Source organism: Rutidosis leptorrhynchoides, chromosome 1, assembly GCF_046630445.1.
Source record: "Rutidosis leptorrhynchoides isolate AG116_Rl617_1_P2 chromosome 1, CSIRO_AGI_Rlap_v1, whole genome shotgun sequence".
NCBI classification, from domain to species: Eukaryota; Viridiplantae; Streptophyta; class Magnoliopsida; order Asterales; family Asteraceae; genus Rutidosis; species Rutidosis leptorrhynchoides.
In genome coordinates, this window is record NC_092333.1 from 186,927,573 (window position 1) to 186,999,661 (window position 72,089).

A 72,089-nucleotide genomic window follows, 5' to 3' on the forward strand; every position below is an offset into this window, starting at 1 on the left:
ACACACGGGTATTTACCAGTTATCTGATATCTTTCGCACAAGATTAGGTAACCCAAACGAGGTCCAAATAAAATAAACAAACCTGTTCTGGGACCCTTGTCACAAACTGGTCACAACACAATTATATTAAAATACTAATAAAATAATTAAAATAAAAAGCACTTAAGACTAAGCACAAACCCTAAAGGCAAAAATAGACAACTTACAACTAGCCCGGGTTTCAGTCTGTTACAAATCCACCCCCCTTAAGGAGATTCCGTCCTCGGAATCTGGTCTTGGTCAAATAAATAAGGATAGCGGTTTCTCATCAACTCTTCCGTTTCCCACGTAAGATTAGAACCCAAACTGTGTTTCCACTCGATCAATACCATCAGTATCTCTTTATATCTCAACTTAGTCACCTTTCGGTCAACTACACGGACCGGCTCTTCCACCAATTTCTTATTCAAATCGACCCTTAAATCTTCTAAAGGAAGAAGTTGCGTTTCATCATCGACTTTACACTTACGAAGATAACACACGTTAAATGTATTATGAATACCGGCTAACTCTGGCGGAAGATCTAACACCACAGTCTGATCATTCAACACTTCACTGATCTGGAAAGGACCAATAAATCTCGGTGCTAACTTACCACGTTTACCGAATCTGATAACCCCTTTCCACGGCAAAACTTTCAGATACACTCGTTCACCCACATTAAAGGTTACCGGACGTCTACGCGGATCAGCATACATTTTCTGCCTATCTCTAACGGCTTTCAACTTTTCTCTCGCAATTGCAACTTTTTCGGCTGTCATTTGAACAATTTCGGGACCTGCAAACTGCTTCTCCCCGGCTTCTAACCAACAAGTCGGAGTTCTGCAACGACGACCGTACAACATTTCATAGGGCGGCATTCCTATACTCGAATGATATGAATTATTATACGCGAATTCGACCAACGGTAAATGTGTATCCCACGAACCACCGTATTCTAACACACAAGCCCTTAACATATCCTCCAAAGTCTGTATCGTTCTTTCACTCTGACCATCTGTCTGAGGATGATAAGCTGTACTTAAATTCACACGTGTACCCAAATTTTGTTGAAGACTGTTCCAAAAATTCGACACAAATCTGGAATCTCTGTCTGAAACGATCGATAACGGCACACCATGTCGACTAACTATTTCTTTCACATACAAATCGGCTAACTCACTTAATGAAGCTGTCTCACGAGTAGCAAGAAAATGAGCACTTTTAGTTAGACGATCCACTATTACCCAAATCATATCATGTCGTTTCTGAGTTCGAGGTAATTTGGTCACAAAATCCATCGTTATATGTTCCCATTTCCACTCTGGAATCTGTAACTGACGTAGCGAACCATAAGGTTTCTGATGTTCTGCCTTCACTTGAGCACAAATATGACACTTTTCGACATATTGAGCGATATCTGTTTTCATTGTCAGCCACCAATACACTGTTTTCAAATCATGATACATCTTATTACTACCCGGATGTACTGTCAGTCTGGATTTGTGAGCTTCCGTCATGATTAAATCCCTCAAATCTCCAAGCTTAGGCACCCAAACACGATTGTTTAAGGTCTTTAGTCCACGTGAGTCATCAATTAAGTCCACTTTTCGTTTGGTCATTTGTTCAGATTTAATATGTTCGTCCTCTAAAGCACAGGCCTGAACGGTTCTTAAGCTGTTAATCAAATTTGAAGTTATATTCAAACGAAGGAATTTCACATTTTCACTTGACTTTTTACGACTTAGCGCATCTGCAACCACATTTGCCTTACCCGGATGATATTTAATTTCACAATCATAATCTTTGATCAACTCTTGCCACCGTCTCTGACGCATATTCAATTCTTTCTGTGAGAAGATATATTGCAAACTCTTATGATCTGTACAAATAACACAATGAGTTCCCTACAAATAATGTCTCCACAGTTTCAAAGCAAACACTACTGCAGCCATTTCAAGATCATGCACTGGATAATTCTTCTCATGAACTTTCAACTGTCGCGAGGCATAGGCGATTACTTTATCTCTTTGCATTAATACACAACCCAACCCGGCATAGGATGCATCACAGTATACCACGAAGTCGTCTGAACCTTCTGGTAAAGCTAACACTGGTGCCTGACACAGTAGCTGTTTCAAAATCTGAAAAGCCTTTTCCTGTTCATCAGTCCATCGAAAGGCTACATCTTTACGAGTCAACTTAGTCAACGGACCCGCTAATTTAGAAAAATCTTTGATAAACCTGCGATAATACCCAGCCAATCCCAGAAAACTCTTAATCTCAGTCGGAGTCTTCGGAGAATTCCAATTCATTACCGCTTCTATCTTTGTCGGATCAACTTTTATACCCTCGGTACAAATCACATGACCCAAAAACTGCACTTCACGTAACCAAAATTCACACTTTGAAAATTTTGCAAATAGTTGCTCACGTTTTAACAAGTTCAAAACCAACCTCAGATGTTCAGCATGTTCACTCTCTGTTTTCGAATACACCAATATGTCATCAATAAACACATTCACAAACTTATCTAAGAATGGACGACACACTCTGTTCATTAGATCCATGAAGACTGCTGGCGCATTCGTCAACCCAAAAGGCATGACAAGAAATTCATAATGACCATACCTTGTTCTGAACGCTGTTTTCGGTATATCTGATTCAGCAACACGAACCTGATGATATCCGGATCGTAAGTCTATCTTAGAAAAGAATGAAGCACCCTGTAACTGATCGAACAAATCATTTATTCGAGGTAACGGATACTTATTCATCACTGTTCTTTTGTTCAATTCACGATAATCAATACACATACGCATTGACCCATCTTTCTTTTTAACAAACAATACTGGAGCACCCCACGGTGAAGAACTCGGTCGGATAAACCCACGATCTAATAGTTCTTGAATCTGTGACATCATTTCACGGATTTCAGATGGCGCTAATCGGTATGGAGCTTTTGCAACTGGAGTTGTTCCAGGAACCAATTCAATCTTATATTCAACTTCCCTTACCGGCGGCAGACCTGATAACTCATCTGGGAACACTTCGGGAAATTCTGATACTATCGGAATATCGGCCACTGTTTTCTTTTCTTTCTTCGCATCAATCACATACGCAAGAAACGAATCACAACCCTTTTCCATCGACTTTTTCGCTTTCATCATGGTTATCAACGGAAAATTATACCCTCCCGGCTCCCCTCGGGCCACAACACAGGTTCCATCGGTCGAACGAAAGGTAATCATTTTCCTATCAGACTTAATATTAGCCCTAAGCGAGCTCAACCAATCCATTCCTAGTAGTACATCAAAGCTAGGAATAGGTAACACTAAACAAGTCACCGGGAACGACTTCCCTTCGATCTCTATACAAACCCCAGTCACATAGGTTATGACGGGTGTGGTCTTACCATCAGCTACTTCTACACTAACCGGCTTGGGTAACACAGTAGCTGGTAAATTCAACTTAGCACAGAAATCTAGGGACATAAAACACCTATTGGCACCACAATCAAACAATACGCGAGCAGGTATTGAGTTGATTAGAAACATACCGGTGATTACTTCGTCGGTTGCCACAACATTTTCCACCGACATCTGAAAAGCTCTAGCCTCTGCTGTTGGAGGGTTCTTCCTCTTCTGCCCACTCGAGGCAGTTGACCCTCCAGCTGATGCTGAACGCGCCCCTGACCCTGACCCTGCCCCGGAACTACCACTCTTCGACGGACAACTAATTGCACGATGCCCTGGTTTGTGACAACTCCAACATACACTATTCGGATACGGGCATGCTGAAGACTCATGCCCAACAACACCACACTTTAAGCATCTTCTTGTAGCCTCGGAACACTGACCACTGTGAGAAGATCGACACGTGTGACACCAATTCCCTTTACCTGATCCAGATCCAGAACTATTCTGACCACTTTTACCCTTCGATTTAAACCCACTAGACTTCTTGGATTTAGATCCTGATTGACCAGATACTTGCCCACCTTGTTGTAGCACATTACCAAACATTCTGTTTCTGGCGGCCTGAACATCACTTTCTACCATCTTAGCCATCACAACCGCTTGAGACAACGACGTAGCCGTTCTAACAAAAGTTCGGTACTCTGGCAAAATGATATTAACAAAATGTTAGATACGAGACACTTCGTCTGGCACCCATTGTTGTACAAACCTCAGTTTATCCATAAACTTCTCTACTACCTCATCGATCGTCATTTGAGGTGTCATCTTCATTTCAAGAAACTCAGTCTTGATTCGGTTCATATCAAAAGGATTACAATACTGTTCACACACCTTCCCATGAAACTGCTCCCATGTGATCATACTCACTTGTTCTTTCGGTATACTGGAAATCAAGGAATCCCACCAAATCATAGCCCTACCTTTCAACATTCGACTTGCATATGTCACTTTCAGCTCGGGTTCACACTGGCATGCTTCAAATACCCTTTTAATTTCTTGCAACCAATTGAGAGTTACAGTCGGATCAGTACTTCCAGAGAACTCAGAGGGTTTGCAATCACGGAAGTTCTTATAAGTACACTTTTTGGGTGGTTGCATGTAAGGTTGTTGGAACATTTGCATTTGGTATGGATTCATCATCATGGGATTTTGGTAAGTAAAAGTGTTTTGCGGTGGCATATAATATTGGTTAGGTATTTGATTCTGAAACTGGTTCTGGTGCACATTAGGTATCGTTTGGGATTGCGCGGTTGGGAATCCAGGTGGTGTATCATCATTTCCAGAATGCCTTGCCAATTCAAGCTCATTAATTTTGTCCTCGGCCTCTTTTAGCTTGCTTTCTAACTGAAGGATGTAACTACTCTGATCATCATCAGACTCAACACCCTCTTCTGGTGCTCTGAATGTTCCGGGGTTAGATGGGCCAGTTGCGTTTCTATCAGACATACCTGTGCTAAAAAACAGCTCACACAAAAGCTTAGTGGATAACAGTTAGTTCAATCACAACTAACACACGTATATCCTATTTTCACTTAGCCCCCACTCCCACAGACATGTTTGACTTGCCTCAGGGTTTGGGAACAAAATACGCGCACGTATTTGCTGCCAAACCATGCTCTGATACCAACTTGTAACACCGGCCATTTTTTTTTTTAAACACACAGCGGAAGACTTTATTTACAAACACTATATATGTCACGTCATTACATTAATCCGTGTAATTACATTTAAGTTTACACAACGGTGTTACGTTATTACAAAACATTATTTTTACAAAAGTCCACATCAGAATTGGGTTGTCAAATATGTCTTCTGCATCAACACCCATCCCGACTAGCCGTACCTAAACCTGCAAGGGGAGAATATGTGGGGGAATTAGCGCACCGCTAAGTGAATGGAATCTATCTAACAGATATAGCTTAAGCCACACACAAGCTATATACAAACAACAATACTTACTAACCACCAACTAGCATACGATAAGACAATACGAGGATCGGCGGCTTGTACGAGCACACGACTCCCAGCTGATCGGGCCTGAGTCTACCGATAGTCCCTGCTACTCAATTCACAGTATAGTTATCCAGATGCAGGGGGTGCATCGTTCACACTATACTCCACAATTAGTAGCCTATGGACCCAACCTCCCCTAGGCACGGTTGACCTCATACGGACTCTAACCTCTCCTAGGCACGGTCTCGAGTCCCCAGTCTCCCTAGGCCCGACTGGTGCCATTCACACAGTGTACACAAAATTCACATACAACATCAGGCAACGATATTATTATTCTAACATGGCAATTTCTACACTATGCATGGTAAAAGAGTCAACCACAGTAGCATGATATGCTACTTAAACTCTATCCGTAGATAGACCCACTCACCAATTACCAGCAACTGCTCAGTTATTATTTCTGAGCTTCCTCCTTGTCCTTATCTCCTGAGAACAGTAAAAACCAAGTTAGAATAGTGTTCCCATCAAGATTAGACACACTGACAGCGAATTATAGTAAATTAGTAAAAATTTGCGTCCGCTAAAATTTTCATGCTACACTAAAATACAAACGGGCAGCATAACGGCTAGAATTCCACACTTAGTAAGAATTTCACTGCCTAAGACCATCGGTCGATGGTCCCATCCATCGGCCGATCGTCAACACACCATCGCTCGATGGTCTCCCCCAATCAGTCGATCGTCAAAATTACATCAGTTGGTCAGAAGTCATACACCATCGGTCGATGGTCCTATCCACCGGCCGATCGTCCCTCACCATCGGTCGATGGTCAACGACCATCGGCCGAAGGTAGTTCATCAGCTGCAACAGCAGCAAAGTGACGGGTTTCAACCCAAAATCACCAAATCTCAACTTTGGACACGTTTTTGACCTCAAAACTGGTTACATCTTTTACACTAAACATTTAGAAACATAAACCCACAACTTTTATGAACAAACAACAACAAATTGAACCAATTTGGACATCAAAACCCACTTTCATAAAACTTGACTAAAACACCCATTTTGACACTGATTTGATCACGAAATCAGATAAACTTTACCTTGTTAGAATCACAACAACATAAGGAACGATTTGACACCAAAATCAAGCTTTAATTCGAGATCAAATGACTTAGGGTTGAGATGAAGATGGTGAAGTTTAGGTTAGGAGAATGTGTGAGTGAGAGGAAAGTTCAGGAAACCTCAAGAAAAGAGCTGGTCACTAGCTTATATTTGTGTTAAAACACAATACCCCATCACACACGGGTATTTACCAGTTATCTGATATCTTTCGCACAAGATTAGGTAACCCAAACGAGGTCCAAATAAAATAAACAAACCTGTTCTGGGACCCTTGTCACAAACTGGTCACAACACAATTATATTAAAATACTAATAAAATAATTAAAATAAAAAGCACTTAAGACTAAGCACAAACCCTAAAGGCAAAAATAGACAACTTACAACTAGCCCGGGTTTCAGTCTGTTACAAATCCACCCCCCTTAAGGAGATTCCGTCCTCGGAATCTGGTCTTGGTCAAACAAAAAAGGATAGCGGTTTCTCATCAACTCTTCCGTTTCCCACGTAAGATTAGAACCCAAACTGTGTTTCCACTCGATCAATACCATCAGTATCTCTTTATATCTCAACTTAGTCACCTTTCGGTCAACTACACGGACCGGCTCTTCCACCAATTTCTTATTCAAATCGACCCTTAAATCTTCTAAAGGAAGAAGTTGCGTTTCATCATCGACTTTACACTTACGAAGATAACACACGTTAAATGTATTATGAATACCGGCTAACTCTGGCGGAAGATCTAACACCACAGTCTGATCATTCAACACTTCACTGATCTGGAAAGGACCAATAAATCTCGGTGCTAACTTACCACGTTTACCGAATCTGATAACCCCTTTCCACGGCGAAACTTTCAGATACACTCGTTCACCCACATTAAAGGTTACCGGACGTCTACGCGGATCAGCATACATTTTCTGCCTATCTCTAACGGCTTTCAACTTTTCTCTCGCAATTGCAACTTTTTCGGCTGTCATTTGAACAATTTCGGGACCTGCAAACTGCTTCTCCCCGGCTTCTAACCAACAAGTCGGAGTTCTGCAACGACGACCATACAACATTTCATAGGGCGGCATTCCTATACTCGAATGATATGAATTATTATACGCGAATTCGACCAACGGTAAATGTGTATCCCACGAACCACCGTATTCTAACACACAAGCCCTTAACATATCCTCCAAAGTCTGTATCGTTCTTTCACTCTGACCATCTGTCTGAGGATGATAAGCTGTACTTAAATTCACACGTGTACCCAAATTTTGTTGAAGACTGTTCCAAAAATTCGACACAAATCTGGAATCTCTGTCTGAAACGAACGATAACGGCACACCATGTCGACTAACTATTTCTTTCACATACAAATCGGCTAACTCACTTAATGAAGCTGTCTCACGAGTAGCAAGAAAATGAGCACTTTTAGTTAGACGATCCACTATTACCCAAATCATATCATGTCGTTTCTGAGTTCGAGGTAATTTGGTCACAAAATCCATCGTTATATGTTCCCATTTCCACTCTGGAATCTGTAACTGACGTAGCGAACCATAAGGTTTCTGATGTTCTGCCTTCACTTGAGCACAAATATGACACTTTTCGACATATTGAGCGATATCTGTTTTCATTGTCAGCCACCAATACACTGTTTTCAAATCATGATACATCTTATTACTACCCGGATGTACTGTCAGTCTGGATTTGTGAGCTTCCGTCATGATTAAATCCCTCAAATCTCCAAGCTTAGGCACCTAAACACGATTGTTTAAGGTATTTAGTCCACGTGAGTCATCAATTAAGTCCACTTTTCGTTTGGTCATTTGTTCAGATTTAATATGTTCGTCCTCTAAAGCACAGGCCTGAACGGTTCTTAAGCTGTTAATCAAATTTGAAGTTATATTCAAACGAAGGAATTTCACATTTTCACTTGACTTTTTACGACTTAGCGCATCTGCAACCACATTTGCCTTACCCGGATGATATTTAATTTCACAATCATAATCTTTGATCAACTCTTGCCACCGTCTCTGACGCATATTCAATTCTTTCTGTGAGAAGATATATTGCAAACTCTTATGATCTGTACAAATAACACAATGAGTTCCCTACAAATAATGTCTCCACAGTTTCAAAGCAAACACTACTGCAGCCATTTCAAGATCATGCACTGGATAATTCTTCTCATGAACTTTCAACTGTCGCGAGGCATAGGCGATTACTTTATCTCTTTGCATTAATACACAACCCAACCCGGCATAGGATGCATCACAGTATACCACGAAGTCGTCTGAACCTTCTGGTAAAGCTAACACTGGTGCCTGACACAGTAGCTGTTTCAAAATCTGAAAAGCCTTTTCCTGTTCATTAGTCCATCGAAAGGCTACATCTTTACGAGTCAACTTAGTCAACGGACCCGCTAATTTAGAAAAATCTTTGATAAACCTGCGATAATACCCAGCCAATCCCAGAAAACTCTTAATCTCAGTCGGAGTCTTCGGAGAATTCCAATTCATTACCGCTTCTATCTTTGTCGGATCAACTTTTATACCCTCGGTACAAATCACATGACCCAAAAACTGCACTTCACGTAAGCAAAATTCACACTTTGAAAATTTTGCAAATAGTTGCTCACGTTTTAACAAGTTCAAAACCAACCTCAGATGTTCAGCATGTTCACTCTCTGTTTTCGAATACACCAATATGTCATCAATAAACACAATCACAAACTTATCTAAGAATGGACGACACACTCTGTTCATTAGATCCATGAAGACTGCTGGCGCATTCGTCAACCCAAAAGGCATGACAAGAAATTCATAATGACCATACCTTGTTCTGAACGCTGTTTTCGGTATATCTGATTCAGCAACACGAACCTGATGATATCCGGATCGTAAGTCTATCTTAGAAAAGAATGAAGCACCCTGTAACTGATCGAACAAATCATCTATTCGAGGTAACGGATACTTATTCTTCACTGTTCTTTTGTTCAATTCACGATAATCAATACACATACGCATTGACCCATCTTTCTTTTTAACAAACAATACTGGAGCACCCCACGGTGAAGAACTCGGTCGGATAAACCCACGATCTAATAGTTCTTGAATCTGTGACATCATTTCACGGATTTCAGATGGCGCTAATCGGTATGGAGCTTTTGCAACTGGAGTTGTTCCAGGAACCAATTCAATCTTATATTCAACTTCCCTTACCGGCGGCAGACCTGATAACTCATCTGGGAACACTTCGGGAAATTCTGATACTATCGGAATATCGGCCACTGTTTTCTTTTCTTTCTTCGCATCAATAACATACGCAAGAAACGAATCACAACCCTTTTCCATCGACTTTTTCGCTTTCATCATGGTTATCAACGGAAAATTATACCCTCCCGGCTCCCCTCGGGCCACAACACAGGTTCCATCGGTCGAACGAAAGGTAATCATTTTCCTATCAGACTTAATATTAGCCCTAAGCGAGCTCAACCAATCCATTCCTAGTAGTACATCAAAGCTAGGAATAGGTAACACTAAACAAGTCACCGGGAACGACTTCCCTTCGATCTCTATACAAACCCCAGTCACATAGGTTATGACGGGTGTGGTCTTACCATCAGCTACTTCTACACTAACCGGCTTGGGTAACACAGTAGCTGGTAAATTCAACTTAGCACAGAAATCTAGGGACATAAAACACCTATTGGCACCACAATCAAACAATACGCGAGCAGGTATTGAGTTGATTAGAAACATACCGGTGATTACTTCGTCGGTTGCCACAACATTTTCCACCGACATCTGAAAAGCTCTAGCCTCTGCTATTGGAGGGTTCTTCCTCTTCTGCCCACTCGAGGCAGTTGACCCTCCAGCTGATGCTGAACGCGCCCCTGACCCTGACCCTGCCCCGGAACTACCACTCTTCGACGGACAACTAATTGCACGATGCCCTGGTTTGTGACAACTCCAACATACACTATTCGGATACGGGCATGCTGAAAACTCATGCCCAACAACACCACACTTTAAGCATCTTCTTGTAGCCTCGGAACACTGACCACTGTGAGAAGATCGACACGTGTGACACCAATTCCCTTTACCTGATCCAGATCCAGAACTATTCTGACCACTTTTACCCTTCGATTTAAACCCACTAGACTTCTTGGATTTAGATCCTGATTGACCAGATACTTGCCCACCTTGTTGTAGCACATTACCAAACATTCTGTTTCTGGCGGCCTGAACATCACTTTCTACCATCTTAGCCATCACAACCGCTTGAGACAACGACGTAGCCGTTCTAACAAAAGTTCGGTACTCTGGCAAAATGATATTAACAAAATGCTGGATACGAGACACTTCGTCTGGCACCCATTGTTGTACAAACCTCAGTTTATCCATAAACTTCTCTACTACCTCATCGATCGTCATTTGAGGTGTCATCTTCATTTCAAGAAACTCAGTCTTGATTCGGTTCATATCAAAAGGATTACAATACTGTTCACACACCTTCCCATGAAACTGCTCCCATGTGATCATACTCACTTGTTCTTTCGGTATACTGGAAATCAAGGAATCCCACCAAATCATAGCCCTACCTTTCAACATTCGACTTGCATATGTCACTTTCAGCTCGGGTTCACACTGGCATGCTTCAAATACCCTTTCAATTTCTTGCAACCAATTGAGAGTTACAGTCGGATCAGTACTTCCAGAGAACTCAGAGGGTTTGCAATCACGGAAGTTCTTATAAGTACACTTTTTGGGTGGTTGCATGTAAGGTTGTTGGAACATTTGCATTTGGTATGGATTCATCATCATGGGATTTTGGTAAGTAAAAGTGTTTTGCGGTGGCATATAATATTGGTTAGGTATTTGATTCTGAAACTGGTTCTGGTGCACATTAGGTATCGTTTGGGATTGCGCGGTTGGGAATCCAGGTGGTGTATCATCATTTCCAGAATGCCTTGCCAATTCAAGCTCATTAATTTTGTCCTCGGCCTCTTTTAGCTTGCTTTCTAACTGAAGGATGTAACTACTCTGATCATCATCAGACTCAACACCCTCTTCTGGTGCTCTGAATGTTCCGGGGTTAGATGGGCCAGTTGCGTTTCTATCAGACATACCTGTGCTAAAAAACAGCTCACACAAAAGCTTAGTGGATAACAGTTAGTTCAATCACAACTAACACACGTATATCCTATTTTCACTTAGCCCCCACTCCCACAGACATGTTTGACTTGCCTCAGGGTTTGGGAACAAAATACGCGCACGTATTTGCTGCCAAACCATGCTCTGATACCAACTTGTAACACCGGCCATTTTTTTTTTTTTAAACACACAGCGGAAGACTTTATTTACAAACACTATATATGTCACGTCATTACATTAATCCGTGTAATTACATTTAAGTTTACACAACGGTGTTACGTTATTACAAAACATTATTTTTACAAAAGTCCACATCAGAGTTGGGTTGTCAAATATGTCTTCTGCATCAACACCCATCCCGACTAGCCGTACCTAAACCTGCAAGGGGAGAATATGTGGGGGAATTAGCGCACCGCTAAGTGAATGGAATCTATCTAACAGATATAGCTTAAGCCACACACAAGCTATATACAAACAACAATACTTACTAACCACCAACTAGCATACGATAAGACAATACGAGGATCGGCGGCTTGTACGAGCACACGACTCCCAGCTGATCGGGCCTGAGTCTACCGATAGTCCCTGCTACTCAATTCACAGTATAGTTATCCAGATGCAGGGGGTGCATCGTTCACACTATACTCCACAATTAGTAGCCTATGGACCCAACCTCCCCTAGGCACGGTTGACCTCATACGGACTCTAACCTCTCCTAGGCACGGTCTCGAGTCCCCAGTCTCCCTAGGCCCGACTGGTGCCATTCACACAGTGTACACAAAATTCACATACAACATCAGGCAACGATATTATTATTCTAACATGGCAATTTCTACACTATGCATGGTAAAAGAGTCAACCACAGTAGCATGATATGCTACTTAAACTCTATCCGTAGATAGACCCACTCACCAATTACCAGCAACTGCTCAGTTATTATTTCTGAGCTTCCTCCTTGTCCTTATCTCCTGAGAACAGTAAAAACCAAGTTAGAATAGTGTTCCCATCAAGATTAGACACACTGACAGCGAATTATAGCAAATTAGTAAAAATTTGCGTCCGCTAAAATTTTCATGCTACACTAAAATACAAACGGGCAGCATAACGGCTAGAATTCCACACTTAGTAAGAATTTCACTGCCTAAGACCATCGGTCGATGGTCCCATCCATCGGCCGATCGTCAACACACCATCGCTCGATGGTCTCCCCCAATCAGTCGATCGTCAAAATTACATCAGTTGGTCAGAAGTCATACACCATCGGTCGATGGTCCTATCCACCGACCGATCGTCCCTCACCATCGGTCGATGGTCAACGACCATCGGCCGAAGGTAGTTCATCAGCTGCAACAGCAGCAAAGTGACGGGTTTCAACCCAAAATCACCAAATCTCAACTTTGGACACGTTTTTGACCTCAAAACTGGTTACATCTTTTACACTAAACATTTAGAAACATAAACCCACAACTTTTATGAACAAACAACAACAAATTGAACCAATTTGGACATCAAAACCCACTTTCATAAAACTTGACTAAAACACCCATTTTGACACTGATTTGATCACGAAATCAGATAAACTTTACCTTGTTAGAATCACAACAACATAAGGAACGATTTGACACCAAAATCAAGCTTTAATTCGAGATCAAATGACTTAGGGTTGAGATGAAGATGGTGAAGTTTAGGTTAGGAGAATGTGTGAGTGAGAGGAAAGTTCAGGAAACCTCAAGAAAAGAGCTGGTCACTAGCTTATATTTGTGTTAAAACACAATACCCCATCACACACGGGTATTTACCAGTTATCTGATATCTTTCGCACAAGATTAGGTAACCCAAACGAGGTCCAAATAAAATAAACAAACCTGTTCTGGGACCCTTGTCACAAACTGGTCACAACACAATTATATTAAAATACTAATAAAATAATTAAAATAAAAAGCACTTAAGACTAAGCACAAACCCTAAAGGCAAAAATAGACAACTTACAACTAGCCCGGGTTTCAGTCTGTTACATATTCACCTCCTCTATCGGTACGTAGTACCTTAATTGTCTTATTGAGTTGATTTTGTACTTCGTTTTGATATTCTTTGAATGCTTCAAACGTTTCGTCCTTGTGTCTTAATAAGTAGACATATCCGAAACGACTAAAGTCATCAATGAAAGTAACAAAGTATCTTTCACCATTCCTTATCATGGGCTTAAAGGGTCCACACACATCCGAATGTATTAATCCCAATAAGTCTTTAGCCCTTTCATAGGTTCCTTTGAAAGGTGCTTTAGTCATCTTGCCTTGTAAACAAGATTCACATACATCAAACGAATCCATTTCATTTGATTTCAAAAGTCCATTCTTTTGAAGTGTATGCATTCGGTTCTTGTTTATATGGCCAAGGCGACAATGCCATAAATAGGAATCACTCAAATCCCTTTTGAGTTTCTTGGTGCTAGTATGGTATATAGAGCTCGATGATGCGTCATCATGAACCAATTCATAAATTCCATTTGAAGGCGAAGCCTTGAAATAGAATACATTATCTTTAGAAACATGAATATCATCATCAATAAAATTAACATTGTATCCACATTGTTTTAAGCGAGAAATAGAAATAATGTTTCTACACAAATCCGGAGCATACAAAACATTTTCTAAAATAAGCTCCAATCCGCTTGGAAGCTTCAAAACAAAATCTCCTTGAGCTTTAACATGCACCTTTGCACCATTGCCCATATAGAGACTTGATGTTCCCGCCTTATGATCACTTCTTTTGAACCCCTGCAAAGAATTGCAAATATGAGTTCCACATCCTGTGTCTAATACCCATGTATTAGAAGAAGTAATATTAAGCTCAATATATACCATATATATATTACCTGAGGTTTGCCCCGCATCCCTCTTGTCCTTCAACTCCTTAAGATAGACCGGACAGTTTCGCTTCCAATGACCCATCTCACCGCAACCGAAACATGGGTCTTCCTTGGGGTTTGCCCTTTCCGCAACCTTTTGCTTTTTGTTCTTGTTCTTGGTTGGGGTAACCATCTTCCCCTTCCCTTTGCCTTGATAGGCGGGTCCTTTTCTCTTAGCCACCTTTGGCTTAGAGGTGTTACCTTTGGACCCATCTTGATATTTTGCTAACACGGGTAAAGCCCTTTTACCCATGCTAATTTCTGCCGTTCTAAGCATACCGTGAAGCTCACATATGCTCTTATCCATCCCATTCATATTGTAATTAATTACAAATTGATCAAACCTTTTTGATAGGGAGTTAAGGATAAGATCGGTGGCTAACTCATTTGATATGTTTAGGTTAAGACAGTTAGCACGATCAATAAGGCTTTTCATCTTAAGCACATAAGATGATACCGATTGGGTATCGTCCATACGACAAGCATGTAGCGCCCGAACGGTCTCGAAACGCTCGACACGCGCTTGTTGAAGGAACATCTCCTTCAATTGCGTTATCATGTCGTATGCACTATGATGCTCGAAATCCTTTTGGAGTTCGGGAATCATAGTCCCAAGCATTAGGCATGAGACTTGAAGGGAGTCGTGGCAATACTTATCGTAAAAGGCCATTGCCTCCACATCATCCTCATCCGGTTGATCGGGAATGGGGTCCTCAAGTACATACGCTTTATCCTCTTGTTTGAGGACAATCCGAAGATTGCGGAACCAATCCATAAAGTTGGTATGGTTGAGTTTGTCTTTCTCTAAGAGAGACCTTAATGATAGGTGGTTTAGGTTAAGTGGTGCGTTTTGCATGTTGTTGTTGTTATTAGCGGCCATCTACAAAATTAACAAAGTTCATTTTAGTATCGATTTTAAATTTAATAAACAACACCCTTTTATAATTAATTGTTTTATTAAATATTAGAATCCAACGGTAAATCAAATTTCGATTAGGTGACCTTTATCCCGTTATTTGATTTAGCTAGGTAGTCATTTATATGATAATTGCAATCCTTTTGCAACTTCTAAATTATGGGATCATGCAATCTTTTTGCATGACATATTTATCCCATCAACGCCTATTTGTTCCTTATGCTTCGGTGACCCTAAGTTCATGATTTCCATATCAAGTCGTCCTACTTGTGTAAACTTGTAAAATTAACATACAAGTGGTTAGGTGACCTTTATCCCACAAGCATGCGAATTTTACCTTAACCATATTAGTTAGTTCATAATGGTTAGGTGACCTTTATCCCATTATGAGTTCACTACTATGTTCAAGTGTTCCTACAAAAGGATGGCGTTTAACTTGTTTGCCTTGTTTTAGTTAAGGGATTTTAAGTTTTCATAAATTCTAGTTTAAGAAAATATTTGCCATACACCAACATGCATTTGGTGTATAGTTCATTATGAAAAGCCAATTTATTACCTTTTAAATAAACCATTTTATTTAGTTCTAATAACCAATTATTAGTGTCCTTATGTTGTTCCAATTTAACCATTTAAATTGTCGTTTTTGCATGTTGTTAATAACGTCTAATTTAACCAATTAAATTTTAGTTTTATTTGTTGTTAACTTGTGTGATTAACTTGTAGCATACAAACATACAATCCACAATCATACAATAAACAACCAAGCATGCAAAATAAAAGTCCACAATCATGCCAAAGTGGTAAACACTTGTTTAGCCAAAACAAGTGTTACCTAAAGGGTTAAAATCACAAAGTAGGAGATTAACAAATCTCCCACTAACTCTTGCATCCTTATGCTTCATCTTGTAATCTTCTTGAATCTTCACTTTTCTTTTTACAAAATATATAACCTAATACATTTTTTCTAGAAAAGGAAATTACAACCTAATCTATTTTACATACCAAATAAAATAAATTACATCATAAAATTACAAGATTATTACAAACCAAATGAACGAATTTACAAGCATCAAAATACAACCAAATCACACACAAATCCAACCACAAGGTCAAGGCATGATTGTGAACCAAAACAACAACAAATCTTGGCCAAACTTGAAGCTCCAAAACCCATTTGGAACCCCATATTTTCGGCCAAAATATAACCCCCACCCAAAACCCAAAATTTTTACTTTCTAGTTTTATGCATGTTACTAGATTGTAAAGAAAATGGGTTTACAAGCCAAATACAAGAAGCATATTTCTATGACTTTGGCTCTAGATACCATTGTTGCAATTCATTATATTAACAAGTTTTATGTAGAGCATGTCAAAACCAATTTGAACATAAAGCGGAAGCATATTAATGTAAACAAATTAATATAAAGTTTAACCCTTTTAAACATGAATTCCAAAATCATATCAAGTCTAGAAAATATGCTTATAAAGTAAAAGAGCTAGTAAGAGGGTTATACCTACTCCAAGCTAGGTAGTAAATGATGAAGATGATGATGAAGAATAGAGCTTCAAATGGATGAAACCTCAAGTAGTTATACCCCAAACTTATGCACCAACACCTTAGCTTTAGTTAGGATTTTATTTACACTTGAATACAAGCTTAAAAAAAAGAAATGAACTCCTCTATCACCACCAAAGGCCACAGCCTGGACAGCAAGTATAGAGGGAAAAGATGCAGTTTTTTTGCTTGTTATTTTGATGTAAATGTGCATGTGTTTTGGTCTCCAAGATGTGCTAGACATATACTTGTGAAAATGGGAAGGATTGACCAAAAGATGGAATCTTTTAGCATGTATGTTGAAGTCCCAATGCCACTTCTATATCTATTAAATAAAATGGTTTTATTTTATAAAATTAAATTTTATAAAACCTCCATTTTATTTATTATGTATTTGTACATTAATTATAAATGTATTTTACAAATATGTAACATAACATAATCAATTATTTAGCCCATAAATAATTAAACACATTTTATATAAATTATTCCATAATTTATATACACATCAAGTAATATTTCAGAAAACCATTTTTCTTAAGGTTCAAGTGTCGCGTATTTAATCAACGATCCAACCGCTAAGATCAAATATGAATAAGGTGTCGGTAAGTTTGTTATTGGGTATGACCCGACTTGGATCATAACATGTTAGCCACATTACTTTAATATGTCTCTCTGGCATACGAAATACCTTCATTTAATACTTTCACTCAAACAATATCCATTCACTTAACTTTTCACTCTAATATTCAACTACTACACAATCATTTCATCAAACTTTTTTTTACACAAAAACAAACAATTTCATCAAACTTTATACTTCAATATTTAACGAAAAAGTGTCTTTACCGAACAATAATTCACATAATGATTTTATTTCAATGGACATTCTTTAGGGGAGTAAATTCGCGCATGACTTTAAGTCATACAAAAAAGACGTTGTTTGAAGATATTGGTATTCGCGAGTTCGATATCTCGAAATGTTTTTGAGTTTTTTAAAAGATAAAATACATTTCGTCCACGCGGATGTTATGTATTTAGAAGAAGACAAGAAACAATTTGAGTTTCTTATATAAATATATTAACGAATGGTATAAAATAATAGGTAAATTCAAAATACGCAAGCAAAAAATTGATTTGTATCATTTATATATTGATGAAAGTCTTAAACGTGATTACGATAATGATGATCTTCAAAATTGAGCCAAGATTCGTTTTATTATTGTTTAGGTTCTAACTATGTCTTTTTAACATATAGTGTTTAATTTATGTTTAAGTTTATGTATGTGTTTTTAAGTAATGAAATATTTTATTTTAAATTATTTTAGTTATGTAGTTTTTATTAACTATATATATATATATATATATATATATATATATATATATATATATATATATATATATATATATATATATATATATATATATATATATATATATATATATATATATATACGATGATAATAATAATAATAATAATAATAATAATAATAATAATAATAATAATAATAATTAAGTTTAATATTAAAAAAAGATGTGAGTCCACTAAGAAATAAGTAATGGTTAGGAGTGAAATGTCTTGGGTGTGAAGAGAATGAAAATATTAAGAAGACGTTGATGTAATAGTGTGTTAATTAAGACACAAGTTTCATGATATTGAGTGGTCTAACGCACAAACAAAATACATCTTAACTCTATAATTTGTTGCAATACATTTTGGGATATGTCGGGTTTCACGAGTTAGAAACATCACCTTTCGAAATACGTTCTCTAGATCCCTTTCAAGTTAATATTGCAAAATGACATTTTTAAAAATAAGTAGATGAAAGTTTTTATGTTCAAGTTACTTGAAGTATTAATACTCTGATATATGGATCTTAATCTATCATGTAATATTTTTCAACCTTTTCAAAATCTAAATCTCTTATATATAATGTAACTATTAATTAATGTCAACCTCTATATCAAGTTGTGATGATTGATACTAATAAAAGATATTATATATAAAAAGAGTAACGCTAACTATCTTACGGTTTTTAGCCCTCTGTTCTGTTGTATGCTCCTGTTTGGTTTGAATGAAGTTCTGCTTTTCCAAAAAAAAGAAAAAGGAAAAAAAAAAGAAAAACTATCTTACGGTCTTTATTCAACTAATACCATAGTTAACCTTTTAAAAATGAAGAATTATGATTTGAAAATTTGATTCCACAAATATTAATTCTTTTTATGCCAAAATTGTCATTATTTAAATTTTGATCACATTAATCTTACCCATTAATTTAAATTACATAACTTTTATTTTAGTTTACAAATTATTTAAGTTATGGAGTTAAGCATATTTAATTAATGATGCAATCAAATATACAAATATAACAATTTAAATATCATTTGTCCAATAATAGTAGGTGAAATAAATTAGGATTTGTAAGTTCAAGTTCTTAGATGGGTGTATGTGTATTCATACAAATTTTTACGGAGTATAAATATATAATCGGTGACTAAGACCGCTTATTCTTGAAACTAAATTAAATCATACATGCACAAGTGATGAATTGCAAGTCAAAGTTGAAAGTGAGATGATGCAATACTGATGAATTATCCTTGGTACTTGAACTTGATGATTATAGAAGTAACATTAATGGTGTTCAAACTTGAGACATATGACACGACAACAACTAATTTAACCAAACTCCATATAATTTGGGTAATGGACAAGAACAAGACCACCTATTAGTTTCCACTAATTAAAGATTTTCACCAAATTAACAACATTCTTTTGTCTCTTAATAATCCCCTTTTCCAATATCCATCCATATTCTCATAAACGCACGCTAATCATATTGCAACTTTGGAATCAATGCATCCATCATTTGTATTAATATTTATAAAAGCACACGATCGAATCAAGATACCATGATATAATACAAGGATTTTGTTATATGTTTAGTTATGGGTAAAAATATACTCCCTCGGTTTTAATTTAATAGTTTCTGAATTAATAAAAAACACATCGTTTAAAAAATAATATTATCACCACCTTTTACTTTTTTTTTTCACTTTCGTGTTCTACACTTAATTTTTACCTACTTTATGTATTAAATACATTAGGTATAAAAAGAAATTTACTCATCATATTATTTTTATCTATTTTTTGAAAGTGGATTATTAGAATTGACATATCTGAAAAAGAATAACAAGTCTATTAAAGTGAGACCGGGCCGCGGGGGGGGGGGGGGGGGGGGGGTGGGGGGGGGGGGTGTTGTATACTTCTGATACTTAGGCTCAAGCAATGGCTTCAGACAAAACTGTTTAATCATCAACAACAGCTTCTAAAACCTCCATCTTTTCCTTATTCAGCTTAACTGGCAAAGACCCATGCGGCAAAACTTGAGTCCCACTTTTCTCTTCACATCTTCTATTCAATAACTCTTTTGATTCCTTAAAGATCAGCAAAAGTCGGCAAATCTGCATTGTTAGCCATTTGATACGTCGGATAATTTCTTTAGTTACAGCATACATGATTACTTCATCAAACTCTTGACCACTTACACCTTCAACAGACTCATCAGTAGAAACATCCTCACTTGGAGGACTAGTGGAAGCTGAAACATCTTTGCTTTGCTCTTGACGCACCAGCTCTTCCCTACTGTGATTGCGGAGGATCTCCGCTCCTCTCTCAGTTATTGGCTCGACCGCCTCATAGTCATCTCCTTGATCGTCAATCTCCAAAACCCTTACCATCTTCTTTCAAAACTTTAATTGATTTAAATATATCTTCCAACTCATCAAACTTTGCTTTCAGCTTGTTCGCTGTGCCAGTAGTAGCTATTAACAAAGTCATCTAAATGTTAATTCGCCTTGTAAGTGCTAGGACCTCATCATCTACTTTCCTAGTCAATTTTAGCAGCTCATCACCCTGTCGTGTAACCAACGCAAACAACTTAGCTATCTCGACATCTTTCGCTCTTCCATCCTTCTCAAGATGTTCAGTTTTCTTTTCTAGCTTAACTTTTACAACTTGCTGATCAGGCATTGTTTTTACAATCATGTCACACAATTCATTAAGTGTTTGAACAACGACTACATAAAGATGTGCATTAGTTGTAGGCTGAACATTCTGTGGGGCAGATGGTGCTGAAGTTACAGGCGGTGGTTGTTGTTGTAGATGTTGTGGTGGCTATTATGTCTGAGACCCGGATTGAGTGCCGGATCCAGTTCTAGTAGATGGTCTTACCACAACTTTGAATCTTTGTGTTTTGACTTTCTTCTTTCCTGCTGCCTGGGAACTCTCTACTTTGCTTGCTTTTTCTTATGAACCTCAAACATACTCACATCTAGTTCCTCAAGATCAACATACTCTTCCTCATCCATCAACCTACATTCTCGGCAGTGATTGGTATAGTAGGCGTAGGTTGATTAACCTCTTTGTCATTAGTGAAGGAAAATGCAGCTTCAACCCTGGAAGTACTAGTCACGTTTTTCCACAAATTTCCTTCTAGACACTTGTATTTCTTGATAACCAGATGAAATCAACTCACGTGGAGCTACAATCAGAATAACATCCTTTCTGTGCTTGATTCATTTGAGGGTGAGATCCGTCATGTGACATAGGAATATCTAATCTTTTTTCACTTTAGACAGACCTAGAGCTTGGCTGCCAATGATGATTTGCGGAAACTGGACATATATGAGGTACTGAGCCTTGGACGTCACATTGTATTTCATATATCTCAGTCCCGGTAAAATAGAACGAAGCATTTAAGACTAATGCTGCAAAAAATTCTTGCAGTGTCTCATTCATGTCATTATAACTACCTTTCATGGACTTAGGCAGTGGATGACAATGTGAGCCTGATACTTGTACTGGTAACTGAAACTCCCACGGTTGATAATCCCTTTCTCAATACACCATATGAATTTTGTTTTATAAAGCTTCATGGGCATATCATATCCAACCTCAAACCCTAGCTATTCTCGGTGTAACATCCCGATTTATATTATCAACCGTGGCGTGCAAAAGTTGGTGTATGTTATGAAATTATGCGCACTTTTACCAATTTGGTCATAACTTTCTCGTACGGACTCGGATTGAGGCAATTCAAAATCCCAGACGACCCTGAATCGAGCCCGAACGTTTTGGTGAAAGTTACTAGCTGGAAAGGAAAATGGTGTGCTGAACCAATGCATAGGTACGCCACACGTGTGTCTGGAAGTTTCATGGACTGTTTTGTAAATGCTGAAATGTGAGGACTAGTGTGCAATTTTGCATAGATTCGGGTTTAACCCCAAAAACTGATCTAGAACTCATTTTCCTCATCTTCAAGCCTTAAGAATACTCTTTTCACCTAGTGAGAGATTAGAGAGAGAAAGTGAAGCTTAAGGTTGAAGAAGGTGCAATTTCAACCCGTTTTTGGTGCTTAGCTTCAAGGCTTCTAGTGTAAGCTCAGTTTTGGTGGTAAGGTAACACTAGATCCGATTTTCTTTACATTGATTGTGATTAGGGTTAGGATTTGGGTTGGTTATGTGTTAAAAACCCCATTTCCTTTGAAATTTGGGGGTTTTGGACATGATTTGGGTTGGTAAACCCTAATGTTTTGGGTTTAGAGTTTGTTGACGAATTTAGGGAATTTAGTCTTGGATTTTAGGTGTTAATCTTTAGATTACTTGTGTATAGATGTTCTAAATGTTAATAAGATCATGTTTTTGAGTCAAATTTGAGTGTATAATCACTACATCGTTGGTAATCTTGGAGGATTTACGTATGATAGTCTTTTTGGGTCAAGTACAATAGGTGTCATATTTTATTGTTTGTGCGGGTTAGAATTGCCACCCGTAGTGGTAATTTAGTTGTGTCCATTTGAGTGTATGTATAGACGAGTTTTTGGTGAGCAAGGTGTAATACCTCGATTATGGGATCGTTTTTCGGATTCTATTATAGAGAATGAGTTTTATGTGTTTGTATGCCTATGTGTTATATATGTGATTACTTGCTCCGATGCGGTGACGGTGATTGTGCATACATGACTTGTGTTCGTAAAGATTCCAAGGTGAGTGGAATAGTTATATGTGTACACATATAATTTTTTTCTTGCGGGTGAAGTGGCAAGTGACATCCGGGCGTAAGGACTCACTCTTCGTTGGCCACTTGATGCAAAGTGGTAAGTGTTATCCGTAAGGATTCACTTTTCGTCAGCCACGTTTGCGGTTGTGATGTGTGACGAGTGTTACTCACTCTTCGTCGGCCACACGGTGTGGTGGAATGTGGTAAGTGTCACCCGAACGGTTTCACTTTTTGTCGACCACATTCATGTGTGTACGTGGTAGTGCCATCCGGAAGGCACTTTCGTCGGCCACATACATGTGTTGAATAGTGTAATATCATTTGATGACTAGCACTATTGAGTATGGTTAACCATATTTGCATTTTTGTAGTGTTAGCATACCATATTGTGATTATATGCTTTTGTGATGCTAGCTTTGTATGCGGATTTGTGTTAGTGTATGCAAGTAAGTGAATTATGTATGTATAACTTTTGGATATTGGCCTCGGTTGGGGATGGATGAATCCCTGGGATCATGCTCTTGGTATTGAGTTGGGTTATTGAATGTTAACTCTTGTATTTTTGTAATTTGGGTTGGAAATGTCACTTGTTTCATAATGGGTTGCGTAACACCCGGAAGTGTGCTTGACTCAAAGATGGTGTATTTTAGATGTGAAAGTTGATGATTAAAACAGGTGGTGTTTGTATTACACTTTTGGTGTTATTTGGGTAAGTTAAAAGTGGGTCAAAAGGTGTTTTAAAGCTGAAAATCTGAGATAACAGGTCAAGTGCGCCGCACCTGTGGTATGGTGCGCTGCACCTAGTTGTGGTGAAATGTTACTGACTTTGAAAATTTAAAAATTAGTTATATGGTGCGCCGTTTTTTTTCTTTGGTGCGCCGCAACTGTCTTGTGGTGCGACGCACCAGTGCCCTTAAAAAAATGTGTCGGTTTTTGTTAATCGGGTTGTGGTTGTTTCACTTGGATGATCTGAGCAGAATCCTTAACAATGGTACTAAAAATGCTATTGAAAATCAGCTTCTTCTCATTCTCAGTTCTAAGAGCAACAATCTTCCAGAACTCTCTCTAGTAAGCTTCGCGGAGCATAAATATCTTTGGAAATACGAGAATGCTTCAAGAATTGGATGATCCCGATAAAATCATCCGCGTCTATGTCTTCTTCATCAAGGCAATCTAGAAGATTGTTCCTATCGTATTCTTTTAATCCCGGCAAGTCCCTTGAATGCTTAACAACCTCGCTACCAGATGCAGAAGCAGATGTAGTAGCAAAATAGGACTATTAATTTCCTGACATATTCAAAGTAAAACTGCACAACAAATTATTAGAAATCGAAATCTAAAAGTCAAACAAAGTCGAACTGTTATAAATCAGAAATTTCCTAAGTCTATTACGTCGAACAACAGACAAAGTCCGTCACCTAACAAGAAATAGTCTTATATATATATATATATATATATATATATATATATATATATATATATATATATATATATATATATATATATATATATATATATATATATATATATATATATATATATATATATATCTCCCAATATTTAGCAGTTAGAGATTATTGGACAAAAGTGCCAAAAAGTACCCGACAAACTACCCCGATCGATCGGCAATCAAGACGGTCGGCCGACTGATGTTGATCGACCTGAATTTTTTTAAAAATCACATTCGTTGATTTTGTTTAATTTAAGGCTTACAAAGTGGTTGGAACAACATTTTACAGTACTGATTAACATAGTTTTAGTAACCTTTAACTCAAACAAAAACGTATATATGCACAATTAATCGAGTTAGGGTTTTAAAGTTTTAACTTTAAAAATCGCGATTAAGAACAAACAAGTACGAGATATGATACCTTGATTGTGGCACTGGAATCACAAAGAAAAGATGCACAAAACACAGAGGTAAAAACTCATTTCCACAATACTTGATTTTGAGAGATTTTTCTTTCGAGTTTGACAAATTAGTGGCCGACAGACAAATGGTATATATAATCTGGTTCGACTATTGGTCGACAGTCTCATTTGTAGTCTCACTCTATCGTCCATTACACTCTCTATCGGCAGTCAGTAACGACTGTCGGTCACTGTCGTGCGACTAAATTTTTTGTTTCCTGACAGTCTAGCCTTACAAAATTCTTAAAAATTTCAAGACTTTGTTTTTTCACGCAGAATCGTTAAACGCACTTTTAGCTGATCTTTCACGTGTTTTTCACAAAAAGGTATTCATTTAATATTTAATCCATCACTCATCGATCTTTAAATAACACCCGAATTCACAAAAAAAGTTGATCCGAAGATTTGATTAGCTCAAATTTTCATACTATGAAATATTTACGTTTTCTACCAAAACAATTGTTACCTACAGATTTCCTTGATCACTACGACTTAGAGACTTCATCATTAACCGAAAAATAAAACAAAACAAATATACGTTTGTAATTTTTAAGTTTTATGCTAAACACACTAAAAATCTTTTGTATTTTTTCAGAATAAGATGAAAGCATGAATTGAAATATGAAATGAAAATGCAAACCAAACATGTAATGATATGAGCTAAGTCATAACATACAATCACAAGACGTTTATAAAAGCTTAAGCATGCACATAGTCAACTGCATTATAACATAAAATACAAGAAATTAATTAATGATATGAGCCAACTAAGTCATAACATGTAATCACATTACGTTTACAAAAACTCAATCATGCACACTGTCAATTAGATTATAACAGAAACTAGTAGAAATCAAAACTAAAATTCACATATTTTTGTGAGTTGTTGATCTGAACCTGGGATTAGAAGTGAACTTTAATAGAAATTTATCATCGTTCATTCATTTAAGTACCTACAGGTTAAGACTCTGATTATTGGTATCAGTCCTCATTATACTTTCACAGACTTTCCTGTTAGATATTTTGATGATCCCGTTATCGTTAGTTAATTTAATAAATTTCTATGTTAATTTAGATCATAGAATCAGTCATCACTTGAGATCGCACTTTATATTGGGTAGACAATTCCGTACGATAATTGGCACCTTTCCGTTAACACAACGATGTACTTTTGATTTAGTGCAAGAAAGTTTTCATGATATTTTGAATAACCCTATCAACCTTCAGCTTCTACATAAGCTTATAGTTTTCAATCCAGACATCCTTCGCTGTTATCCTTTTCGCGACCTACAGGACATAGCTCGCGACCGCAATCCTCTACCTGCTCGAATTTCTTTGTCTTTTTCTTTAGTTTAAAATCTTCAAACCTCAACGAATCCCCCACATTGAAGATTTTGAACGAACCCGGACCATATCAACATTTTTACTTCATTGAACATACCAATCTATACCGCTAAGAAAACCTCTTGGGACACGCACATTTCAACCCATCGACCTATCAACTTTCGATAAAGAGCACTTCAACTTCACTCGCGAAAACGTAATCAAACAACCTCAAAAATAAACGTCAACATAAATCATCCCATAACAACAATCGATTACTTGACCATAAATCCTTTTGGAAATACTTCTGGATAAACAACCTAGGACACTCTACACTTCTGCAAAGTGGGAACGAAGACTTTCTACTCAAACTGAGCTATAATCTAATTTCCGTTACTCGCTTGGGACCAAACCAACTCTCTATGTTTCTGAAAATAATCGTATTGGCGACGAATTGATGAACACATCGAGTCGTGGTTGTAGTGACCCGAACTTTTCCATGTTTATATATATTAATTGAGATTGATATTTACATGATTAAATGTTTCCAACATGTTAAGCAATCAAACTTGTTAAGACTTGATTAATTGAAATATGTTTCATATAGACAATTGACCACCCAAGTTGACCGGTGATTCACGAACGTTAAAACTTGTAAAAACTATATGATGACATATATATGGATATATATATAGTTAACATGATACTATGATAAGTAAACATATCATTAAGTATATTAACAATGAACTACATATGTAAAAACAAGACTACTAACTTAATGATTTTTAAACGAGACATATATGTAACGATTATCGTTGTAAAGACATTTAATGTATATATATCATATTAAGAGATATTCATACATGATAATATCATGATAATATAATAATTTAAAATCTCATTTGATATTATAAACATTGGGTTAACAACATTTAACAAGATCGTTAACCTAAAGGTTTCAAAACAACACTTACATGTAACGACTAACGATGACTTAACGACTCAGTTAAAATGTATATACATGTAGTGTTTTAATATGTATTTATACACTTTTTAAAGACTTCAATACACTTATCAAAATACTTCTACTTAACAAAAATGCTTACAATTACATCCTCGTTCAGTTTCATCAACAATTCTACTAGTATGCACCCGTATTCGTACTCGTACAATACACAACTTTTAGATGTATGTACTATTGGTATATACACTCCAATGATCAGCTCTTAGCAGCCCATGTGAGTCACCTAACACATGTGGGAACCATCATTTGGCAACTAGCATGAAATATCTCATAAGATTACAAAAATATGAGTAATCATTCATGACTTATTTACATGAAAACAAAATTACATATCCTTTATATCTAATCCATACACCAACGACCAAAAACACCTACAAACACTTTCATTCTTCAATTTTCTTCATCTAATTGAACTCTCTCAAGTTCTATCTTCAAGTTCTAAGTGTTCTTCATAAATTCCAAAAGTTCTAGTTTCATAAAATCAAGAATACTTTCAAGTTTGCTAGCTCACTTCCAATCTTGTAAGGTGATCATCCAACCTCAAGAAATCTTTGTTTCTTACAGTAGGTTATCATTCTAATACAAGGTAATAATCATATTCAAACTTTGGTTCAATTTCTATAACTATAACAATCTTATTTCAAGTGATGATCTTACTTGAACTTGTTTTCGTGTCATGATTTTGCTTCAAGAACTTTGAGCCATCCAAGGATCCATTGAAGCTAGATCCATTTTTCTCTTTTCCAGTAGGTTCATCCAAGGAACTTAAGGTAGTAATGATGTTCATAACATCATTCGATTCATACATATAAAGCTATCTTATTCGAAGGTTTAAACTTGTAATCACTAGAACATAGTTTAGTTAATTCTAAACTTGTTCGCAAACAAAAGTTAATCCTTCTAACTTGACTTTTAAAATCAACTAAACACATGTTCTATATCTATATGATATGCTAACTTAATGATTTAAAACCTGGAAACACGAAAAACACCGTAAAACCGGATTTACGCCGTCGTAGTAACACCGCGGGCTGTTTTGGGTTAGTTAATTAAAAAATATGATAAACTTTGATTTAAAAGTTGTTATTCTGAGAAAATGATTTTTATTATGAACATGAAACTATATCCAAAAATTATGGTTAAACTCAAAGTGGAAGTATGTTTTCTAAAATGGTCATCTAGACGTCGTTCTTTCGACTGAAATGACTACCTTTACAAAAACGACTTGTAACTTATTTTTCCGACTAGAAACCTATACTTTTTTGGTTTAGATTCATAAAATAGAGTTCAATATGAAACCATAGCAATTTGATTCACTTAAAACGGATTTAAAATGAAGAAGTTATGGGTAAAACAAGATTGGATAATTTTTCTCATTTTAGCTACGTGAAAATTGGTAACAAATCTATTCCAACCATAACTTAATCAACTTGTATTATATATTATGTAATCTTGAGATACCATAGACACGTATACAATGTTTCGACCTATCATGTCGACACATCTATATATATTTCGGAACAACCATAGACACTCTATATGTGAATGTTGGAGTTAGCTATACAGGGTTGAGGTTGATTCCAAAATATATATAGTTTGAGTTGTGATCAATACTGAGATACGTATACACTGGGTCGTGGATTGATTCAAGATAATATTTATCGATTTATTTCTGTACATCTAACTGTGGACAACTAGTTGTAGGTTACTAACGAGTACAGCTGACTTAATAAACTTAAAACATCAAAATATATTAAAAGTGTTGTAAATATATTTTGAACATACTTTGATATATATGTATATATTGTTATAGGTTCGTGAATCAACCAGTGGCCAAGTCTTACTTCCCGACGAAGTAAAAATCTGTGAAAGTGAGTTATAGTCCCACTTTTAAAATCTAATATTTTTGGGATGAGAATACATGCAGGTTTTATAAATGATTTACAAAATAGACACAAGTACGTGAAACTACATTCTATGGTTGAATTATCGAAATCGAATATGCCCCTTTTTATTAAGTCTGGTAATCTAAGAATTAGGGAACAGACACCCTAATTGACGCGAATCCTAAAGATAGATCTATTGGGCCTAACAAACCCCATCCAAAGTACCGGATGCTTTAGTACTTCGAAATTTATATCATATCCGAAGGGTGTCCCGGAATGATGGGGATATTCTTATATATGCATCTTGTTATTGTCGGTTACCAGGTGTTCACCATATGAATGATTTTTATCTCTATGTATGGGATGTGTATTGAAATATGAAATCTTGTGGTCTATTGTTACGATTTGATATATATAGGTTAAACCTATAACTCACCAACATTTTTGTTGACGTTTTAAGCATGTTTATTCTCAGGTGATTATTAAGAGCTTCCGCTGTCGCATACTTAAATAAGGACAAGATTTGGAGTCCATGCTTGTATGATATTGTGTAAAAACTGCATTCAAGAAACTTATTTTGTTGTAACATATTTGTATTGTAAACCATTATGTAATGGTCGTGTGTAAACAGGATATTTTAGATTATCATTATTTGATAATCTACGTAAAGCTTTTTAAACCTTTATTGATGAAATAAAGGTTATGGTTTGTTTAAAAATGAATGCAGTCTTTGAAAAACGTCTCATATAGAGGTCAAAACCTCGCAACGAAATCAATTAATATGGAACGTTTTTAATCAATAAGAACGGGACATTTCAGTTGGTATCCGAGCATTGGTCTTAGAGAACCAGAAAATTTGCATTAGTGTGTCTTATCGAGTTTGTTAGGATGCATTAGTGAGTCTGGACTTCGACCGTGTTTTCTTTAAAAATGATTGCTTAACATTTTTGTTGGAAACTATATATTTTTAACATATGAATATTATGTGATATATTAATCTCTTAACGTGTTTGATATTATGTGATAGATGTCTACCTCTAGAACAAGTCCCATTGACTCACCTAATAATAATGAAGAGTCAAATGTAAATTGGAATGATTTGTGGACTGATTCACAAGTTCCCGAAGAGGAACCGGAAGAAGAGTCGGAACCGGAAGAAGAATCGGAACCGGAAGAAGAATCAGAACCGGATGAAGAAATAGAACCGGTGGGGGAAATAATAAAACGGTTAAGTAAAAGAAAATCCTCAACCAACCGACCAAAGTTAATTATGGTCAATGGTGTTTCCGCCAAGGAAGCAAAATATTGGGAGGATTACCAATTCTCCGATGAATCGGATTCCGACGAGAATTCCGATGATGTTATAGAAATTACCCCAACTGAATTTAAAAAGGCAAAAGAAAATAATAAGGGAAAGGGCATAAAAATAGAGAAATCTAATTCCAACCCCGATGAACTTTATATGTATCGTCAACCCCCGAAGTCCTTAAGTTGTAACAATGACCCGGGAACCTCTAAACCACCAGGTTTTTCTAAACCAATGTGGACAACGACGGCTCGTATTAGGGGAACATCATATATCCCTAGAAACTTGGCAAAACGAACCAAAACCGAAGAAGAAGAAACGAGCGAGTCGGAATAAGATAGTTGTATTCGTGTGGTGTAATATATGGAATATAGTGTTCTTATGCTTTATGATATATGTAAAAATTGCTTGTATTAATAAGTATTTTTTTATGAATCTAACTCTTGTCTATTTTACAGTTTAAAAACACAAAATGGATAGACAACCCAATATTTTAAGAGACCTACCCGGAGACATGATTGATGAAATCTTGTCTAGAGTCGGCCAGAATTCTTCGGCACAACTATTTAAGGCGAGATCAGTTTGTAAGACATTCGAAGAACGTTCCAAGAATGTCTTGGTTTATAAGAGACTTTCGTTTGAAAGATGGGGGATATCACATTGGGAAACCCATAAGTTACGATGTGTTTACTTTGACGCATATATTGCGGGGAACCCAAATGCTATTTTACGCAACGGGTTAAGAAATTATTTTGACTCAATATATCCGAATATTGGACTTCGTGATTTAGAAAAAGCGGCTAACATGCAACATAAAGAAGCATGTTATGCTTACGGATTAGTAATGTTCGCTTCTCACCAAAGTGAGAACAAGAACATCGGGCTACAACTATTAAACAAAACGTTTCCACAAGTGACGGAGTCGGTAATTGGGGTAAGAAATGAGGTTTTTAGATTATTACGGGACTGTTGGACATTATGTAACCCTCGTCCCTTTGACGACGTTACAACACACTGTCTTATCAACGGCCATAACGGTTATGTTGCACAAGACCAAGGATGGGAAGTAGTCCTAGTAAAACCAGAATGCATGACTTGTTTCTGGACGTATGAATTACGTGTCTTTATTGCCTTTGCTGAACGACTTGTGTACTAGCTAGAATTATCTTCACAACTATCTTGTATCAAAGTTATTGTGTGCTATATTTCATGCTTTATGTAAAATAAGCGGTATTGTAAGTTTGTAAAATATTGTATAAAAGTTTGAACGCGAAATATTATTATAATCAGTTTTTCATATAGAATTGTAGTAGTTGAATTGTATATTAGCTACTAAGTATGAACTTAACGGGTAGGTACTACCCGAATTTAAACTTATAAAACGCTAATATGAAGAAAAAGCTTTTATAAATGAGTTCATATTATGCTACGAAATACTATTAACTACTCTTAATATTCTGTATGATTAACTTGTTCCATTTAACTATTTTGAAGGAAATGGCACCGACTACTCGACACACCGTGAATATGAATGAAGAGGAATTCCGTACTTTTCTAGCTTCAAACATAGCCGCAGTACAGGCTGCGCTACATACCAACAATAACCTTGGATCTAGCAGTACAGGAAATCGTGTAGGATGCACCTACAAAGAATTCACTGCCTGCAAACCTTTGGAATTTGATGGAACCGAAGGACCGATCGGATTGAAACGGTGGACCGAGAAGGTCGAATCGGTGTTTGCCATAAGTAAGTGTACTGAAGAGGACAAAGTAAAGTACGCTACGCATACCTTCACAGGTTCTGCGTTAACATGGTGGAATACCTATCTAGAGCAAGTGGGACAAGATGATGCGTACGCACTACCGTGGTCAGCATTCAAGCACTTGATGAACGAGAAGTACCGTCCCAGAACCGAGGTCAATAAGCTCAAGACAGAACTTAGAGGGTTACGAACCCAAGGATTTGATATTACCACGTACGAAAGACGATTCACAGAATTGTGCCTATTGTGTCCGGGAGCATTCGAAGATGAGGAAGAGAAGATCGACGCGTTTGTGAAAGGATTACCGGAAAGAATCCAAGAAGATATAAGTTCACACGAGCCCGCCTCCATACAACAGGCATGTAGAATGGCTCACAAACTCGTGAACCAAATTGAAGAAAGAATTAAAGAACAGACTGCTGAAGAGGCCAATGTGAAGCAAGTCAAAAGAAAGTGGGAGGAAAACGGTGATAAGAATCACCAATACAACAACAACAGCAATTACAACAATAATCGCAACAATTATCCCAACAATCGCAACATCAATCGCAACTACAACAAACGGCCCAACAACAACAACAACAACAGCAACTACAACAATCATCCCAACAACAATAATAACCGCAACAACAACAACAATCAGAAGCAGCTATGCCAAAGGTGTGAAAAGAATCACTCGGGGTTCTGCACCAAATTTTGCAACAAGTGTAAAAGAAATGGTCATAGCGCGGCGAAGTGTGAGGTCTACGGACCAGGGGTTAATAGAACGAAAGGAACAAATGGTGTCGGAACGAGTAATGGCGGAGCAAGTAGTGTCGGAGCAAGTTATGCCAATGTAGTTTGTTATAAATGTGGAAAACCGGGCCACATTATTAGAAATTGCCCGAACCAGGAGAACACGAATGGACAAGGCCGTGGAAGAGTTTTCAATATTAATGCGGCAGAGGCACAGGAAGACCCGGAGCTTGTTACGGGTACGTTTCTTATTGACAATAAATCTGCTTACGTTTTATTTGATTCGGGTGCGGATAGAAGCTATATGAGTAGAGATTTTTGTGCTAAATTAAGTTGTCCATTGACGCCTTTGGATAGTAAATTTTTACTCGAATTAGCAAATGGTAAATTAATTTCAGCAGATAATATATGTCGGAATCGAGAAATTAAACTGGTTAGCGAAACATTTAAGATTGATTTGATACCAGTAGAGTTAGGGAGTTTTGATGTGATAATCGGTATGGACTGGTTGAAAGAAGTGAAAGCGGAGATCGTTTGTTACAAAAATGCAATTCGCATTATACGAGAAAAAGGAAAACCCTTAATGGTGTACGGAGAAAAGGGCAACACGAAGCTACATCTTATTAGTAATTTGAAGGCACAAAAACTAATAAGAAAAGGTTGCTATGCTGTTCTAGCACACGTCGAGAAAGTACAAACTGAAGAAAAGAGCATCAATGATGTTCCCGTCGCAAAAGAATTTCCTGATGTATTTCCGAAAGAATTACCGGGATTACCCCCACATCGATCCGTTGAATTTCAAATAGATCTTGTACCAGGAGCTGCACCAATAGCTCGTGCTCCTTACAGACTTGCACCCAGCGAGATGAAAGAACTGCAAAGCCAATTACAAGAACTTTTAGAGCGTGGTTTCATTCAACCAAGCACATCACCGTGGGGAGCTCCTGTTTTGTTTGTCAAGAAGAAAGATGGTACATTCTGGTTGTGTATCGACTACCGAGAGTTGAACAAACTTACCATCAAGAACCGCTACCCACTACCGAGAATCGACGACTTATTTGATCAACTACAAGGCTCGTCTGTTTATTCAAAGATTGACTTACGTTCCGGGTATCATCAAATGCGGGTGAAAGAAGATGATATTCCAAAGACTGCTTTCAGAACACGTTACGGTCATTACGAGTTTATGGTCATGCCGTTTGGTTTAACTAATGCACCAGCTGTGTTCATGGACCTTATGAACCGAGTGTGTGGACCATACCTTGACAAGTTTGTCATTGTTTTCATTGATGACATACTTATTTACTCAAAGAATGACCAAGAACACGGTGAACATTTGAGAAAGGTGTTAGAAGTATTGAGGAAGGAAGAATTGTACGCTAAGTTTTCAAAGTGTGCATTTTGGTTGGAAGAAGTTCAATTCCTCGGTCACATAGTGAACAAAGAAGGTATTAAGGTGGATCCGGCAAAGATAGAAACTGTTGAAAAGTGGGAAACCCCGAAAACTCCGAAACACATACGCCAGTTTTTAGGACTAGCTGGTTACTACAGAAGGTTCATCCAAGACTTTTCCAGAATAGCAAAACCCTTGACTGCATTAACGCATAAAGGGAAGAAATTTGAATGGAATGATGAACAAGAGAAAGCGTTTCAGTTATTGAAGAAAAAGCTAACTACGGCACCTATATTGTCATTGCCTGAAGGGAATGATGATTTTGTGATTTATTGTGACGCATCAAAGCAAGGTCTCGGTTGTGTATTAATGCAACGAACGAAGGTGATTGCTTATGCGTCTAGACAATTGAAGATTCACGAACAAAATTATACGACGCATGATTTGGAATTAGGCGCGGTTGTTTTTGCATTAAAGACTTGGAGGCACTACTTATATGGGGTTAAAAGTATTATATATACCGACCACAAAAGTCTTCAACACATATTTAATCAGAAACAACTGAATATGAGGCAGCGTAGGTGGATTGAATTATTGAATGATTACGATTTTGAGATTCGTTACCACCCGGGGAAGGCAAATGTGGTAGCCGATGCCTTGAGCAGGAAGGATAGAGAACCCATTCGAGTAAAATCTATGAATATAATGATTCATAATAACATTACTACTCAAATAAAGGAGGCGCAACAAGGAGTTTTAAAAGAGGGAAATTTAAAGGATGAAATACCCAAAGGATCGGAGAAGCATCTTAATATTCGGGAAGACGGAACCCGGTATAGGGCTGAAAGGATTTGGGTACCAAAATTTGGAGATATGAGAGAAATGGTACTTAGAGAAGCTCATAAAACCAGATACTCAATACATCCTGGAACGGGGAAGATGTACAAGGATCTCAAGAAACATTTTTGGTGGCCGGGTATGAAAGCCGATGTTGCTAAATACGTAGGAGAATGTTTGACGTGTTCTAAGGTCAAAGCTGAGCATCAGAAACCATCAGGTCTACTTCAACAACCCGAAATCCCGAAATGGAAATGGGAAAACATTACCATGGATTTCATCACTAAATTGCCAAGGACTGCAAGTGGTTTTGATACTATTTGGGTAATAGTTGACCGTCTCACCAAATCAGCACACTTCTTGCCAATAAGAGAAGATGACAAGATGGAGAAGTTAGCACGACTGTATTTGAAGGAAGTCATCTCCAGACATGGAATACCAATCTCTATTATCTCTGATAGGGATGGCAGATTTATTTCAAGATTCTGGCAGACATTACAGCAAGCATTAGGAACTCGTCTAGACATGAGTACTGCCTATCATCCACAAACTGATGGGCAGAGCGAAAGGACGATACAAACGCTTGAAGACATGCTACGAGCATGTGTTAGTGATTTCGGAAACAGTTGGGATCGACATCTACCGTTAGCAGAATTTTCCTACAACAACAGCTACCATTCAAGCATTGAGATGGCGCCGTTTGAAGCACTTTATGGTAGAAAGTGCAGGTCTCCGATTTGTTGGAGTGAGGTGGGGGATAGACAGATTACGGATCCGGAGATTATACAAGAAACTACCGAGAAGATCATCCAAATTCAACAACGGTTGAAAACCGCCCAAAGTTGACAAAAGAGCTACGCTGACATTAAAAGAAAAGATATAGAATTTGAAATTGGAGAGATGGTCATGCTTAAAGTTTCACCTTGGAAAGGCGTTGTTCGATTTGGTAAACGAGGGAAATTAAATCCAAGGTATATTGGACCATTCAAGATTATTGATCGTGTCGGACCAGTAGCTTACCGACTAGAGTTACCTCAACAACTCGCGGCTGTACATAACACTTTCCACGTCTCGAATTTAAAGAAATGTTTTGCTAAAGAAGATCTCACTATTCCGTTAGATGAAATCCAAATCAACGAAAAACTTCAATTCATCGAAGAACCCGTCGAAATAATGGATCGTGAGGTTAAAAGACTTAAGCAAAACAAGATACCAATTGTTAAGGTTCGATGGAATGCTCGTAGAGGACCCGAGTTCACCTGGGAGCGTGAAGATCAGATGAAGAAGAAATACCCGCATCTATTTCCAGAAGATTCGTCAACACCTTCAACAGCTTAAAATTTCGGGACGAAATTTATTTAACGGGTAGGTACTGTAGTGACCCGAACTTTTCCATGTTTATATATATTAATTGAGATTGATATTTACATGATTAAATGTTTCCAACATGTTAAGCAATCAAACTTGTTAAGACTTGATTAATTGAAATATGTTTCATATAGACAATTGACCACCCAAGTTGACCGGTGATTCACGAACGTTAAAACTTGTAAAAACTATATGATGACATATATATGGATATATATATAGTTAACATGATACTATGATAAGTAAACATATCATTAAGTATATTAACAATGAACTACATATGTAAAAACAAGACTACTAACTTAATGATTTTTAAACGAGACATATATGTAACGATTATCGTTGTAAAGACATTTAATGTATATATATCATATTAAGAGATATTCATACATGATAATATCATGATAATATAATAATTTAAAATCTCATTTGATATTATAAACATTGGGTTAACAACATTTAACAAGATCGTTAACCTAAAGGTTTCAAAACAACACTTACATGTAACGACTAACGATGACTTAACGACTCAGTTAAAATGTATATACATGTAGTGTTTTAATATGTATTTATACACTTTTGAAAGACTTCAATACACTTATCAAAATACTTCTACTTAACAAAAATGCTTACAATTACATCCTCGTTCAGTTTCATCAACAATTCTACTCGTATGCACCCGTATTCGTACTCGTACAATACACAACTTTTAGATGTATGTACTATTGGTATATACACTCCAATGATCAGCTCTTAGCAGCCCATGTGAGTCACCTAACACATGTGGGAACCATCATTTGGCAACTAGCATGAAATATCTCATAAGATTACAAAAATATGAGTAATCATTCATGACTTATTTACATGAAAACAAAATTACATATCCTTTATATCTAATCCATACACCAACGACCAAAAACACCTACAAACACTTTCATTCTTCAATTTTCTTCATCTAATTGAACTCTCTCAAGTTCTATCTTCAAGTTCTAAGTGTTCTTCATAAATTCCAAAAGTTCTAGTTTCATAAAATCAAGAATACTTTCAAGTTTGCTAGCTCACTTCCAATCTTGTAAGGTGATCATCCAACCTCAAGAAATCTTTGTTTCTTACAGTAGGTTATCATTCTAATACAATGTAATAATCATATTCAAACTTTGGTTCAATTTCTATAACTATAACAATCTTATTTCAAGTGATGATCTTACTTGAACTTGTTTTCGTGTCATGATTTTGCTTCAAGAACTTTGAGCCATCCAAGGATCCATTGAAGCTAGATCCATTTTTCTCTTTTCCAGTAGGTTCATCCAAGGAACTTAAGGTAGTAATGATGTTCATAACATCATTCGATTCATACATATAAAGCTATCTTATTCGAAGGTTTAAACTTGTAATCACTAGAACATAGTTTAGTTAATTCTAAACTTGTTCGCAAACAAAAGTTAATCCTTCTAACTTGACTTTTAAAATCAACTAAACACATGTTCTATATCTATATGATATGCTAACTTAATGATTTAAAACCTGGAAACACGAAAAACACCGTAAAACCGGATTTACGCCGTCGTAGTAACACCGCGGGCTGTTTTGGGTTAGTTAATTAAAAAATATGATAAACTTTGATTTAAAAGTTGTTATTCTGAGAAAATGATTTTTATTATGAACATGAAACTATATCCAAAAATTATGGTTAAACTCAAAGTGGAAGTATGTTTTCTAAAATGGTCATCTAGACGTCGTTCTTTCGACTGAAATGACTACCTTTACAAAAACGACTTGTAACTTATTTTTCCGACTAGAAACCTATACTTTTTTGGTTTAGATTCATAAAATAGAGTTCAATATGAAACCATAGCAATTTGATTCACTTAAAACGGATTTAAAATGAAGAAGTTATGGGTAAAACAAGATTGGATAATTTTTCTCATTTTAGCTACGTGAAAATTGGTAACAAATCTATTCCAACCATAACTTAATCAACTTGTATTATATATTATGTAATCTTGAGATACCATAGACACGTATACAATGTTTCGACCTATCATGTCGACACATCTATATATATTTCGGAACAACCATAGACACTCTATATGTGAATGTTGGAGTTAGCTATACAGGGTTGAGGTTGATTCCAAAATATATATAGTTTGAGTTGTGATCAATACTGAGATACGTATACACTGGGTCGTGGATTGATTCAAGATAATATTTATCGATTTATTTCTGTACATCTAACTGTGGACAACTAGTTGTAGGTTACTAACGAGTACAGCTGACTTAATAAACTTAAAACATCAAAATATATTAAAAGTGTTGTAAATATATTTTGAACATACTTTGATATATATGTATATATTGTTATAGGTTCGTGAATCAACCAGTGGCCAAGTCTTACTTCCCGACGAAGTAAAAATCTGTGAAAGTGAGTTATAGTCCCACTTTTAAAATCTAATATTTTTGGGATGAGAATACATGCAGGTTTTATAAATGATTTACAAAATAGACACAAGTACGTGAAACTACATTCTATGGTTGAATTATCGAAATCGAATATGCCCCTTTTTATTAAGTCTGGTAATCTAAGAATTAGGGAACAGACACCCTAATTGACGCGAATCCTAAAGATAGATCTATTGGGCCTAACAAACCCCATCCAAAGTACCGGATGCTTTAGTACTTCGAAATTTATATCATATCCGAAGGGTGTCCCGGAATGATGGGGATATTCTTATATATGCATCTTGTTATTGTCGGTTACCAGGTGTTCACCATATGAATGATTTTTATCTCTATGTATGGGATGTGTATTGAAATATGAAATCTTGTGGTCTATTGTTACGATTTGATATATATAGGTTAAACCTATAACTCACCAACATTTTTGTTGACGTTTTAAGCATGTTTATTCTCAGGTGATTATTAAGAGCTTCCGCTGTCGCATACTTAAATAAGGACAAGATTTGGAGTCCATGCTTGTATGATATTGTGTAAAAACTGCATTCAAGAAACTTATTTTGTTGTAACATATTTGTATTGTAAACCATTATGTAATGGTCGTGTGTAAACAGGATATTTTAGATTATCATTATTTGATAATCTACGTAAAGCTTTTTAAACCTTTATTGATGAAATAAAGGTTATGGTTTGTTTAAAAATGAATGCAGTCTTTGAAAAACGTCTCATATAGAGGTCAAAACCTCGCAACGAAATCAATTAATATGGAACGTTTTTAATCAATAAGAACGGGACATTTCAGTGGTGTCCTTAAGTTTGACCGCAGTTTTCTTAGCAGGTGCATATGGATAATTGCTTATCTGTGACAAGCGTCCGCGTGGTCGCCGCCTTCCTTAAAATAGGTTTCACACTGGGCCAAGTATTGGTTGATTTGGCTTGGTAACGTAAATTCACCCTAAATACCCAAAGCCCTAGCCAAGTGCCATTGATTCATTGTCCTTTCTTCCCTTAGCCTAAAAGTCATAAAATGTTCGTCGGTATATCGCAAATTAACCTGAAGGGACGTAAGGAATTCTTTGGTAAGTACCGGGTACACATACTCATGGAGGCTAAAGAGTTGCTTCCACACATGAATTACTTTTCCTTCAAACTCACAAATAATCGCTTGCTCAAATTCCTCTTGTGAAATGTTCCGTTCATATTGATTATAAACGTTCCATATTAATTGATTTCGTTGCGAGGTTTTGACCTCTATATGAGACGTTTTTCAAAGACTGCATTCATTTTTAAAACAACCATAACCTTTATTTTATCAATAAAGGTTTTAAAAACATTACGTAGATTATCAAATAATGATAATCTAAAATATACTGTTTACACACGACCATTACATAATGGTTTACAATAGAAATATATTACATCGACATATGTTTCTTGAATGCAGTTTTTACACAATATCATACAAACATGGACTTCAAATCTTGTCCTTATTTTAGTATGCAACAGCGGAAGCTCTTAGTATTCACCTGAGAATAAACATGTTTTAAACGTCAACAAAAATGTTGGTGAGTTATAGGTTTAACCTATATATATCAAATCGTAACAATAGACCACAAGATTTCATATTTCAATACACATCCCATACATAGAGATAAAAATCATTCATATGGTGAACACCTGGTAACCGACATTAACAAGATGCATATATAAGAATATCCCCATCATTCCGGGACACCCTTCGGATATGATATAAATTTCGAAGTACTAAAGCATCCGGTACTTTGGATGGGGTTTGTTATGCCCAATAGATCTATCTTTAGGATTCGCGTCAATTAGGGTATCTGTTCCCTAATTCTTAGATTACCAGACTTAATAAAAAGGGGCATATTCGATTTCGATAATTCAACCATAGAATGTAGTTTCATGTACTTGTGTCTATTTTGTAAATCATTTATAAAACCTGCATGTATTCTCATCCCAAAATATTAGATTTTAAAAGTGGGACTATAACTCACTTTCACAGATATTTCCTTCCTCGGAAATAAGACTTGGCCACGGATCGATTCACCAACCTATACAAATATGTACATATATATCAAAGTATTATCAAAATATAATTACAACCATTTTTATTATGTTTTAAAGATTTGAGTGTATTAAGTCAGCTGTCCTCGTTAGTAACCTACAACTAGTTGTCCACAGTTAGATGTACAGAAATAAATCGATATATATTATCTTGAATCAATTCACGACCCAGTGTATACATGTCTCAGGCTAGATCACAACTCAAAGTATATATATTTTTGGAATCAACCTCAACCCTGTATAGCTAACTCCAACATTACTGCATATAGAGTGTCTATGGTTGTTCCAAATAATATATATACATGGGTCGATATGATATGTCAAAACATTTGCATACGTGTCTATGGTATCCCAAGATTACATAATATATTAGAATACATGTATAATACAATATAAGTTAGCTAGGATATGATTTGTATAGATTTGTTAAACATTTTCCGTAGCTAAAAAGATCAAAAATATCCAATCTTGTTTTACCCATAACTTCTTCATTTTAAATCCGTTTTGAGTGAATCAAATTGCTATGGTTTCATATTGAACTCTAATTTAAGAATCTAAACAGAAAAAGTATAGGTTTATAGTCGGAAATTTAAGTTACATGTCAATTACTAAAGAGGTACTCATTTCCGTCGAAAGAACGACATCTTGATGACCATTTTGAAAAACATACTTTCACTTTGAGTTTAACCAAGATTTTTGGATATAGTTTCATGTTCATATGAAAATCATTTTCCCAGAAGAACAACTTTTAAATCAAAGTTTATCATAGTTTTTAATTATCCAAACCAAAACAGCCCTCGGTTTCACTACAACGGCGTATATCCGATTTTATGGTGTTCATCGTGTTTTCAGGTTTTAAATCATTAAGTTAGCATATCATATAGATATAGAACATGTGTTTAGTTGATTTTAAAAGTCAAGTTATAAGGATTAACTTTTGTTTGCGAACAAGTTTAGAATTAACTAAACTATGTTCTAGTTATTACAAGTTTAAACCTTCGAATAAGATAGCTTTATATGTATGAATTGAATGACGTTATGAACATCATTACTACCTCAAGTTTTCTGGATAAAACTACTGGAAATGTGAAAAATGGATCTAGCTTCAAAGGATCCTTGGATGGCTTGAAAGTTCTTGAAGCAGAATCATGACATGAAAACAGTTCAAGTAAGATTTTCACTTGAAATAAGATTGTTATAGTTGTAGAAATTGAATCAAAGTTTGAATATGAATATTACCTTGAATTAGAAAGATAACCTACTATAAATAACAAAGGTTCCTTGATCTTAGATGATTACTTGGAATGGATTAGGAAGCTTGGAAGTAAACTTGCAAACTTGGTATTATTCTTGATTTTTATGAAACTATACTTATGGAATTTATGAAGAACACTTAGAACTTGAAGATGGAACTTGAGAGAGATCAATTAGATGAATAAAATTGAAGAATGAAAGTGTTTGTAGGTGTTTTTGGTCGTTGGTATATGGATTAGATATAAAGGATATGTAATTTTGTTTTCATGTAAATAAGTCATGAATGATTACTAATATTTTTGTAATTTTATGAGATATTTCATGCTAGTTTCCAAATAATGGTTCCCATATGTGTTAGATAACTCACATGGGCTGCTAAGATCTGATCTTTGGAGTGTATATACCAATAGTACATACATCTAAAAGCTGTGTATTGTACGAATACGAATACGGGTGCATACGAGTAGAATTGTTGATGAAACTGAACGAGGATGTAATTGTAAGAATTTTTGTTAAGTAGAAGTATTTTGATATGTGTCTTGAAGTATTTCAAAAGTGTAAGAATACATATCAAAACAAAACATGTATATACATTCTAATGGAGTCGTTAAGTCTTCGTTAGTCGTTACATGTAACTGTTGTTTTGAAACCTTTAAGTTAACGATCTCAATTAATGTTGTTAACCCAATGTTTATTATATCAAATGAGATGTTAAATTATTATGTTATCATGATATTATGATGTATGAATATCTCTTAATATGATATATACATTAAAATATCGTTACAACGATAATCGTTACATATAAGTCTCGTTTCGTAATTCTTGAGTTAGTAGTCTTGTTTTTACATATGTAGTTCATTGTTAACACACTTAATGATATATTTAAATATCATTTTAACATGTTAAATATAGTGTATCAATATCTTAATATGATACATATGTATTTAGTAGACGTTATCATAACGATAATCGTTATATATATCATTTCGAGTTTCTTAACTTAGTAATCTCATTTCTTATGTATATCACACATTGTTAATATACTTAGTGAGATAATTACTCATCATAATCTCATGTCAACCATATATATATGTCTATATATACCACAACATGTAGTTTTTATAAATTTGTAACGTTCGTGAATCGCCGGTCAACTTGGGTGATCAATTGTCTATATGAAACTTATTTCATTTAATCAAGTCTTAACAAGTTTGATTGCTTAACACATTGGAAACATTTAGTTATGTAAATATCAACCTCAATTAATATATATAAACATGGAAAAGTTCGGGTCACTACAGTACCTACCCGTTAAATAAATTTCGTCCCGAAATTTTAAGCTGTTGAAGGTGTTGACGAATCTTCTGGAAATAGATGCAGGTATTTCTTCTTCATCTGATCTTCATGCTCCTAGGTGAACTCGGGTCCTCTACGAGCATTCCATCGAATCTTAACAATCAGTATCTTGTTTTGCTTAAGTCTCTTAACCTCACGAACCATTATTTCGACGGGTTCTTCAATGAATTGAAGTTTTTCATTGATTTGGATTTCGTCCAACGGAATAGTGAGATCTTCTTTAGCAAAACATTTCTTCAAATTCGAGACGTGGAAAGTGTTATGTACAGCCGCGAGTTATTGAGGTAGCTCCAGTTGGTAAGCTACTGGTCCGACACGATCTATAATCTTGAATGGTCCAATGTACCTTGGATTTAGTTTCCCCCGTTTACCAAATCGAACAACCCCTTTCCAAGGTGAAACCTTAAGCATGACCATTTCTCCAATTTCAAACTCTATATCTTTTCTTTTACTGTCCGCGTAGCTCTTTTGTCGACTCTGGGCGGTTTTCAATCGTTGTTGAATTTGGATGATTTTCTCGGTAGTTTCTTGTATTATCTCCGGACCCGTACTCTGTCTATCCCCCACTTCATTCAAACAAATCAGAGACCTGCACTTTCTACTATAAAGTGCCTCAAACAGTGCCATCTCAATACTAGAATGATAACTGTTGTTGTAGGAAAATTCTGCTAACGGTAGGTGTCGATCCCAACTGTTTCCGAAATCAATAACACATGCTCGTAGCATGTCTTCAAGCGTTTGTATCATTCTTTCACTCTGCCCATCAGTTTGTGGATGATAGGCAGTACTCATGTCTAGACGAGTACCCAATGCTTGTTACAACGTCTGCCAGAACCTTGAAACAAATCTACCATCCCTATCAGAGATAATAGAGATGGGTATTCCATGTCTGGAGACAACCTCCTTCAAATACAATCGCGCCAACTTCTCCATTTTGTCATCTTCTCTCATTGGCAGAAAGTGTGCTGACTTGGTGAGACGATCAACTATTACCCAAATAGTATCATAACCACTTGCAGTCCTTGGAAATTTAGTAATGAAATCCATGGTAATGTTTTCCCATTTCCATTCCGGGATTTCAGGTTGTTGTAGTAGACCTGATGGTTTCTGATGTTCAGCTTTGACCTTAGAACACGTCAAACATTCTCCTACATATTTAGCAATATCGGCTTTCATACCCGGCCACCAAAAGTGTTTCTTGAGATCTTTATACATCTTCCCCGCTCCGGGATGTATTGAATATCTGGTTTTATGCGCTTCTTTAAGTACCATTTCTCTCACATCTCCAAACCTTGGTACCCAAATTCTATCAGCCCTATATCGGGTTCCGTCTTCCCGAATATTAAAATGTTTCTCTGATCCTTTGGGTATCTCATTCTTCAACTTTGCTTCTTTTACAACCGCCTGTTACGCCTCCTTTATTTGAGTAGTAAGGTTAGTACGAATAATTATATTCATAGCTTTTACCCGTATAGGTTCTCTGTCCTTTCTAATCAAAGCGTCAGCTACCACATTCGCCTTCCCCGGGTGGTATCGAATCTCAAAATCATAATCATTCAACAGTTCAATCCACCTGCGTTGTCTCATATTCAGTTGCTTCTGATTAAATATATGTTGGAGACTTTTGTGGTCGGTATATATAATACTTTTGACCCCATATAAATAATTCCTCCAAGTCTTTAATGCAAAAACAACAGCACCCAATTCCAAATCATGAGTTGTATAATTTTGCTCGTGAATCTTCAATTGTCTAGACGCATACGCAATCACCTTCGTTTGTTGCATTAATACACAACCGAGACCTTGCTTTGATGCGTCACAATAAATCACAAAATCATCATTCCCTTCAGGCAATGACAATATAGGTGCCGTAGTTAGCTTTTTCTTCAATAACTGAAACGCCTTCTCTTGTTCATCCTTCCATTCAAATTTCTTCCCTTTATACGTTAATGCAGTCAAGGGTTTTGATATTTTGGAGAAATCTTGGATGAATCTTCTGTAGTAACCAGCCAATCCTAAAAATTGACGTATATGCTTCGGAGTTTTTGGGGTTTTCCACTTTTCAACGGTTTCGATCTTTGCCGGGTCCACCTGGATACCTTATTTGTTCACTATGTGACTGAGGAATTGAACTTCTTCCAACCAAAATGCACACTTTGAAAACTTAGCGTACAGTTTTTCTTTCCTCAATACTTCTAGCACTTTTCTCAAATGTTCTTCGTGCTCTTGATCATTCTTTGAGTAAATAAGTATGTCATCGATGAAAACAATGACAAACTTGTCAAGATATGGCCCACACACTCGGTTCATAAGGTCCATGAACACAGCTGGTGCGTTAGTCAATCCAAACGGCATAACCATAAACTCGTAATGACCATAACGCGTCCTAAAAGCAGTTTTTGGAAAATCATCCTCCTTAACTCGCATTTGATGATATCCAGAACGTAAATTGATTTTCGAATAAACCGACGAGCCTTGTAGTTGATCAAATAAGTCGTCAATTCTCGGCAGTGGATAATGATTTTTGACGGTAAATTTATTCAACTCTCTGTAGTCAATACACAACCTAAATGTACCATCCTTCTTCATGACAAACAAAACAGGAGCTCCCCATGGTGATGTGCTTGGTCGAATGAAACCACGTTCTAATAGTTCTTGCAGTTGGCTTTGCAATTCTTTCATCTCGCTGGGTGCGAGTCTGTAAGGAGCACGAGCTATTGGTGCAGCTCCTGATACAAGATCTATTTGAAATTCAACAGATCGATGTGGAGGTAGTCCCGGTAATTCTTTCGGAAATACATCGGGAAATTCTTTTGCGACGGAAACATCATTGATGCTCTTTTCTTCTGTTTGTACTTTCTCAACGTGTGCTAGAACAGCATAGCAACCTTTTCTTATTAGTTTTTGTGCCTTCAAATTACTAATAAGATGTAGCTTCGCGTTGCCCTTTTCTCCGTACACCATTAAGGGTTCTCCTTCTTCTCGTACAATGCGAATAGCATTTTTGTAACATACGATCTCTGCTTTCATCTCCTTCAGCCAGTCCATGCCAACTATTACATCAAAACTCCCTAACTCTACTTGTATCAAATCAATCTTAAATATTTCACTACCCAGTTTAATTTCTCGATTCCGGCATATATAATCTGCTGAAATTAATTTACCGTTTGCTAATTCGAGTAAAAATTTACTATCCAACGGCGTCAATGGACAACTTAATTTAGCACAAAAATCTCTACTCATATAGCTTCTATCGGTACCCGAATCAAATAAAACGTAAGCAGATTTATTATCAATAAGAAACGTACCCGTAACAAGCTCCGGGTCTTCCTGTGCCTCTGCCGCATTAATATTGAAAACTCTTCCGCGGCCTTGTCCATTCATGTTCTCCTGGTTCGGGCAATTTCTAATAATGTAGCCCGATTTTCCACATTTATAACAAACTACATTGGCATAACTTGCTCCGACACTACTTGCTCCACCATTACTCGTTCCGACACCATTTGTTCCTTTCGTTCTGTTAACCCCTGGTCCGTAGACCTCACACTTCACCACGCTATGACCATTTCTTTTACACTTGTTGAAAAATTTAGTGCAGAACCCCGAGTGATACTTTTCACACCTTTGGCATAGCTGCTTCTGATTGTTGTTGTTGTTGCGGTTGTTATAATTGTTGGGATGATTGTTGTAGGTGTTGTTGTTGTTGTTGTTGTTGTTGTTGTTGTTGTTGTTGTTGTTGTTGTTGTTGTTGTTGTTGTTGTTGTTGTTGTTGTTGTTGTTGTTGTTGTTGTTGTTGTTGTTGTTGTTGTTGTTGTTGTTGTTGTTGTTGTTGTGCTGTTTGTTGTAGTTGCGATTAATGTTACGATTGTTGGGATAGTTGTTGTTATTTTGGTGACTCTTATCATCGTTTTCCTCTCAATTTCTTTTGACTAACTTCATATTGGCCTCTTCGGCCGCCTGTTCTTTAATTCTTCCCTCAATCTGGTTCACTAGTTTGTGAGCCATTCTACATGCCTTTTGTATGGAGGCAGGCTCGTGTGAACTTATATCTTCTTGGATTCTCTCCGGTAACCCTTTCACAAACGCGTCGATCTTCTCTTCCTCATCTTCAAACACTCTCGGACACAATAGGCACAATTCTGTGAATCGTCTTTCGTACGAAGTAATATCGAATCCCTGTGTTCGTAACCCTCTAAGTTCTGATTTGAGCTTATTGACCTCGGTTATGGGACGGTACTTCTCGTTCATCAAGTGCTTGAATGCTGACCACGGTAGCGCGTAAGCAGCATCTTGTCCCACTTGCTCTAGATAGGTATTCCACCATGTTAATGCAATACCTGTGAAGGTATGCGTAGCGTACTTCACTTTGTCTCCTTCAGCACACTTACTTATGGCAAACACCGATTCAACTTTCTAGATCCACCGTTTCAATCCGATTGGTCCTTCGGTCCCATCAAATTCTGAAGGTTTACAGGCAGTGAATTCCTTGTAGGAGCATCCTACACGATTTCTTGCGCCGTTAGCTGTATTGCTAGATTCAGAGTTATTGTTGGTATGTAGCGCGGCCTGTACTGCGGCTATATTTGAAGCATGAAAGGCACGAAATTCCTCTTCGCTCATATTCAAGGTGTGTCGAGTAGTTGGTGCCATTTCTTTCAAAATAGTCATATGAAACAAGTTAATCATACAGAATATTAAGAGTAGTCAATAGTATCTCATAGCATAATATGAACTCATTTATAAAAGCTTTTTCTTCATATTAGCATTTTATAAGTTTAAATTCGTGTACTACCTACCCGTTAAGTTCATACTTAGTAGCTAATATACAATTCAACTACTACAATTTCATATGAAAAACTGATTATAATAATATATCACATACAAATATTCTTCAAACTTACAACTTCGCTATATTACATTTAACATGAAATATAGTACACTATGATACAGGACAGTTTTGAAGATAAATCTAGTTAATACGCAAGTTGTTCAGCAAAGGAAATAAAGACACGTAATTCATAAGTCCAGAAACAAGTCATGCATTCTGGTTTTACTAAGACAACTTCCCATCCTTGGTCTTGTGGAAAATAACCGTTATGACCATTAGCTAGGCAGCATGTTGTAATGTCGTCAAAAGGACGAGGGTTTCGTAATGTCCATCAGCCCCGTAATAATCTAAAAACCTTGTTTCTCACCCTAACTACTGAATCCGTCACTTGTGGGAAAGTTTTATTTAAAGGCTGCAATCCGATGTTCTTTTTCTCACTTTGGTAAGAAGCGAACATCACTAACCCATAAGCATAACATGCTTCTTTATGTTGCATGTCAGAAGCTCTTTCTAATTCACGAAATCCTATGTTGGGATATGTTGAGTCAAAATAGGTTCTTAACCCGTAGCGTAAAATTGCATTTGGGTTCCCCGCATTTAACGCTTTAAAGAAAACACGGCGTAACTTAAAGTCTCTCCAATGTGATATACCCCACCTATCAAAGGAAAGCCTTTTATAAACTAAGGCATTTCTGGAAAGTCTTTCAAATGTTTGACAAGTTAATTTCGCCATAACTAAATGTGCTGATGAATTCTGACCGACTCTAGACAAGATTTCCTCAATCATATCCTCTGGTAGATCTTCTAAAATATTCGGTTGTCTACCCTTAACGTCCATTTTGTTTTTATACTGTAAAATAGACAAGGATTAGATTCGTAATAACAAACAATACAAGCAATTTTTACATAGAACATAAAAGTACAAGCACACTACAATACATTTATTACACAACATGCTCACACCCCTCTAATCTGAATCACTGGTTTCTTCTTCTTCGGACTTGGTTCTTTTCCCTAATCTTCTAGGGATATATGATGTTCCTCTAATACGAGTCGTCATTTTCCACATTGGTTTATAAAAACCTGGTGGTTTAGAGGTTCCCGGGTTATTGTCACGATATTGAAAATACGGGTGTTGACGGTACATATAAAGTTCATCGGGGTCGGAATCAGATTTCTCTATTTTGATGCCTTTTCCCTTATTATTTTCTTTTGCCTCATTAAATTGGGTCGGGGTAATTTCTATAACATCATCGGAATCCTCATCAGGATCCGATTCATCGGAAAATTGGTAATTTTCCCAATATTTTGCTTCCTTAGCGGAAACACCATTGACTATTATTAACTTTGGTCCATTTGTTGAGGATTTTCTTTTATTTGACCGATTTTCTGTGGTTCCTACTATTCCCCCCTCCGGAACGTCTTCTTCTTCCGGTTCCTCTTCTTCTGGTTCCGCTTCTTCCGGTTCCGTTTCCTCTTCTTCCGGTTCTTCGGGAACTTGTGAATCTTGCCAATATATATTCGACTCTTCGTTATTATTAGGTGAGTCAATGGGATTTGTGCTAGAGTAGACATCTATCACACAATATCAAACATATTAAGAGATTAATATATCACATAATATTTACATGTTAATAATATATAGTTTCCAACAAAAATGTTAAGCAATCATTTTTAAAGAAAACACGGTCGAAGTCCAGACTCACTAATGCATCCTAACAAACTCGATAAGACACACTAATGCAAATTTTCTGGTTCTCTAAGACCAACGCTCGGATACCAACTGAAATGTCTCGTTCATATTGATTATAAACGTTCCATAGTAATTAATTTCGTTGCGAGGTTTTGACCTCTATATGAGACGTTTTTCAAAGACTGCATTCATTTTTAAAACAACCATAACCTTTATTTTATCAATAAAGGTTTTAAAAACATTACGTAGATTATCAAATAATGATAATCTAAAATATACTGTTTACACACGACCATTACATAATGGTTTACAATAGAAATATATTACATCGACATATGTTTCTTGAATGCAGTTTTTACACAATATCATACAAGCATGGACTCCAAATCTCGTCCTTATTTAAGTATGCGACAGCGGAAGCTCTTAGTAATCACCTGAGAATAAACATGCTTAAAACGTCAACAAAATTGTTGGTGAGTTATAGGTTTAACCTATATATATCAAATCATAATAATAGACCACAAGATTTCATATTTCAATACACATCCCATACATAGAGATAAAAATCATTCATATGGTGAACACCTGGTAACCGACATTAACAAGATGCATATATAAGAATATCCCCATCATTCCGGGACACCCTTCGGATATGATATAAATTTCGAAGTACTAAAGCATCCGGTACTTTGGATGGGGTTTGTTAGGCCCAATAGATCTATCTTTAGGATTCGCGTTAATTAGGGTGTCTGTTCCCTAATTCTTAGATTACCAGACTTAATAAAAAGGGGCATATTCGATTTCGATAATTCAACCATAGAATGTAGTTTCATGTACTTGTGTCTATTTTGTAAATCATTTATAAAACCTGCATGTATTCTCATCCCAAAATATTAGATTTTAAAAGTGGGACTATAACTCACTTTCACAGATATTTCCTTCCTCGGAAATAAGACTTGGCCACGGATCGATTCACGAACCTATACAAATATGTACATATATATCAAAGTATGATCAAAATATAATTACAACCATTTTTATTATGTTTTAAAGATTTGAGTGTATTAAGTCAGCTGTCCTTGTTAGTGACCTACAACTAGTTGTCCACAGTTAGATGTACAGAAATAAATCGATATATATTATCTTGAATCAATCCATGACCCAGTGTACACACGTCTTAGGCTAGATCACAACTCAAAGTATATATATTTTTGGAATCAACCTCAACCCTGTATAGCTAACTCCAACATTACTGAATATAGAGTGTCTATGGTTGTTCCAAATAATATATATACATGGGTCGATATGATATGTCAAAACATTTGCATACGTGTCTATGGTATCCCAAGATTACATAATATATTAGAATACATGTATAATACAATATAAGTTAGCTAGGATATGATTTGTATAGATTTGTTAAACATTTCCCGTAGCTAAAAAGATCAAAAATATCCAATCTTGTTTTACCCATAAATTCTTCATTTTAAATCCGTTTTGAGTGAATCAAATTTCTATGGTTTCATATTGAACTCTAATTTAAGAATCTAAACAGAAAAAGTATAGGTTTATAGTCAGAAATTGAAGTTACATGTCAATTACTAAAGAGGTACTCATTTCCGTCGAAAGAACGACATCTTGATGACCATTTTGAAAAACATAATTTCACTTTGAGTTTAACCAAGATTTTTGGATATGGTTTCATGTTCATATGAAAAATAATTTTCCTAGAAGAACAACTTTTAAATCAAAGTTTATCATAGTTTTTAATTATCCAAACCAAAACAGCCCCCGGTTTCACTACGACGGCGTATATCCGATTTTATGGTGTTCATCGTGTTTTTAGGTTTTAAATCATTAAGTTAGCATATCATATAGATATAGAACATGTGTTTAGTTGATTTTTAAAGTCAAGTTAGAAGGATTAACTTTTGTTTGCGAACAAGTTTAGAATTAACTAAACTATGTTCTAGTGATTACAAGTTTAAACCTTCGAATAAGATAGCTTTATATGTATGAATCGAATGATGTTATGAACATCATTACTACCTCAAGTTTTTTGGATAAAACTACTGGAAATGAAAAAAATGGATCTAGCTTCAAAGGATCCTTGGATGGCTTGAAAGTTCTTGAAGCAGAATCATGACACGAAAACAGTTCAGGTAAGATTTTCACTCGAAATAAGATTGTTATAGTTGTAGAAATGGAATCAAAGTTTGAATATGAATATTACCTTGAGTTAGAAAGATAACCTACTGTAAATAACAAAGGTTCCTTGATCTTAGATGATTACTTGGAATGGATTAGGAAGCTTGGAAGTAAACTTGCGAACTTGGTAGTATTCTTGATTTTTATGAAACTATACTTATGAAATTTATGAAGAACACTTAGAACTTGAAGATGGAACTTGAGAGAGATCAATTAGATGAAGAAAATTGAAGAATGAAAGTGTTTGTAGGTGTTTTTGGTCGTTGGTATATGGATTTGATATAAAGGATATGTAATTTTGTTTTCATGTAAATAAGTCATGAATGATTACTAATATTTTTGTAATTTTATGAGATATTTCATGCTAGTTGCCAAATGATGGTTCTCACATGTGTTAGGTGACTCACATGGGCTACTAAGAGCTGATCATTAGAGTGTATATACCAATAGTACATACATCTAAAAGCTGTGTATTGTACGAATATGAATACGGGTGCATACGAGTAGAATTGTTGATGAAACTGAACGAGGATGTAATTGTAAGCATTTTTGTTAAGTAGAAGTACTTTGATATGTGTCTTGAAGTCTTTCAAAAGTGTAAGAATACATATCAAAACACAACATGTATATACATTCTAATGGAGTCGTTAAGTCTTCGTTAGTCGTTACATGTAACTGTTGTTTTGAAACCTTTAAGTTAACGATCTCAATTAATGTTGTTAACCCAATGTTTATTATATCAAATGAGATGTTAAATTATTATGTTATCATGATATTATGATGTATGAATATCTCTTAATATGATATATACATTAAAATATCGTTACAACGATAATCGTTACATATAAGTCTCGTTTCGTAATTCTTGAGTTAGTAGTCTTGTTTTTACATATGTAGTTCATTGTTAACACACTTAATGATATATTTAAATATCATTTTATCATGTTAAATATAGTGTATCAATATCTTAATATGATACATATGTATTTAGTAGACGTTATCATAACGATAATCGTTATATATATCATTTCGAGTTTGTTAACTTAGTAATCTCATTTCTTATGTATATCACACATTGTTAATATACTTAGTGAGATACTTACTCATCATAATCTCATGTAAACCATATATATATGTCTATATATACCACAACATGTAGTTTTTACAAATTTGTAACGTTCGTGAATCGCCGATCAACTTGGGTGATCAATTATCTATATGAAACTTATTTCATTTAATCAAGTCTTAACAAGTTTGATTGCTTAACACATTGGAAACATTTAGTCATGTAAATATCAATCTCAATTAATATATATAAACATGGAAAAGTTCGGGTCACTACATCTTGCATCCCCGCCTGGGCCAAGATGGCCCAATCAATGTATTTGGCGGGGTGAACGGGTTTGCTTAACCTCCGCTCCATGCGCTCCCTAAGGTCATTGTCCATAAGAATCACTTGCAACCAAAGTTGGTTGGTGAGGGCCCGGATTTCAAGAGGGACATTTAATGGTTGCCCGTGGGGGGCTTCGTCATATTTTTGGTTTCGGTTATTATCTCCTCGCCCACGCCCTCGAGTAGTCCTACCAAACCGACCCTGCACATTTTTGGGTGCTTCTTGGGGTTGACCATGTGAAGCTGTAAGGCGAGTAGTCTGCAAGTAAACAACACCAATACAAACACACAATTATTAAGCATTGGGCGCAATCTCCTCATAAGAAAACCAAGACCATCACATGACTTTAAAAAGCAAACACCAAACTCCATGACAAAGTAATCGTCAAAACAAGCATACATCATGAAAACTTAGGCATTTAATTGCAAAAAGTGTCGAAGTCAAACAAGGTCACGTGTTCTAGCTTCCTAATCACAAATACAAAACCAATAATCATGCAAAAAGTTCCAAGCTTAATGGCATTCATAAACATAGGCATGCATAACAATATAGTTCAAATACATCAATGGGTTAAAAAGTGCCTAACACGCATCAATTGCATAAAGGTCAACTCAAGTCAAACATGGTAAGTTCATATCTGCATAAGACAAGAGTATATTCAAAGCATCCCAATTAATCATGTTAGCATAGTTCAATATCGATAATCAATCACAATCTCAACACAAACATGTTCAAATCAGTCAACCTTGGTCAAACTTAAGTCTTAAGAACCCTAAATTGCAATTTCAAAGAATATGCACTTGTAAAATAGGGATTCATAGCATAAACAAAGTTTAGTCAACTAATTAAGCATACTCAAACTCAATTGCAACTCAATTTGACACAAATTCAAAAACCTCCAAATTGTGATGAACCCTAATTTTGTAAAATCAAAATCGATGTAAACTAGCATGCAAATCAAGTTAAGCATCAACAATGTACGGAAATAACATCACAAATTGGGGTGTTCACACCCTAAATCAACCTAAATCGAGAATTATAGAATGAATACTCAAGAACACAATGTCTGAAATGTCTCGTTCATATTGATTATAAACGTTTCATATTAATTGATTTTCTTGCGAGGTATTGACCTCTATATGAGACGTTTTTCAAAGACTGCATTCGTTTTTAAAATAAACCATAACCTTTATTTTATCATTAAAGGTTTTAAAATCATAACGTAGATTATCCAGTAATGATAATCTAAAAGATAACATTTTTCACACGACCATTACATAATGGTCTACAATAATATTACACATCGATTTAAATCTCCGAATGAAGTTTTTAAACAATATATTACAAGCATGCTGACACCAATTCTTGTCCTTAATTAGCATGCAACAGCGGAAGCTCTTAATAATCACCTGAGAATAAACATGCTAAAAACGTCAACAAAAATATTGGTGAGTTATAGGTTTAACCTATATATATCAAATTGTAATAATAGACCACAAGATTTCATTTTTCATAAACATCCATCTCATATCAGGCATTTCGCATAAACTGCATAGAGATAAAAATCATTCATATGGTGAACACCTGGTAACCGACATTAACAGAACGCATCTAGAATATCCCCATCATTCCGGCACTCTCATCGGACATGATAAAATCGAAGTACTAAAGCATCCGTAACCCGGATGGGGTTTGTTAGGCCCAATAGATCTATCTTTAGGATTCGCGTCAATTAGAGTTTCTGTTCCCTAATTCTTAGATTACCAGACTAAAAAGGGTGATATTCGGTAATAATAATTCAACCATAGAATGTAGTTTCGCATACTTGTGTCTATTTTGTAAAACATTTATAAAACTGCATGTATTCTCATCCCAAAATATTAGATTTTAAAAGTGAGACTATAACTCACTTTCACAGATTCTTAATTCGTTGAGAGTTAGACTTAGCCACTGATCGATTCACAAACCTATAATAAATATATACATATATATCAAAGTATGATCAAAATATATTCATAATATGTTTTATTACGTTTTAACGATTTAAGTTTGTTAAGTTAGCAGTCCAACGTTAGTAATCTACAACTAGTTGTCCACAGTTAGATGTACAGGATTAAATCAATATATATTATCTCGAATCAATCCAAGACCCAGTGTATACAAGTCTCAGGCTAGATCATAACTCAAAGTATATATATATTATTTTGGAATCAACCTCAACCCTGTATAGCTAACTCGAACGTTACTACATATAGAGTGTCTATGGTTGTTCCCAAATAATATATATAGATGGGTCGATATGATATGTCAAAACATTGTATACGTGTCTATGGTATCCAAGATTACATAATATATGTTAGCATACATGTATAATACAATATAAGTTAGTTAAGTTATGATTTGTATAGATTTATTACAAATTTCACGCAACTACAGCAAGTAAAAATATTCAATTTTGTTTTACCCATAACTTCTTCGTTTTAAATCCGTTTTGAGTGATTCAAGTTGCTATGGTTTCATATTGAACTGAAATTTATGAATCTAAACAGAAAAAGTATAAGTTTATAGTCGGAAATATAAGTTACAAGTCATTTTTGTAAGAGGTAGTCATTTCAGTCGAAAGAACGACGTCTTGATGACCATTTTGAAAAACATACTTCCACTTTGAGTTTAACCATGATTTTTGGATATAGTTTCATGTTCATAAGAAAAATCATTTTCCCAAAATAACAACTTTTAAATCAAAGTTTATCATAGTTTTTAATTATCTAACCCAAAACAGCCCCCGATTTCACTACGACGGCGTATGTCCGGTTTTACGGTGTTATTCGTGTTTCCAGGTTTTAAATCATTAAGTTAGCATATCATATAGATATAGAACATGTGTTTAGTTGATTTTAAAAGTCAAGTTAGAAGGATTAACTTTGTTTGCGAACAAGTTTAGAATTAACTAAACTATATTCTAGTGATTACAAGTTATAATCTTCGAATAAGATAGTTATATATATATGAATCGAATGATGTTATGAACATCATTACTACCTCAAGTTTAGTAGGTAAACCTACTGGAAGTGACAAGAAATGATATAGCTTCAAAGGATCTTGGATGGCTTGAAAGTTCTTGAAGTAGAATCATGACACGAAAACAAGTTCAAGTAAGATTTCTACTCGAATTAAGATTGTTATAGTTATAGAAATTGAATCAAAGTTTGAATATGAATTATACCTTGAATTAGAATGATAACCTACGGTAAATAATAGAGGTTTCTTAATCTTAGATGATTACTTGGAATGGATTAGAATGCTTGGAAGTAAACTTGTAAACTTTAAAGTGATTATGAAGTGTTCTTGAGTAGTTGTTTTGTATGTTGATCTAGGTTGACTAGATTGAGCTAGATTATGAAGAAAATGATGAAGAACACTTAGAACAATAATAGAGGAATTGAGAGAGAGTAATTTGATGCATAAAAGTTGGAATGAAAATGTGTTTATGGTTGGTGAAGAAAAACGTGATCCTACCCTTGAATATAAGGTTCCATTAGTTTGTATTTTTGTTAGATATTTCATGCTAGTTACCAAATGATGGTTCCCAAATGTTTAGGTGACTCATTAAGGCTGCTAAGAGCTGATCATTGAAGTGTATATACCAATAGTATATACATTTAGAAGTTGTGTATTGTACGAGTACGAATACGGATTGAATACGAGTAAATAGTGTTACTGTAGTAAATAATGTTTACTGTAGCAAATAGTATTTTACTGTAGCAAATAATATTTTACTGTAGCAAATAGTATTTTTACTGTAGTAAATAATATTTTAATGTAGCAAAGCGAAAATTCACTATAGTAAATAGTGTTTTACTGTAGTAAATAGTGTTTTAGTTGTACATCTTTGATTTAATTGTATTTCTTCTTATATATATATATACATAAAATAAAAACTTACATCATAAAAAAATAAAATTATTATATAATTATCACAAGTTTTGACGTTCGTGAATCATCAGGCAAATGGGGTGGTCAATTGTCTACATAAACTCATTTCAATTAATCAAGTTTTAACAAGTTTGATTGCTTAACATGTTGGAAAAATTTATTCATGTACATATTAATCTCATATAATATATAATCATGGAAAAGTTCGGGTCACTACAGTACCTACCCGTTAAATAAATTTCGTCCCGAAATTTTAAGTAGTTGGAGGTGTTGACACATCATCTGGAAATAAGTGCGGGTATTTCTTCTTCATCTGATCTTCACGCTCCCAGGTGAACTCGGGTCCTCTACGAGCATTCCATCGAACCTTAACGATTGGTATTTTGTTTTGCTTAAGTCCTTTAACCTCACGATCCATTATTTCGACTGTTCTTCAATGAATTGAAGTTTTTCATTGATTTGAATTTCGTCTAAAGGAATAGTGAGATCTTCTTTGGCTAAACATTTCTTCATATTCGATACGTGAAAAGTATCATGTACGCCGGTGAGTTATTGAGGTAATTCAAGTCGGTAAGCTACTGGTCCGACACGATCTATAATTTTGAATGGTCCAATGTACATTGGATTCAGTTTCCCCCGTTTACCAAATCGAACAACACCTTTCTAAGGTGATACCTTAAGCATGACCATATCACCAATTTCAAATTCTATATCCTTTCTTTTACTGTCCGCGTAGCTCTTTTGTCGGCTTTGGGCGGTTTTCAACCGTTGTTGAATTTGAATGATTTTCTCGGTAGTTTCTTGGATAATTTCTGGAGGGGGTAATTTGTTTATCCCTCGCTTCACTCTAACAAATCGGAGACCTGCACTTTCTGCTATAAAGTGCCTCAAACGGTGCCATCTCAATACTCGAGTGGTAACTGTTGTTGTAGGAAAATTCTGCTAATTGTAGATGTCTATCCCAACTATTTCCAAAATCAATAACACATGCTCGTAGCATGTCTTCAAGGGTCTGTATCGTCCTTTCACTTTGCCCATCAGTTTGTGGATGATAGGCAGTACTCATGTCTAGACGAGTCCCCAATGCTTGTTATAATGTTTGCCAAAACCTTGAGACAAATCTGCCATCCCTATCTGAGATAATAGAGATTGGTATTCCATGTCTGGAGACAACTACCTTCAAGTATATTCATGCTAAATTCTCCATTTTATCATCTTCTTTCATTGGCAGAAAGTGTGATGACTTGGTTAGACGATCGACTATTACCCAAATAGTATCATAACCACTTGCAGTCCTTGGCAATTTAGTAATGAAATCCATGGTAATGTTTTCCCATTTTCATTCCGGGATTTCAGGTTGTTGAAGTAGACCTGATGGTTTCTGATGTTCAGCTTTGACCTTAGAACACGTCAAACATTCTCCTATGTATTTAGCAATATCGGCTTTCATACTCGGCCACCAAAAGTGTTTCTTAAGATCTTTGTACATCTTCCCCGCTCCGGGATGTATTGAATATCTGGTCTTATGTGCTTCCTTAAGTACCATTTCTCTCACATCTCCAAACTTTGGTACCCAAATTCTTTCAGCCCTATATCGGGTTTCGTCTTCCCGAATATTAAGATGTTTCTCCGATTCTTTGGGTATTTCATTCTTCAAATTTCCTTCTTTTAAAACTCTCTACTGCGCCTATTTTATTTGAGTAGTAAGGTTAGTACGAATAATTATATTCATAGCTTTTACCCGCATAGGTTCTCTATCCTTCCTACTCAAAGCGTCGGCTACCACATTCGCCTTCCCCGGGTGGTATCGAATCTCAAAGTCATAATCGTTCAATAGTTCAATCCACCTACATTGCCTCATGTTCAGGTATTTCTGATCAAATATATGTTGGAGACTTTTGTGGTCGGTATATATGATACTCTTGACCCCATATAAGTAATGTCTCCAAGTCTTTAATGCAAAAACAACCGCGCCAAATTCCAAATCATGTGTCGTATAATTCTCCTCGTGAATCTTTAATTGTCTGGACGCATAAGCAATTACTTTCATACGTTGCATTAATACACAACCAAGGCCTTGTTTTCAGGCGTCACAATATATCACAAAATCACCATTCCCTTCAGGCAATGACAATATAGGTGCCGTAGTTAACTTTTTCTTCAACAATTGAAACGCTTTCTCCTGCTCATCCTTCCATTCAAATTTCTTCCCTTTATGCGTTAATGCAGTCAAGGGTTTTGCTATTTTGGAAAAATATTGGATGAACCTTCTGTAGTAACCATCCAATCCTAAAAATTGGCGTATCTGCGTCGGAGTTTTCGGGGTTTCCCATTTCTCAACGGTTTCAATCTCTGCCGGATCAACCTGAATACCTTCTTTGCTCACTATGTGACCGAGGAATTGAACTTCTTTCAACCAAAATACACACTTTGAAAATTTAGCATACAGTTTCTCATTCCTCAACAATTCTAGCACTTTTCTTAAATGTTCTTCGTGCTCTTGCTCATTCTTTGAGTTGATAAGGATGTCATCGATGAAAACAATAACAAACTTGTCAAGATATGGCCCACACACTCAGTTCATGAGATCCATGAACACATCTGGTACATTAGTCAATCTAAACGGCATAATCATAAACTCATAATGACCGTAACGCGTCCTAAAAGCAGTCTTTGGAATATCATCTTCCTTCACCCGCATTTGATGATACCCGGAACGTAAATCGATCTTCGAATAAACTGACGAGCCTTGTAGTTGATCAAATAAGTTGTCGATTCTCAGTAGTGGATAATGGTTTTTGATGGTAAGTTTGTGCAACTCTCTGTAGTCGATACACAACCTGAATGTACCATCCTTCTTTTTGACAAACAAAACAGGAGCTCCCCACAATGATGTACTAGATCGAATGAAACCACGCTCTAAAAGTTCTTGTAATTGGCTCTGGAGTTCCTTCATTTCGCTGGGTGCGAGTCTGTATAGTGCACGAGCTATCGGTGCAGCCCCGGGTATAAGATCTATTTGGAATTTAACGGATCAATGTGGAGGTAGTCCCGGTAATTCTTTCGAAAATACATCGGGAAATTCTTTTGCAACGGGAACATCACTGATGTTCTTTTCTTCGGGTTTGACTTCCTTGATGTGTGCTAGAATGATATAGCAACCTTTTCTTATTATTTTTTGCGCCTTCAAACTACTAATAAGATTTAACTTCGCGTTGCTCTTTTCTCCGTACACCATTAAAGGTTTTCCTTTTTTGCGTACAATGCGAATCGCATTTTTGTAACATACAACCTCTGCTCTCTCCTTTTTCAACCAGTCCATACCAATTATCACATCAAAACTTCCTAACTCTACTGATATCAAAATAATCTTAAATGTTTCGCCAACCAGTTTAATTTCTCGGTTTTGACATATTTTATCCGCCGTAATAAACTTACCGTTTGTTAATTCGAGTAAAAACTTATTATCCAAAGGCGTCAATGGGCAACTTAATTTGGCACAAAAATCTCTACTCATATAGCTTCTATCCACACCCGAATCAAATAAAACATAAGAAGGTTTATCGTCAATAAGAAATGTACCCGTAATAAGCTCCGGGTCTTCTTGCGCTTCTATCGCATTAATATTGAAGACTCTTCCTCGTCCTTGACCATTTTTATTTTCCTGATTTGGGCACCTAGTTTTGTAGTGGCCCTTCTTTCCGCATCCGAAACAAATAATGTTGGCATTTTCTGTTCCTTTATTCCCTGGTCCGTAACCTTCACACTTTGCCGTACTATACCCCATTCTATTACACTTGGTACATGTTACTGAACAATAAATATTCGGATGGTACCATTCACACCTTTTACACGGAATTTTCTGGTTTTTGCTGCCATTGTTGTTATTGAGATGGTTGTTGTTGTGATTGTTATTATTGTTGGGACGGTGGTTGTAGTGGTTGTTATTGTTGGGATTATTGTTGTTGCGTTTGTTGTTGCAAAAATTGGTGCGATTGTAGTTGTGATTGTTGTGTTGATTGTTGAAGCGATAGTTACGGTTGTTGTGTTGGTGACTTTTGTCACTGTTTTCTTCCCACTTCCTCTTGACTTGTTTCGTGTTGGCTTCTTCGACCGCCTGCTATTTAATTCTTCCCCCAATTTGATTTATGAGTTTATGAGCCATTCGACTTGCCTTTTGTATGGAGGCGGGCTCGTGTGAACTCACATCTTCTTGAATTCTTTCTGGTATCCCTTTTACAAATGCGTCGATCTTCTCTTCTTCATCTTCGAACGCTCCCGGACACAATAGGCACAATTCTGTGAATCGTCGTTCGTACGTGGTAATATCAAACCCTTATGTTCGTAACCCTCTAAGCTCTACCTTGAGCTTATTGACCTCATTTCTGGGACGGTACTGCTCGTTCATTAAGTGTTTGAATGTTGACCACGGTAGTGCGTAAGCAGCATCTTGTCCCACCTGCTCGAGATAGGTGTTCCACCATGTTAACGCAGTACCTGTGAAGGTATGCGTAGCGTACTTTACTTTGTCTTCTTCAGTGCACTTACTTATGGAAAACACCGATTCGACCTTCTCGGTCCATCGTTTCAATCCGATTGGTCCTTCGGTTCCATCGAATTCTAGAGGTTTACAGGCAGTGAATTCTTTGTAGGAGCATCCTACACGATTTCTTGTGGAATTAGTTCCACTGCTAGAACCAAAGTTATTGTTGTTATTTTGCATTACGGCCTGCACTGCGGCTATGTTTGCAGCAAGAAAGGTACAGAATTCTTCTTCACTCATATTCATGGTGAGAGGTGTCGGTGCCATTTCCTTCAAAAATAGCCAAAAGAAATGAGTTAATCATATAGAATATTAAGAGTAGTCTATTGTATTTCGTAGCATAATATGAACTTATTTATAAAAGCTTTTTCTTCATATTAGCATTTTATATGTTTTAATTCGGGTAGTACTTACCCGTTAAGTTCATACTTAATAGCTAAAATACAATTCAACTACTACAATTCTATATGAGAAACTGATTACAATAATATTTCACGTTCAAACTTTTATACAATATTTTACAAACTTACAATACCGCTATTTTACATATAGCATGAAATATAGCACACAATAACATTGATACAAGGCAATTGTGAAGACAATTCTAGTTTAACGCAAGTCATTCCGCTAAAGCAATAAAGATACGTAATTCATAGGTCCAGAAACAAGTCATGCATTCTGGTTGTACTAATATTGTTTCCCATCCTTGGTTATGTGGAAGATAACCATTGTGACCGTTGGCTAGGCAGCATGTTGTAACGTCGTCAAAAGGACGAGGGTTTTGTAATGCCCAACAGCCCCGTAACAATCTAAAAACCTTGTTTCTCACCCCAACTACCGAATCCGTCACTTGTGGGAAAGTTTTATTTAAAAGTTGTAATCCGATGTTCTTTTTCTCACTTTGGTGAGAAGCGAACATCACTAACCTGTAAGCATAACATGCTTCTTTATGTTGCATGTTAGAAGCTCTTTCTAAAGCACGAAGTCCTATTTTAGGATATGTTGAGTCAAAATAGGTTCTTAACCCGTAGCGTAAAATTGCACTTGGGTTCCCCACATTTAACGCTTTAAAGAAAACACGGTGTAACTTAAGGTCTCCCCAATGTGATATACCCCATCTTTCAAAAGAAAGCCTTTTATAAACTAAGGCCTGCCTGAAACGTTCTTCAAATGTTCTACAAACTAATTTTACCGTAAATAATTGTGCCGAAGAATTCTGACCGACTCTAGACAAGATTTCATCAATCATATCCCCATATCCCCGCGTAGGTCTTCTAAAATTTTTGGTTGTCTATCCTTAAGATCCATTTTGTGTTTTTATACTGTAAAAATAGATGAGAGTTAGATTCATAAAAGATACTTAATAAACAATACAAGCAATTTTTACATATATCATAAAAGCACAAGCACACTATATTGCATATATTACATCGCATGATTACAACTCTTTATTCCGACTCACTTGTTTCTTCTTCTTCGGACTTGGTTTGTTTTGCTAATTTTCTAAGGATATATGGTGCTCCCCTAATATGAGCTGTTCTTTTCACAAATGGTCTAGAAAAACCTGGTGGCTTAGATGTTCCCGGGTTATAGCTAAAACTTAAGAAATACGGGTGTTGACGGTATTTCCCATCGGGATATTTCATGTTAACATAGAGGTCATCGGGATTGGAATTAGGTTTCTCTATTTTGATGCCTTTTCCCTTATTATTTTCTTTTACCTTTTCAAATTGGGTCGAGGTAATTTCTATAACATCATCGAAATCCTCATCGGGATCCGATTCATCGTAAAATTGGTAGTCTTCCCCATATTTTGCTTCCTCAGCGGAAACACCATTGACCATTATTAATTTTGGTCCATTGGTTGAGAATTTTCTTTTATTTATCTGGTTTTCAGTGGTTTCTAATATTTCCTCCTCTGGAACCTCTTCTTCTTCCGGTTCCTCTTCTTCCGGTTCCTCTTCTTCCGGTTCCTCTTCTTCCAGTTCCTCTTCGGGAATTTGTGAGTCTTCCCAATATATATTCGACTCTTCATTATTATTAGGTGAGTCAATGAGATTTGTACTAGAGGTAGACATCTATCACACAATATCAAACACATTAAGAGATTAATATATCACATAATATTTACATGTTAATAATATATAGTTTTCAACAAAAAAATGTTAAGCAATCGTTTTTCAAGTAAACACGGTCGAAGTCCAGACTCACTAATGCATCCTAACAAACTCGGTTAGACACACTAATGCAAATTTCTGGTTCTCTAAGACCAACACTCGGATACCAACTGAAGTGTCCCGTTCATATTAATTATAAACGTTTCATATTAATTGATTTCCTTGCGAGGTATTGACCTCTATATGAGACGTTTTTCAAAGACTGCATTCGTTTTTAAAACAAACCACAACCTTTATTTTATCGTTAAAGGTTTTAAAATCATAACGTAGATTATCCAGTAATGATAATCTAAAAGATAACATTTTTCACACGACCATTACATAATGGTCTACAATAATATTACACATCGATTTAAATCTCCGAATGCAGTTTTTAAACAATATATTACAAGCATGCTGACTCCAATTCTTGTCCTTAATTAGCATGCAACAGCGGAAGCTCTTAATAATCACCTGAGAATAAACATGCTTAAAAACGTCAACAAAAATGTTGGTGAGTTATAGGTTTAACCTATATATATCAAATTGTAATAATAGACCACAAGATTTCATTTTTCATAAACATCCATCTCATATCAGGCATTTCGCATAAACTGCATAGAGATAAAAATCATTCATATGGTGAACACCTGGTAACCGACATTAACAAAACGCGTCTAAAATATCCCCATCATTCCGGGACTCTCATCGGACATGATAAAATCGAAGTACTAAAGCATCCGTAACCCGTATGGGGTTTGTTAGGCCCAATAGATCTATCTTTAGGATTCACGTCCATTAGGGTTTCTGTTCCCTAATTCTTAGATTACCAGACTAAAAAGGGTGATATTCGGTAATAATAATTCAACTATAGAATGTAGTTTTGCATACTTGTGTCTATTTTGTAAAACATTTATAAAACTGCATGTATTCTCATCCCAAAATATTAGATTTTAAAAGTGGGACTATAACTCACTTTCACAGATTCTTAATTCGTAGAGAAATAGACTTGGCCACTGATCGATTCACGAACCTATAACAAATATATACATATATATCAAAGTATGATCGAAATATATTCACAATATGTTTTATTACGTTTTAACGATTTAAGTTTGTTTAGTTAGTAGTCCAACGTTAGTAATCTACAACTAGTTGTCCACAGTTAGATGTACAGAATTAAATCAATATATATTATCTCGAATCAATCCAAGACCCGGTGTATACAAGTCTCAGGCTAGATCACAACTCAAAGTATATATATTATTTTGAAATCAACCTCAACCCAGTATAGCTAACTTGAACATTACTGCATATAGAGTGTCTATGGTTGTTCCCAAATAATATATATAGATGGGTCGATATGATATGTTAAAACATTGTATACGTGTCTATGGTATCCCAAGATTACTTAATATATGTTAGAATACATGTATTATACAGTATAAGTTAGTTAAGTTATGATTTGTATAGATTTGTTACAATTTTCACGTAGCTACAACAAGTAAAAATATCCAATTTTGTTTTACCCATAACTTCTTCGTTTTAAATCCGTTTTGAGTGATTCAAGTTACTATGGTTTCATATTGAACTGCAATTTATGAATCTAAACAGAAAAAGTATAAGTTTATAGTCGAAAATATAAGTTACAAGTCATTTTTGTAAGAGGTAGTCATTTCAGTCGAAAGAACGACGTCTTGATGACCATTTTGAAAAACATACTTCCACTTTGAGTTTAACCATGATTTTTGGATATAGTTTCATGTTCATAAGAAAAATCATTTTCCCAAAATAATAACTTATAAATCAAAGTTTATCATAGTTTTTAATTATCTAACCCAAAACAGCCCCCAGTTTCACTACGACGGCGTATGTCCGGTTTTACAGTGTTATTCGTGTTTCCAGATTTTAAATCATTAAGTTAGCATATCATATAGATATAGAACATGTGTTTAGTTGATTTTAAAAGTCAAGTTAGAAGGATTAACTTTGTTTGCGAACAAGTTTAGAATTAACTAAACTATGTTCTAGTGATTACAAGTTATAATCTTCGAATAAGATAGTTTTATATATATGAATCGAATGATGTTATGAAAATCATTACTACCTCAAGTTTAGTAGGTAAACCTACTGGAAGTGACAAGAAATGATCTAGCTTTAAAGGATCTTAGATGGCTTGAAAGTTCTTGAAGTAGAATCATGACACGAAAACAAGTTCAAGTAAGATTTCTACTCGAATTAAGATTGTTATAGTTATAGAAATTGAATCAAAGTTTGAATATGAATTATACCTTGAATTAAAATGATAAAGTACTGTAAATAACAGAAGTTTCTTGATCTTAGATGATTACTTGGAATGGATTAGAATGCTTGGAAGTAAACTTGTAAACTTTAAAGTGTTTATGAAGTGTTTTTGAGTAGTTGTTTTGTATGTTGATCTAGGTTAACTAGATTGAACTAGATTGAGCTAGATTATGAAGAAAATGATGAAGAACACTTAGAACAATAAGAGAGGAATTGAGAGAGAGTAATTTGATGCATAAAAGTTGGAATGAAAATGTGTTTATGGTTGGTGAAGAAAAACGTGATCCTACCCTTGAATATAAGGTTCCATTAGTTTGTATTTTTGTTAGATATTTCATACTAGTTACCAAATGATGGTTCTCACATGTTTAGGTGACTCATTAAGGCTACTAAGAGCTGATCATTGAAGTGTATATACCAATAGTATATACATTTAGAAGTTGTGTATTGTACGAGTACGAATACGGATTGAATACGAGTAAATAGTGTTATTGTAGCAAATAGCGTTACTGTAGCAAATAGTATTTTACTGTAGTAAATAGTATTTTACTGTAGCAAATAGTATTTTACTGTAGCAAAGCAAAAATTTACTGTAGTAAATAGTGTTTTACTGTATCAAATAGTGTTTTAGTTGTACATCTTTGATTTAATTGTATTTCTTCTTATATATATATATATATATATATATATATATATATATATATATATATATATATATATATATATATATATATATAAAATAAAAACCTACATCATAAAAAAATAAAACGATTATATAATTATCACAAGTTATGACGTTCGTGAATCATCAGGCAAACGGGGTGGTCAATTGTCTACATAAACTCATTTCAATTAATCAAGTGTTAACAAGTTTGATTGCTTAACATGTTGGAAACATTTATTCATGTAAATATTAATCTCATATAATATATAATCATGGAAAAGTTCGGGTCACTACAGTACCTACCCGTTAAATAAATTTCGTCCCGAAATTTTAAGCAGTTGGAGGTGTTGACACATCATCTGGAAATAAGTGCGGGTATTTCTTCTTCATCTGATCTTCACGCTACCAGGTGAACTCGGGTCCTCTACGAGCATTCCATCGAACCTTAACGATTGGTATTTTGTTTTGCTTAATTCTTTTAACCTCACGATCCATTATTTCGACTGTTCTTTAATGAATTGAAGTTTTTCATTGATTTGAATTTCGTCTAAAGGAATAGTGAGATCTTCTTTGGCTAAGTATTTCTTCAAATTCGATACGTGAAAAGTATCATGTACGCCGGTGAGTTATTGAGGTAATTCATGTCGGTAAGCTACTGGTCTGACACGATCTATAATTTTGAATGGTCCAATGTACATTGGATTCAGTTTCCCCCGTTCACCAAATTGAACAACACCTTTCTAAGGTGATACCTTAAGCATGACCATATCACCAATTTCAAATTCTATATCCTTTCTTTTACTGTCCACGTAGCTCTTTTGTCGACTTTGAGCTGTTTTCAACCGTTGTTGAATTTGAATGATTTTCTCGGTAGTTTCTTGGATAATTTCTGGAGGGGGTAATTTGTTTATCCCTCGCTTCACTCTAACAAATCGGAGACCTACACTTTCTGCTATAAAGTGCCTCAAACGGTGCCATCTCAATACTCGAGTGGTAACTGTTGTTGTAGGAAAATTCTGCTAATTGTAGATGTCTATCCCAACTATTTCCAAAATCAATAACACATGCTCGTAGCATGTCTTCAAGGGTCTGTATCGTCCTTTCAGTTTGCCCTTCAGTTTGTGGATGATAGGCAGTACTCATGTCTAGACGAGTCCCCAATGCTTGTTATAACGTTTGCCAAAACCTTGAGACAAATCTGCCATCCCTATCAGAGATAATAGAGATTGGTATTCCATGTCTGGAAACAACTTCCTTCAAGTATAGTCATGCTAAATTCTCCATTTTATCAACTTCTTTCATTGGCAGAAAGTGTGATGACTTGGTTAGACGATCGACTATTACCCAAATAGTATCATAACCACTTGCAGTCCTTGGCAATTTAGTAATGAAATCCATGGTAATGTTTTCCCATTTTCATTCCGGGATTTCAGGTTGTTGAAGTAGACCTGATGGTTTCTGATGTTTAGCTTTGACCTTAGAACACGTCAAACATTCTCCTATGTATTTAGCAATATCGGCTTTCATACTCGGCCACCAAAAGTGTTTCTTAAGATCTTTGTACATCTTCCCCGCTCCGGGATGTATTGAATATCTGGTCTTATGTGCTTCCTTAAGTACCATTTCTCTCACATCTCCAAACTTTGGTACCCAAATTCTTTCATCCCTAAGCAATTACTTTCGTTCGTTGCATTAATACACAACCAAGGCCTTGTTTTGAGGCGTCACAATATATCAAATCACCATTCCCTTCAGGCAATGACAATATAGGTGCCGTAGTTAACTTTTTCTTTAACAATTGAAACGCTTTCTCCTGCTCATCCTTCCATTCAAATTTCTTCCCTTTATGCGTTAATGCAGTCAAGGGTTTTGCTATTTTGGAAAAATCTTGGATGAACCTTCTGTAGTAACCAGCCAATCCTAAAAATTGGCGTATATGCGTCGGAGTTTTCGGGGTTTCCCATTTCTCAACGGTTTCAATCTCTGCCGGATCAACTTGAATACCTTCTTTGCTCACTATGTGACCGAGGAATTGAACTTCTTTTAACCAAAATGCACACTTTGAAAATTTAGCATACAGTTTCTCATTCCTCAATAATTTAGCACTTTTCTTAAATGTTCTTCGTGCTCTTGCTCATTCTTTGAGTTGATAAGGATGTCATCGATGAAAACAATAACAAACTTGTCAAGATATGGCCCACACACTCAGTTCATGAGATCCATGAACACATCTGGTACATTAGTCAATCTAAACGGCATAATCATAAACTCATAATGACCGTAACGCGTCCTAAAAGCAGTCTTTGGAATATCATCTTCCTTCACCCGCATTTGATGATACCCGGAACGTAAATCGATCTTCGAATAAACTGACGAGCCTTGTAGTTGATCAAATAAGTTATCGATTCTCAGTAGTGGATAATGGTTTTTGATGGTAAGTTTGTTCAACTCTCTGTAGTCGATACACAACCTGAATGTACCATTGTTGGTCGATTCTCAGGAGCTTCCCACGGTGATGTACTTGGTCGAATGAAACCACGCTCTAAAAGTTCTTGTAATTGGCTCTGGAGTTTCTTCATTTCGCTGGGTGCGAGTCTGTATAGTGCACGAGCTATCGGTGCAGCCCCGGGTATAAGATCTATTTGGAATTTAACGGATCAATGTGGAGGTAGTCCCGGTAATTCTTTCGAAAATACATCGGGAAATTCTTTTGCAACGGGAACATCACTGATGTTCTTTTCTTTGGGTTTGACTTTCTCGATGTGTGCTAGAATGATATAGCAACCTTTTCTTATTAGTTTTCGCGCCTTCAAACTACTAATAAGATTTAACTTCGCGTTGCTCTTTTCTCCGTATACCATTAAAGGTTTTCCTTTTTCGCGTACAATGCGAATCGCATTTTTGTAACATACAACCTCTGCTCTCTCCTTTTTCAACCAGTCCATACCAATTATCACATCAAAACTTCCTAACTCTACTGGTATCAAATTAATCTTAAATGTTTCGCCAACTAGTTTAATTTCTCGGTTTTGACATATTTTATCCGCCGTAATAAACTTACCGTTTGTTAATTCGAGTAAAAACTTATTATCCAAAGGTGTCAATGGACAACTTAATTTGGCACAAAAATCTCTACTCGTATAGCTTCTATCCGCACCCGAATCAAATAAAACATAAGAAGGTTTATCATCAATAAGAAACGTACCCGTAACAAGCTCCGGGTCTTCTTGCGCTTCTATCGCATTAATGTTGAAGACTCTTCCTCGTCCTTGAGCATTTTTATTTTCCTGATTTGGGCACCTAGTTTTGTAGTGGCCCTTCTTTCCGCATCCGAAATAAATAATGTTGGCATTTTCTGTTCCTTTATTCCCTGGTCCGTAACCTTCACACTTTGCCGTACTATGCCCCATTCTATTACACTTGGTACATGTTACCGAACAATAAATATTCGAATGGTACCATTCACACCTTTTGCACGGAATTTTCTGGTTTTTGTTGCCATTGTTGTTATTGAGATGGCTGTTGTTGTGATTGTTATTATTGTTGGAATGGTGGTTGTAGTGGTTGTTATTGTTGGGATTATTGTTGTTGCGTTTGTTGTTGCAAAAATTGGTGCGATTGTAGTTGTGATTGTTGTGTTGATTGTTGAAGCGATAGTTACTGTTGTTGTGTTGGTGACTTTTGTCACTGTTTTCTTCCCACTTCCTCTTGACTTGTTTCGTGTTGGCTTCTTCGGCCGCCTGCTATTTAATTCTTCCCCCAATTTTTATGGAATTCAACATTTCAACAAGTTCTTAAATACACATATTCATGAAACCAATTCATATAGAGTTAAGAAAGCGGAAGCATGTTATTAAGAAAGCATGTTAATATGTTAAACCACTTAAATTGAATTCCATGAAGACATCAAGTCTTGAAGCTATACTTACAAACTAAAGAGAAGGAATAAGAGATAATACCTCCTCAAAATAGATTGAGGGCTGAATTTTGGACAGCAGATTGTGGATGAAGATGATGTAAATTGAAGCTTCTAACTTGAAGCCTCAAGTGTGTAATACCCCAAGCTTTAACCCCAACACTCTTGCCTTTAGTTAGGATTTGTTTTACACTTGAATTGAGCTTGTAAATTAAATTGAGAACCCTCTTTGGAGTCCCTTAGACCCACGGCCAGCAGACACAAAAAAACTGAATTGTGCAGTTTTTTTACAAGCTATATTGTGTAGTTTTCACTTGAGGGAATCATTCAAACCTTGGTCCAAGAGTTGCCCATGCACCTAAGGACTTGTGAAGTCATAAAAGCAACAAAATAAGACAAGCATGTGTGTGTCTAGGAGACCCAAAAATCTGCCCACTTATTTTATAAAACAATGTCTTATTAAATATATAAACATGTTATATACATATATAAAACATGTAATTGTTTTTGTTACTTTTATATTTTATAAACCTTTTATAAAATATAACACAATATAATCATTTAAACTTATAAATAATTATATATAAATTAT